Source organism: Oryctolagus cuniculus, chromosome 14 (assembly GCF_964237555.1).
Source record: "Oryctolagus cuniculus chromosome 14, mOryCun1.1, whole genome shotgun sequence".
NCBI lineage: Eukaryota > Metazoa > Chordata > Mammalia > Lagomorpha > Leporidae > Oryctolagus > Oryctolagus cuniculus.
This window is the reverse complement of record NC_091445.1, coordinates 21,368,314-21,427,864: the sequence shown is the minus strand read 5'-3', so window position 1 is coordinate 21,427,864 and position 59,551 is coordinate 21,368,314. Positions and strand designations below refer to the sequence as shown.

The 59,551-nt window shown below is 42.8% G+C and overlaps 1 long non-coding RNA gene across 1 annotated transcript; it reads right to left on the bottom strand.

Annotated features, from left to right (window-relative positions):
• Positions 1–304: 304 nt before the first annotated feature.
• LOC138845147 (uncharacterized) lies at positions 305–52,803 on the bottom strand. The gene is made up of 3 exons (XR_011381946.1): positions 52,709–52,803; positions 4,652–4,744; positions 305–440 (listed from the first exon to the last, which is right to left on the bottom strand). It is a non-coding gene; the product is annotated as an uncharacterized lncRNA (long non-coding RNA).
• Positions 52,804–59,551: the final 6,748 nt, after the last annotated feature.

The following is a 59,551-nucleotide window of genomic DNA, read 5'->3' as shown; positions in this document are numbered from 1 at the left end:
AAAGAAAAGCAGCTAGTTCAGCTGACACTTTTATCACAAAAGTTCTTTCCCACGAGATAAATATTATATGGTGTCAGTATAGTTTGATACTGTTATTAGGTTCTTTTTTTGCTTACTGATTTGAAAGCCAGTGTGTGTGGAGGAGGAGGGTGGGAAAGGGAGAGAAAGAAAGGAGCAAGTGACAGAGACAGCATATTCCATTCACTGGTTCACTTCCCAAATGCCTATAGGGGCTGGACCAGGCCAGATGCCAAAATCCAGTAAGTTCTCCCACATAAGTGACTGGAACTCAAATACCTGAGTCATCACCTACAGCCTCCCAGGATGCACGTCAGCGGGAAGCTGCTTGGAGATGGAGGTGGGGACTGAAACCAGGCTTGTCAGTGTGGGATGTTGATGTCCGAGCGGCGGCTCAACCTACTGCACCACAGCTCCTGGCCCTGTATTTTGAATTGTGGCAAATACCCTTCATTAGTATATTCTTGGAGTGAAAATACCGGTTTTTTTTTTTCTATGAGAGTCCAGTGGTGAAGAATCCCGACTCTTAACACACTTTGGTGACCCTGCCTTGATTTGGGGTCAGGGGATAGCAGATTTGCCAACCATTGCTTTACCCCCATCAACATAAATATGAACACACAGAAGATAGCAAATAACATCTGAGTGCTATTTAAGAAATATTTTGACCTCTTAGGTCCCTGAAAGGGGTCTTTGATCCCTGGAGTTCCCTGGGCCATCCCTGGAGAAACACTGTGGTACAGGATACCATGATAATGAATAAAATAGCAGATTTATTGATAGTGGGACCGATGGAGACATTTCAGACAGACCATGCAAATTTTAAAGACAAATTGACCCATAAAGAGAGTATATCCAAGGAAATCAACCTGCCACCAGATTGCTAGCTGGTCTCCCAGGGGAATGCTATGAATTCAGAGGCTCAGCAGTGAGCTTTGCTACTGGCCAGGCAAGCACTTAGCAGTGGCTGTAACCAGATTAGCCTCGATGAGAGTAAGTTCATATTGTTGAGCCCATGCATAATATCCACCCCTGCTGTCATGGGTCCTTTTTTCATAAGCTCTTGAATAAACACTGGTGGCTAAAGATAGAAGCTGGGTGTCATCCACACAATGGATCATCTTGCCTAGTTGCAAGAGTCTCCAGCTAGGGACTTTTGCTGGGAATTCATATGAGACAAATTCATATTCTGTTCTCATCAAAAGCCAAAGCTCCCTGTCTCTATTCCTCTACTCTTGTATCTTCCAAAGTCCCTAAGTATCCAGTGACAACCATGAGCTGCTGCCTATGTGATCCCTTGTCTGCCCCCCCCCCCCAGGCAAAGGGGACAAGAAGACAGATTCAGTGGTTTAAGTTCTGCTCAGAGGAATCTTTTCATTTCCAGACCACCTCTGAGTTGGGCCATAATTGTACATCAGTTCACTTCCTCCTGTTTCAGCACATCGGACACATTCATAGTCAACTGGGTCTGAAATTTGTCTTCCTCAAAGGATAGGTACCCTGAGGTCATAAATTTGAGTTGAAAGTGGGGCAAGGGTACAATATAAGTTCATGAGCATCTGAACCTAAATCATGTAGATTGTGCATCCAGCACCTCTCTGAGCCCGACTCACATCTCTTACTTTATGACAGAGGGGTTTCTGTCCAGAGCTTTGGGGTTCACATATGCCCACTTCATCACTTATCTCATATCACCTGGCCACATGGTATCCCACAATCAGATATTTAATCTCTACCAGCACTAAGTGGTAATAAAGTTGCCATTTCTAAAAAAAAAAAAAAAAGAAAGAATATCTGCATTGCTTTAACATCCTGTGATCAATTCTCAGCTCTGGCCCCTGACTCCAGCTTCCTGCTAATGCAAGACCTTGGGAGGCAGTGGTGGTGTCTCAGGATTGGGTTCCTGCTACCCACATGGAAGACCTGGAATGTGTTTCCAGCTCCCTGGCTTTGGCCCTGGCCCCAGCCATTGAGAGAATTTAGGAAACAAAGGAAACAAAGCAGTGGATACCAGTGCTCTCTCTCTCTCTCTCTCTCATAAAAACAACAACAACAACAAAAATAAAGCCCCACAGACATGCATTGCCTTCTCTTAGGGGGTTGCCAGAAACTTCACAGAATGTCTCTAACAGCCACAACCTGCTGATCCATTTGGCCTAAATGGTGGAATAGCTTGTACTGTTCCCTGGAACAGCTTCAGACACTGCTTTCATTCTACGCTCCATCTGAAACTCAATAAATTGGCAAAGCAAATCCACTGAAATGAGCTATAGTCATCCCTTGTCATCCTTGGGGGACTGGTTCCAGGACTACTTACAGATACCAAAACTCATGGATGCGCACTCAAATCCCTTCTATAAGATGATGGAGAACATACACATTATTTATGCACACCCCCAGAATATTTTAAACCAATTCTAGATTGTTTATAATACCTAATACAGTGCAAATGCTGTGTAAATAGTTGTTACACCACATCGTTTATAATGAGAAGAAAAAAATCTGCACATGTTCAATACAGATATAATTATTTTTAAGCATTTTCAGTCTGCAGCTGAAATTTGAGGGCTGGCTGTATATGAGGGTGCTTCAAAAAATTTGTGGAAGAAATGGAATTAAAAGCCAAGTTGGTTTTAGTGTAAAAAACTTCTGAAATCCATGCATAGATTTTCACAACACTGTTTTTACATGAATGTTTTTGAAGACCCTTTGTGTGTTGACTCCAGACCCAAGGAGGCACACAAAGCCTTGTATCTCCTTTTGAATGTGAGTGAGTAGAAGACATATCAAGTTAACTTAAAGTGTGCAAGAGAGATCTCAGTATATTCCAGAACCCAGAGGCCCTAGAAACTCTTTGAATTTTCATGGGATTTGTCTCTAATGTCTGGCACATATGTGCATTGCTAAAGCATCCAAGGTATTTGCTCTTCCTACCCAACAGGTCTGTAAGCATAATTTCCTAGACTATGTAGCCCAGAGTATGACAGAGAGTCACAGGACTAAAAGCAACTGCTTCTTATCCTGACTGTGTGAAAGCAAATTGCTCCTTGGTTGTGTAGAGAGAATAAGACACTTGCCCGGGCAATGGCTGCACACTAGGGTCAGAGATTGTGTTGTTTTGATCCAGGAAAGAGACAACGTTTATAAAAGCCTCCGCATTTAGGGACACAACCCGATTAAGTTTATGAAAATCCTCTTTCTCCAAAAACTCACCACCATCTGCACAAGCTCAATCAACGCTCTTACGTCAGTCTGGACTTTCATGGTGACATCTAGCTCTCCAGGCCTCCAGGGACGCTGTGTCACTTTAGATATGACATGTTGGCTGAGCAGGATAATCCCAGTGGTTTCCACACAGCCCTTTCTGCCATATTTTATATTAACTCTCTCTCATTCCATGGGCCAGCGTGAAGAAGCTGCTGTTTTCAAGTGTGTTAAATTGAGGAGCAAACAGAATTACCATAGAAGGGCTCTGTGTGTGGACCCACCATGCCCACCGTGAGAAGGAATCAGACCAAAGCTCCATCTTGACATCTATAAATCCCCCACTTGGACTATTCCACCAAAAGGCATTTGGGAGCCTGGGGAATTGGCAGCAATTCCAAGTCCATTCTAGTAATTTTATAATATTCCTAGAAAAATCTAGATGTCACCTTGTTCAGTGCACCACGTATTCCAAATAGAAGGATATGGTTTTATTTTGTTTTGTTTTTCAGAAATGTGACTTATGGAGCAGGCACTTAGAGCAGCGTTCAAGATACTGATTGGGAAGCCTGCACTCCACATCAGAGCACCTAGGTTCAAGTCCTGGCTCTGCTTCCAATTCCAGTTTCCCTGAGTGATGGCAGGTGATGGCTCAAGTAGTTGGGTCCCTGCCACGCATGTGGGAGACCTGGATTGAGTTCTTGGCCTGGTCCCAGCTATTGTGACATTTGAAGAATAAATCAACAAATGAAAGATTTCTTTTTCTCTATCTTTCTCTGTCTCTCTGCCTTTCAAATACATAAAAAGAATTTAAAAAAAAAGAAATGTGAAGTGTTTTTTTCTAGCCAATGGGTTTCTTTATATCTTTTTACTTGAAAGACTGAATGACACAGAGAGAGAGAGAGAGAGAGAGAGAGAGAGAAAGGAGAGAGAGAAAGAGAGAGAGAGAGAAACTTTTTGCTGTTCCCCTGCAACACCTGGGGCAAGGCCAGGCCAAAGTCAGGAACCAGTATCTCCATCTGGGTCTCCCAAGTAGGTGGCAGGAACCCAAACACGTGGGCCATCATTGCTGTCTTCCCAGAAACATTAGCAGGAAGCTGGATTGAAAGCAGATGGGCCAGGATTCAAACCAACACTCCAGTGTGGGATGCAGGTGTCACAGGCAGTGGCTTAACCTTCTGTCCCATGATGCCCACCCCTCTTTCTCTTACATTCTTAAAACATCCTTTAAAGATCAGCAGATTTTAATATGAATCTCAGCAGATTTGACACTGACTTTCTCATCGTTCAGGTTTTAGCTGCAGGAGGCCTAGCTGAACTGGGCCCCTCCAACACCTTTAGCTTTGTAAATTTCTACCATATTACCCTATGTGTTTCCTTCATGATACTTCTCACAGGCTGTAGTTTTTTTTTTTTTTCAAGTACTTACTCCGTGTCTTGTCTGCTTGCACCATAAACGCCACGAAGAATATAGACTACGTCTGCTTGTTCACTCTTGTTCCTTCAGTGACCCATATGGTGCCTGGTAAGAAATCAGAGGGAGGGAGGAAGACAGATTCTGAGGGAGAGGTCAGAGTTATTGAGAGGGGGCCTGGCGTTTGACACAGCAGGTCAAGTTGCCTCCTGCAATGCTAGCATCCCTTAGGGGTGTGGTTTGTGTCCCAGCTGCACCACTTCGAATCCAGCTCCCTGTTAATGCACCTGGGAAAGCAGCAGAGGATGGCCAAGTGCTTGATCCCCTCCCAACCATGTGGAGACTCAGATGGAGGTCCAGGCCCCTAACTTTGTTCTGGCCCAGCTCAGAGTTTGCGGCCATTTGGGGAGTAAACCAGCAGATGGAAAATCTCTCTCTGTCTCTCTGTCTCTGTCTCCCTCTCTGTTTCTCTTTCTCCCTGTCTCTCTCTCTCTCTGTAATTCTGCCTTTCAAATAAATACATCTTTTCTTTAAAAAACTGTTATTCTGAGTATTCTAGCTTAAGAAGTTGGCTAATTGTTAATGAAATAGAAAATACAAGAGAAAGAAGGACTGAGAAAGAAGTAAAGGAGTTTAGTCTAAGTTTTAATAATTTTAAAGGATTCTAGGAGATATAGTGGTGTCTGCCAAATCTCTCCATGTAATTCTTCTTATTTAATCATGAATAAATATTTAGAGGACATATTTTGAAACTATGTAAATATTCTGTTTTTGCTCAAATATTTGCCCTCTAATTAACACTATGGTATTTGTCTAATGGAAATTTTCCATTTTATTCATTTTTAACATATATCATTTGAAATTTTTCTATAAAGAAGAGCTCTCCTTTCTCCTCTAAATTATTTATTTATTCAATTGTGCCCAATTACCTTGCTAAGCCAGTAGGACTAAGCAATTATCATTTTAAAAAAGGCAAATCACAAAGAATTTTTGAATTTTTCTCACTAGCCTGTCAAGCCAGATGGACTTAATAAAAGACAGGTTAAGATTAAGCACACAAACACCATTGATCAAAGCAACATGAATTCCTAAGAGGCAAAATACCACAGGTTGACTATGTGTGGTTTCTTAAGAGCAGAAGATAAGTCAGTGCTTGTTGATAACTAGTGTTCATTTTGTTCCTCTCCCTTCCTAGGTAAGGAAAAGAAACTACTTTATCCCAAAATGGATAGTGGTTTTTAAATGGTTTGAGTTGGAGCTTTTCCCCTCCAACCAAGATATTTATTATTTTTCTGAAAACAACCCAGCAAATAAATCATTGGGTTGAAGCAGTATGAATATTGATGCCACCAAATGTTTCTTCCTTAAGAAAGATGATCTTCATGCCTACATCAACAAAATATTTTGTAAAATACGTTGTTTTTACAACAGATTGGTGTATGGCCAATCAAAAATTTGTTTGCATCTGAGAAAGAGAAGCATTGATTCTAAAAATGAGCCATAATTTCTTGGGTGGCCTAAGACATGTCACCAGACTTGCCCAGATGTGATTTTCCCATGTATGAAACGATCATCACCGTTTTTACCTACCTCATTAAGAGATGTCAGACATTAATTAATGCTCATAATGGGGCTGAGATCTGTGATTAAAAGCTGTTATCCTTGATAAAAAACAGAGCCATTCAACTGTTTAGGAGTGGGAAACAAATCACGGGAATGTGTAGCTCAGGAGAAGAGGCACTGAAGGGTGCGAAGTTAGGAAAAGTAGATGGAAACTGAGAAAAGAATCCTATCTGATTTAAAAGTATTAGGGCATTTTTTTTTCTTAAAAAGAATTAAGTAGCATACTTTGTTGATGTCTCAACAAAAGGCTGCTAGTCCTTGCACCAAGGTTCTTCTTCTTTTATTTTTTTAAGACTTTATTTATTTATTTGAGAGTTAGGGTTACAGATAGGGAGTGGAAGAGACAAAGAGAGAGAAAGGTCTTCCATCCACTGGTTCACACCCAAAATTGCTGCAACAACTGGAGCTGGGCTGATCCAAAGCCAGGAGCCAGGAGCTTCTTCCCAGTTTCCTATGTGGGTGTAGTGACCCAAGCACTTGGGCCATCTTCTACTGCTTTCTCAGGCACATCAGCAGGGAGCTGGATCGAAAGAGGAGCAGCTGAGACTCGGGTGCCCGCATCACAGGCTCAGCCTATTAGGACAGAGCGCCAGCCCCTACACCAGGTTTCTAAACTTTTTTGTCCCAAACTTTTTTTTAACATTTTACTTACTTATTTACTTTTTAAATGTATTTGAAAGGCAGAGAGGCACAGGCAGAAAGAGATCTCCCACCCCTAAGTGCTGCAACAGCCAGAACTGCAGTCCAAATGCAGGATCCTGTGACTCAATCTGAGTCTCCCATATGGGTGGCAGAGACCCCAGTACCTGCTGCCTCTCAGTGTGTGCATCAGGAGGAATTCTGGAATCAGAAGCCTGGACTTGAACCCAGGCACTGCGATATGGAATCAGGTGTCCCAAGCAACATCTTAATTGTTATAACAAATAACTGCCCCATCATAATAATTTTTAAATGGATTAAGAAATATGCAGGATAATAAAAGGAGCCAATTTTATCAAGACACAGTTATCAAAGAGCTTTTAATTTAATTTCACAGTGAAATATTTGCTTCTTTATTAACTTTAATGAAGTCTAATGACAGTCTAATAGTTGCCATAATTTCAAAGTAGCGATGGTTATAAACACTTTTTTCCAACATATTTGCAACAACTCTTGTGTGAAATGGAAATATTTATGCTTTCTCTTGATGAGAAGGTTAGAAGAATTGCTCTTATTCCTATGGCTTGTTTCCTCCATTTATAATCCTTTTACTTTTTTTTTTTTTTAGAATGCATTATTTGATTTTTAATGAAACACAAGAAGAATTTTTTCCCAAAGAAATCTTTTATATAATGAATACAAATTTCATAAGTACAACTTTAGGAACATAGTTATTCTCCCCACCATACCCGCTGTCCCACTCATACTCCCACCCTTCCACCTCCTCCCTCTCCCTTCCCCAGTCCCATTCTCCACTATGATTCATTTTCAATTAACTTTGTACACAGAAGACCAACTCTATGCTAAGTAAAGATTTCAACAATTTACGCACACACACACACACACACACAGTGTGAGAACAGATTTTATAGTTAACTCTCATAATACAACTCATAAAGGATGGAGGTCCTGCATGGAAAGTTTGTGCAATGTGACTCCTGTTGTTAAATTAACACTCTTATGTATAAAGTCAGTGACCACCAAAGCTCTTGACATGAACTACCTAGGTTATGGAAGCCTTTTGAATCCACAAACTCTGTCAGTAAATACTGTCAGTATTTAGACAAGGCCATAAGCAAAATGGAAGTTCTCTTCTCCCTTTAGAGAAAAGTACATGTTTCTTTGATGGCCACTTCTTTCCCCTGGGGTCTCACTCACAGAGATATTTCATGTAGAACAATTTTTGCCACGTGTCTTGGCTTCCCATGCCTGAAAGGCTCTCATGGGCTTTTCAGCCAGACCAGGATACCTTAAGGGCTGATTTTGAGGTCAGAGTGCTACTTAAAGCAATTGCCATTCTATGAGTCTGCTGTGAGGACTGCTTTCCATGTTGGAACATTCTCTCCTTTTTAATTCTATCTATTATTACTACCACACACTTGATCCTATTTATATGATCACTTTAACACTTAATCCTATCTATATGTTTACTTTAACACTTAAGATGGCATTTTTACCACCCAGCTTAAGGGGATTTGGGGTCCCATGGCAAGTTTTTAAACTGTATCCTTAGAAGTAAGTCTATAGGAATGGATGTAGAACTATACAGCTTTACAGTTTACAAACTTCCTCCTCCCTCTGTTATTCCTACTCTTATTTTTTAATGAGATCCATCCTCAATTGACTTTATACATATATGATTAGCTCTATGTTAAGTAAAGAGTTCAACAAATATTATGAAGAAAAAAAAAGACAAAAAAACCAAAACTGTTCCTCAACAGTCAAGACAAGGGCTGTTCAAGTCATCCCTTCTTGAAGTGTCAATTTCAATTATACAGATTTCATTTTAGGTGCTCTATTAGTTCTCACATGTCAGGGAGAACATATGGTATTTATCCCTTTGGGACTGGCTTATTTCACTAAGGATGATGTTTTACAGGTTTATCCATCTTGTTGCAAATGACAGGATCTTAGCTTTTTTTTTTTTACAGCTGTGCAGTACTCCATTCTATATGTAACCCATAATTTCTTTATCCAGTCTTCAGTTGATGGGCATTTGGGTTGATTCCATGTTTTAGCTATTGTGAATTGATCTGCAATAAACATGGGGTAGAGATACATCTTTCATATCCTGATTTCATTTCCCTTGGGAAAATTCCCAGGAGTGGGATGGCTGGGTCATATGGTAGGGCTATATTCAGATCTTTGAGGTATCTCCATACTTTCTTCCAAAGTGGCTTTACCAGTTTACATTCCCATCAATAGTGGATTAAGATACCTTCATACCCACATCCTCTCCAACATTTGTTGTTTGTTAATATCTCTATGAAAGCCATTCTAACTGGGGTAAGGTGCAACCTCATTGTGGTTTTGATTTGCATTTCTCTGACAGCTAGAAGTCCTTAACATTTTTTCAGGTGTCTGTTAGCCATTTTCTTTTGAAAAATGTCTAAGTCCTTTGCCCATTTCTTAACTGGGTTGTTTGCTTTGTTGTTGTGGAGTTTCTTTTCTTTTCTTTTCTTTTTTTCCACAGGCAGAGTGGACAGTGAGAGAGAGATAGACAAAGAGAAAGGTCTTCCTTTTCCGTTGGTTCACCCCACAATGGCCGCTGTGGCCGGCGCGCTGTGGCTGGAGCACCGCGCCGATCCAAAGCCAGGAGCCAGGTGCCTCTCCTGGTCTCCCATGCAGGTGCAAGGCCCAAGGACCTGGGCCATTCTCCACTGCACTCCTGGGCCACAGAAGAGAGCTGAACTGGAAGAGGAGCAACTGGGACAGAATCCGGCACCTGAACCAGGACTAGAACCTGGGGTGCTGGCGCTGCAGGCGGAGGATTAGCCTAGTGAGCCACGGAGTTTCTTGATCTCTGTATATTTTGGTTATTAATCCTTTATCAGTTGCTTAGTTTGCAAATAATTTCTCCCATTCTGTCAGTTGCCTCTTCACTTTCCTGAGTGTTTTTTTGCAGTACAGAAACTTCTCAATTTGATGTAATCCAATTTGTTAAATTTGGCTTTGATTGCCTGTCCTCTGGGGTCTTTTCCAGGAATTCTATGCCTGTGCCAATGTCTTGCATGGCTTCCCAAATGTTCTCTAATAATTTGATGATGTTGGGTCATAGATTTAGATCTTTAATTCATGTTGAGTGGATTTTCATGTAGGGTGTAAGGTAGGGGTCTTGCTTCATACTTCCACATGTGGAAATCCTGTTTTCCTAGCATCATTTGTTGAATAGACTGTCTTTGCTCTAGGGATTGGTTTTAGCTTTTTGGTCAAATATAAGTTGGTTGTAGATGCTTGGATTGATTTCTGGTGTTTCTGTTCTGTTCCATTGGTCTGTCCATCTGTTTTTGTACCAATACCAGGCTGTTTTAATTATAACTGCCTTGTACTATGTCTTGAAATCTGGCATTGTGATGTCTCTGGCTTTGCTTTTGTTGTATAAAATTGCTTTAGCTATTTGAGGTCTCCTTTGTTTCCAGATGAATTTCAGCATCATTTTTTCTAGGTCTGAGAAGAATATCTTTGGTATTTTGATTGGTATCGCATTGAATCTGTAAATTGTTTTTGGAAGAAGGAACATTTTGATGATATTGATTCTTCCAATCCATGAACGTGGAAGATTTTTCCATTTTTTGATATCTTCTTCTATTTCTTTCTTTGTGTTTTTTTTTTTTAAAGATTTATTTATTTATTTATTTGAAAGTCAGAGTTACATGGAGAGAGAGGAGAAGCAGAGGGACAGAGAGGTCTTCCATCCGCTGGTTCACTCCCTAGTTGGCTGAAACAGCTTGGGCTACTGCAGTCTGGTCTCACCTCACTCTCCAGGGCTGGTGTAGAGGCTTTTGGCTGCTGGGGTCCTATGTTGTGTGCGTCCTTGCCCTCCATATAGGTCCATTATGTCCCTCTAATTAGTGTAGAGTTTCCTCTGCCATTTTCTCCCTAACTCTTCCCTGAGACTGCACTCTCTCCACTTTTTTTTTTTAAACTATTTTCTCCTAGACTAGAACAGTAAGCTCCCTCCCTACTCTGCCATCTTGGAAGTCATCCTATAATCTTTTTAATGCTAAGTTGGAAGTCATAATTAAAGATGTGTTTTTTTCCCCACCCAAGTTAATGGACCCTGTACATTTCACTCATTGGTTCCTTCCACAAATGGACCTCAGGTTAAGAAATCCTGTTTAAGACTTACTCTAGAATCTCTCAGATAGCCACACACTTAAGATTACTTCTCAATGTATGACCAGATTATTGCAGGAATAGGTGTTTGTTAAAAACACAAATCTGTTGGTCTTTTCTTGGACTTGCTGAATCAAAATTAAGGTTGGAGAACGGCTATGAATCTGTTTTTAGCAAGCACTGAGGTGACTGACTTATATATTCTAAGTTTTAAGGACCTGCTACAAAGCTGGGTATCTCAGTAGTCATCTTCAGTGGAATTATAGTTGTTGAGCCAGAGACTCTCAAACATTCATTTAAGAAATTACAATATAGTAGGTCTGGAAGGGACTGAGTAAATTTAATTTTTTAGCAGGCATTTCAAATACTATGAGGGATATATATACTCAGCTCCACTGTGAGAAAAAATTCCTAAGCAATGACACTGCAGGTCAAAGCAGAAAGTCTGCCTGGGAAGGGGAGGTGGTGCTAAGAAGCTTTTTCAGATCCTGCTGTCGATACTGACGTCCTCTCCTGTTCTATGCCAGTTAACACTCCTTAAAAGAAAACCTTTACCCAGAACAAGTAAATACAGAAGTTGTGCACGCTGTCAGAGAACACACAAAAGGAGAGAGACATTCTTCCTGTCCATTTTTAACACCATGATTTAAACTGGCATGTAAAAATTAAATTATCAATAGGGGCCGGTGCTGTGGTGTAGTGGGTAAAGCCAACGCCTATAGTGGCAGCACCCCATATGGGTGCCAGTTCTAGCCCCGGCTGCTCCACTTCTGATCCAGCTCTCTGCTATGGCCTGGGAAGGTAGTGGAAGATGGTCCACGTCCTTTGGGCCCCTGTACCCACAAGGGATACCCGGAAGAAGCTCCTGGCTCCTGGTTTTGGATCAGTGCAGCTTTGGCCATTGCAGCCATTTGGGGAGTGAACCAGCAGATGGAAGACCTCTCTCTCTCTCTCTCTCTCTCTGCCTCTGCTCTCTGTAACTCGGCCTTTCAAATAAATAAATAAATCTTTAAAAATTATCAACAATGTGAAAAGCAGTAATTATAAAGTAGTTGGTTGCAGAAATCCTAAGGATCATCATAAGCTTTCAACCACGACCTTTCTTTCTTTTGCCTCACAGTTACCCCTATCTCAAAACTCTGCAATTTGAGATGCAAACCAGTATATCCATGCCTACTGGACAGCACAGGCAACTCAAACAGGTGCAGACCAAAACTGATTACATCAAAAACTCACTACATTCCTCCCCAGAATGGTTTCTCTCTTCTATGCTTTGTCTTGGATGTTGGAAGCACCATCTAGCATCCTAGAATTTTCTCCATTTCTCACTTATTTTTTCTTCGCTAGTGGACGCTTTGGGAATGATGACCAATTTTAAAGCTCCAGCAGTGGTCTGGCATGCCTCAGGTTCACACTTTTGAAGTGCCGCCCTCCAGTGTAGCTGCTGTTGTGAGACGGACATAATGCTCTCGAGAATATTTCTGATACCACTTCCATGCCCCAAATTAACTCCAACAACACAACGGCGGCCCTGGGAACACTTAGGCGATTGTGTTTCATCATCACTCAGACACATAGGCCTCTGAGAGAAATGCCCCTGACTCCTACAGCTCATTTTCACTTGTGCTCATCTTTTCATGTCCTGCATTCTATTCATGTAGAAAGATTTTGAGATCCAAGTCTAGAGTGCGATGGTGTTTGCAGAATGGCCTCCCAGGCTGCACCTGATCTGGGAAAGAGGAATCTGTGGGGGCCCACATGGTCCTGACTGAATCCTGAATATTCGGCCTTGGGATTGGAGGCCCAAAGGTCAATGTAATATCTGATACAGAATTTGGAATTCTGATCACCAACACAAACTGCCCAAAGTGAGTGCATAGCTAAGCATTGTGATGTAAGACCTGCAAAGAATCTTAAACTTTAAAGGCTCTTGAACTATTTATGGAAAACTCCAACAAGAAGAGCAGACTATTGCACCAGGATGGGATTCAGTATGTGGACTGTGGTTGATGAAGACAGGTGCTGAGTTCAAGGGTGCCAGGCTGTCCTCCAGACAGGGCTTCAGTGTGCAAACTTCTGACCTGAAGATGCCAAGCTGCTGGATTGCCCTGTGCCTTCCACTCCAAGACCAGTTTCTTCTTCATCCTATTCCAAAGCCAAGGGTGAAATAACAGGTAACTAGGAAGAAATCAATCAATTCCCTGCTGGAGCAGCAAAGTAGCATCACCACAAGATGGATCCATTTTTCTCAATGCTGATGAAAGGTGAGGCTAGGGGAATGAGGCCTGGCAGGAATAACTCAAGTATACTTCTCAGTGAACCCCCGCAGTGGTGGAAGAACTTGGAGCAAACACAGCCGGGATTCTGCTGGGATTAAAGCAGCAGTTCACAGCAGTGTCTATGTCACTGAACAGAAGCCACCCTCAACTGAGGACTGTGGGCCCAAAGCAATGGGAACCTTGGGGCAAAACATCAATAATGCAAAACAAACAAACAAACAAACAAAACCACACACACTCACACACCACCACCACCAACAACAAAAAGCCCAGAAGCGAAGGATCTCCAAAGTCCTGAGTTATAAACATGTGGGGTCACCAGCATACAGTCATACCATCAGTGACAGAAGCATGGTGATGTGGCACATGGCTGTGTGTCCAGTGCGTACAAGTTGAGTGCATGTTAATTAGGTGTTACACTACATTACAGTGTGGTGAAGTTTCTTTTGCAATGAAAGGCTGAACATTCTTTGACTAAGAGAAGAATACAGTCACATACCACATAACGACATTTCAGTCAATGACTGCAGAGACAACAGTGGTCCCACAGGATTGTAATGGAGCTGAAAATTTCCTACCATGTAGTGAAGAGGGAGCACCCAAGGAAGAGGGAGGCATCATAATGCCGTAGCACAATGCATCACTCACATATTTGCGGTAATGCTGGTGTAAACAAAGCTACTACAGTGCTGGCAGTCATAGAAAAGCACAGTGCATACGATTCTGTGCAGCATAGAATACTTGACAATGATAATGATCATGTTACCGGTTTATGCATGCATATTACACTTTTGTCATTATTGTAAAGATACTTCTTCCATACATGGAAGAGAGAGAGCTAACGTGACACAGAATCAGAAGGGTCCTGCCGGAGGTGTCCAGAAGAACACATTGTTATAATAAGAGATGACAGCTCCATGAGTCTTACTGTCCCTGAAGACCTTTCAGTGGGGTAAGATGTGGAGGGAGAAGACAGTGATAATCATGAGCCTGGTTAGACCTAAGATAACACATGTGGTGTTGTCCTAGCTTTTAGCAAAAAAAAAAAAAAAAAAAAAAAAAAAAAAAAGCTTAAAAAGTAAAAAAAGCAAAAACAAAAACCTAAATAGACCATAGCACTAAGCCTTCATTTATAGTAGGCTTCACTATCCAGGTTTGAGTACACAGTATGATGCTCACACATTTCTCAGAATTCTCCCATTATTCAGCAACACAGGCTGCAGGAGATGGCTTTGCCCAGTGCACAAGGCAATAGGAAGCAACAAGGCCCAATGTTTGCAGCAGATGTGTAAGTTGCACAGATACACGTAGAAGGTGTGTTGTGGATGGGGTGAGGAAAAGGAACAGAATCTGGCAGAGGCAGTTGCCAGTAAGCATGTCTAACCTAAGGACATTCAAATTCAAATTCAACATTTCTTTAGCAAAAGTGCTACTCTCTGGGTCATCTCCCTCTAAGGTGCCAGCTCCCAGGCAGCCACACATGTACTTCCCAGAGCCCTCATGGTTAGTGCTGTCCTATCCTACTGCAGCTGTTTCTCAGGGAAACATCAATCCTTGAAAGGGCTGCGAGGCTCATCTCTGCCCGAGGCACGGGAGCTACGGTGGCCTCCCAAGGACTGCAAACACACAGCCTGTAGTAGATCTTTCACGACATTTGCTGCCTCCTCGGGCCCACTGGTTACTGCCCACAGCTCCTTTCTCAAGCCTCCTCCTGGTCTACCTTCCCAGAGGAGTATAAGCCTTCTGAATGACATACCTGTTCTCCAACCTATTCAAGCCATCTGTGCTATCAGTACAATTACTTAGTTGAATAAAATATTCCTATTTATTAAAGGATAAAAAAATCAGTATTCCAATAGTCTCGAATTTAATAAAATATTTTCCATTTCACTATACTATAAATGCTTAAATACAATTTATTAAAATGGAAAACCAAAGAAATAAAAGTAATAATATAAGAGATTTATATTTGCAAAAACTAAAATGTAATGCCATGCAAATATTCACTTTTAAAAATGCTGCTGTCAAATCAGCATGTGCAAGGCAAACTATAACAGATTAGGAGAAAAGTTTTAAAAGTATAAAGAAGCTGCACTCCAACTGCTGAAATTTTATATTAATGCTTTCATATAACTTATATTCTTTTAATATTTATAAGCTTGATTTGTCATAGCTAGGCTTCCTTGCATCAACTGTAGCAGGCCAATTTTCAATCCCAATAACAACTGACTTAAGAGAAAAATTTTATGCCTAAGGAAAAAACTGAATTCTATATTTATTTAATTATATTTGAACAAGTAAATTCTTGTCATAACTCACCTGTGTCCCATTTCAAAGCACCTTCTTCCTTATCTCTTTTTTTTTTTTTAAGTTGACAGATAGAGTTAGACAGTGAGAGAGAGAGACAGAGAGAAAGGTCTTCCTTCCATTGGTTCACCCCCCAAATGGCCCCTACGGCCAGTGCTGCGCTGATCCGAAGCCAGGAGCCAGGTGCTTCTCCTGGTCTCCCATGCACGTGCAGGGCCCAAGCACTTGGGCCATCCTTTACTGCCTTCCCGGGCCACAGCAGAGAGCTGGACTGGAAGAGGAGCAACCGGGACTAGAACCCAGTGCCCATTTGGGATGCTGGCACTGCAGGTGGAAGATTAACCAAGTGAGCCACAGTGCCGGCCCCCTCCTTATCTCTTTTAATTTATATTGCAAGGAATAGTGATATATTTAACAGTTCAGCAGAATGACTGATTAAAGCTTCCAATAAGTGGCCAGCGCTGTGTTATGGGGGATAAAGCCACTGCCTACAGTGCCAGCATTCCCATATGGGCACTGGTTCAAGTCCCAGTCTCTCCACTTCTGATTCATCTCCCTGCTTATGAGCCTGGGAAAGCATCAGAAGATGATCCAAATACTTGGGCCTCTGCATTCACATGAGAGAACCAGAAGAAGTTCCTGGCTCCTGCCTTTGGATCAGCCCAACTCTGGCTGTTGAGATCATTTGGGGAGTGAACTAGCAAATGAAAGATCTCTCTCTGTCTCTCTCTGTAACTCTGCATTTCAAATAAAATAAATTTTTTAAAAAAGCTTCAAATAACATTCTGTAACTCTTCTCATTAAAGAAGTTTTATGTGACATAGTATGTCTCAAAATTTATAATAAAAATCCTTCTCTATTTGTATATCCCAAAAGTATGTAAAACATATTATGAAGTTCTGCAATGATAATTATTTATTATACTTAATCTGCAGATGTTTTTAGGTCCCCTATGTTTTTTTTTAACAACCAGTGCACACCTGTTTAAAAATAATTCCACATCCTTCTTTGATTACAATGAATATGGGAATAAACTACTTTGCCTTAACTGAGTGGAAATCTTTACTGAAATAAAGAAAACATTTATTGAATACTAATTATGCCTTGCACTCGTCAAAGTACTGGAGATATAACAGCAAAAAGAATAACCTTTATGGCTTAGGAGTAGGGTGGAATGGGACCAGCTCTCCCCTAGTGGAATGCTATCATTTGGCTGAGAAAATTGGTTTTTCTCTGTGGCAAGTATCTCTCTCTACAACTCTGCACTTCAGCTGTCCTCTGTGGTTGCAGGAACCAGAGCTGATTAAATGAAATATGCTGTCTTCTCTCCTCACACTATCAGGAAAATAGGCAAGCTACTCCTCACATACTTGTATACTCCTGTATACAAAGAACCTAGGCGTAAGCCATGGGAGGTGGCTTGAGTGTATTTGAATGGTGGAGACGTCTACTCTCTTACTAGACAACTTCCTGACTTGACCTGTCATCAAGTCTTCTCAGGGCCTATGTTACAGATGTAGTGGGTGAAATCATGACCTAATTCCAATCCAAGTCTCTCCTTGGGAAAACTGTCTGCTGGTAAGGCCCTACAGCTCTTCCTGGACCAAGAACAGTTCAGCCTGAACATACTTGTTGATGCACAGAATCCTAGCTTCGCTTTACCTGTTGTGGTAGCTGTGGAGGTGCCTGTTATGAAAAAAAAAAAAAAAAGAGAAATGATGAAATTCATGATGTCTGTGAGTACATTTAATGTGAAGAATACACTTCAGGGACAAAAATGCTCTCTTTTTTGCTCACGTGTTATCCAAGAAAATTCACAGATACCTACATGTAGGTAGTTTCAGATAATGTTCTAGAAACACTTAAATCCTGATGATATCTAAAATATACAGTGGATTCTCAATACACTTGTTATAATATTTATGTATCCAAACAGTACAATAGAACCAAATACCAAAAGTCAAGTACATTTTTTTTTCCTGAACACTGAAGATTCCTGGGAAGCCCCAGTCCACCTCCCCATAAGCCAGAGGCACTCAATTACTTCCCCCCCACCAAGGGATTCTAGAACACCTGTAACATGTTCAACTTTTTCATCCTTTCAGCAAGCATTTAGTGTTTCACTCCGTACATTAAATCTTGGAAGCAGCTAGAGATGACCTCTACTTCAGCAGACTCATTGTTTCTTGCCTTTATTTTTCTGCTCCCCATTCCCTGCTTGCATTAGGCTCTGTTCTCTTCATGGTGTTCTGAAAACCACCCAGCGTGGCCACAGCTGTGCTTCTTCACCCAGGCTATAAAGGGAAGGATGGAGAACCCCCTGATGTTGCTACAGGGAATGGAACTACAGTCTTTCCTCTGGAAGTCACCATGCCATTTTTCCCCCTTTCACCAGCGACCTTTTCTCCCTTGCTCATGGGACCGTTTCATTTGTACCTCCTCAGTCTTCCCGTGCCCTCTGTCCACTGAGTTCAGTTACGGTCATAGAACAATTACAAATTGCACCAGAGCTTCAGTGAAGGTGGTTTCTAAGTTCTAGCTCCTGCAAGCTAGTCCAGCATTGCCGGCACTTTCTTTTTTTTTTTTAATATTTATTTTTATTTGAAAGTCAGAGTTACACAGAGAGAGGAGAGGCAGAGAGAAAGAGAGAGAGAGAGAGAGAGAGATCTTCCATCCGATGGTTCACTCCCCAGTTGGCCACAGTGGCCGGAGCTGCGCCAATCCTCTGAAGTCAGGAGCCAGGAGCCCCTTCCGGGTCTCCCACCCGGGTGCAGGGCCCAAGGACTTGGGCCATCTTCTACTGCTCTCCCAGGCCATAGCAGAGAGCCGGATCAGAAGAGGAGCAGCCGGGACTAGAACTGGCGCCCCATATTGGATGCCGGCCCTTCAGGCCAGGGCGTTAACCTGCTGTGCCACAGTGCCAGCCCCATCCAGCACTTTCAAGGTAAGACAGGGAGAGGCAAGAACGACAGAGCTGCCTGTGAAGCTGGAAGATGTCAGTGATGTGCTTCCAGTGGTTTCTACACTAGCTGCCCTGGCACTGAGGCATGTCACAGACTGAGCTTGCTGTCCTCGCCCCTAACAGAAATGATTTCTAATGCTTGGGTATCTACTCTGATCTTAAGCTACAAGTGCTCAGGGAGAGTCCAGTGATTCCAAGCCATGTACGTGCAATAAGGAAACAGAAATTATGTCTGCCAGCTCCACCTTTTATTTGTGGCTCAGAGCATACCCTCAGGATGGATTTAGGATCTCTCACTAGATACATACCTGCCACAAAAACAGGTCAAAGCCCTCAGCAGAGTCCATGGTGAGGCACAAACATTCAACTCTGTTTTTGCCATGTTTGGATGTCAAACTTCATGTCTTGGAGAACTGATACTATGTTCAAAGAAAATAATCACCAGTGTGGCTAGGTGGTGCCCCTTCCCTGGCGCATCCTCAGCGAGTCAGGCAATTGTGCAGCCTCCAGAGTTCATCAATGATATCCATGGCCAACAAGAAACTAATTCCTTCTCTTAGTAACACTGACAGAAATCCTGGGCATCCAATATGATACCATATGCAGGGCATACCATATGCCCACCCAGGGACACAGTACATGCTGGAAGGCAAGGACTGAATCCAATTCTGTGTTATGCCACCTCTTTTGCCTATCAAGTCACTCATCTTGGGCCACAGCATAAGTATGTCTGTAAAACACAAACCTATGCATCCAAGGGGCTATTTAAACTACTTCTGATCCTTTAATATTTCTGAAGATTATCCTTCTGTGTTACTTCTATCCCAGGGCCGGGTAGCAATACCAAGTGGTGGTAGGTATGGTAACTACAGTCAACAACTTATCTCTTATTCAGGTCACATCAAGCCATCCTTGGATCCTCCATGATGCATCAAAATGTGCTGTGTCAGTTTCATTTGTCAGCTTGACTGGGCCACAGGATGCCCAGAGACCTTGATGAACATTTTCTCTGCACACGTCTAGAAGAGACTAGCATTTGAATTGGAGAGTTGACTGAAGCAGACAACCTTCTTCCAACATGGCAGGGGGCAACACCTAATCTGCTAAACGTCCAAACAGCATGTATGGGTGGAGGAAGGTTGAATTTGCAATGTGTCTGGAAGCTTATGCTGGACATAGACCTTCTCTTGCCCTTGGCGCTCCCTGTCCTCAGGTCTTCAGATTCAAGACTGGGACCTACACAATCAGCCCTCCAGCTGGATGCCTTCAAACTACAACACTGGCTTTCCTGAGTCTCCAGTTGGCAAATGGGACTTCTCAGCCCACACAATCACAAGACCAATACCTTACTAATAAATGTTAAATATGAGTAATATTAATAAATCTCATTGGTTCTGTTTCTCTAGAGAACACTGGCTGATACAAAGACTCACTTCATGTTCAATATTTAGAAAATGTGTGTATGGGGCTGGTTGTGGTGCAATGGGCTAATTCAGCACTTGAAATGCATGCATCCCATAGTTGACTGCTTGGGATCAAGTCTGGCCTCCAGTTTTCTGCTAATGTACCTGGAAGTCAGCAGATGATGACTCAAGAACTTGTGTCCCTGCTACCCAAATGAGAAACCTAGTTGGAGTAACTGGTTCTTGGCTTCAGCCTGGCCCAACTCTGACTGTGAAAGGCATTTGGAGAGTGAACCAGTAGATGGAAGAGCTCTCTTGCTCTTTCCATCTCTCCTTTCTGTCATCCTGCATTTAAAAAAAATAAAAAAAATTAGTTGAAGGGGGTAGCAGAGAGGTAAGGTGTCTAGTCTAGCAGTTAAGATGTTCATTAAGACACATGTGTCCCACACTGGAGAACCTAGGTCCAAATCCCAGCTCTCTCTTGACTCCAGCTTCCTGCTGAGGCAGACCAAGAGATGCAGTGGTGAAGGCTCAGAGTATTGGGCTCCTGACACACCTGTGGGAGACTTTGATTGCATTCCTGGCTCTCAGCTTCACCCTTGACCACTGCGGGCATCTGAAGAGAGAACCAGTGGATGTAAGATCTCTGTATGTCAAATAAATAAATAATTTTTAAAAGGAAAGAAAATAGATGGGGCCTCAATAAGTTATTAGAATTAAAAGATAATGTGCATTTTCCATGAATATTTTTAGTTCAGCATTATCTTTATCTTTTATTTATATTTTATTAATATAGAGAACAGATTTTATGTAGTTAATAGGTATATTTCTAATAATACATGATTCTTCCCTCCTACCCCACCCTCCCCCTTTCTTTTTTAATTTTTGCAGTAACATTTTTAGTTTCCTTTATATTTCCATTAAAGGCTTAATGCTCCACTAAATAATGAGTTCAACCACAAAACAGTAGAAAGATCACTGTCCAGTAGGAGCACAAACAAGAGCTATAAAAATAATCAAAACCCAAGATATCAATTTCACTCATATACATTAAAAATTTTTAATATTTTATATATTAGCTACCACAAATTAGAGAAAATATATTTGTCCTTTTGAGTCTGCCTTATTTCATTAAGCATAATGATTTCCAGATGCATCATTTTGTTGTTGTTGGGAAAGTCAGTATTTCATTCTTTTTTATGGTTGAAAAGTATTCCATAGTGTGCATATACCACGTTTTCTTTATCCAATTATCAGTTGATGGACATTTGGTTTGGTTCCATATCTTAGCTATAGGAATTGAGTTGCTATAAACATGGGGATACAGGTAACTCTTTCACACTTCCTTTTATTTCTTTCAGATACATTTTTATTAAAAGGTAACTAATTTATTTAAAGGTAATACATTTATTTCCTGTAGGTAAATCTCCAGGAGTGGGACAGTTGGGTCACATGATAGATCTACTTTTGGTTTTATGAGGAATCTCCATACCATCTTCCATAATGGTTGTACCATTTTACATTTGCACCAACAGTGGATTAGAATGCTTTTCCCTCCACATCCACACCAGCATTTGTTAGTTTTTTATTTTTGTATGATAGTCATTCTAACTGGGGTGAGGTGACACCTCATTGTGGTTTTTATTTGCATTTCCCTGATGGCTAGTGATCCTGAGCATTTTTTTCGCATGTCTGTTGGCCATTTGTATTTCATCCTTTGAAAAATGCCTGTTCATGTCCTTTTCCCATTTCTTCATTGGATTGTTTCTTTTGTTGTTGCTCTTTGAACTTTTTAATGACATTTCATAGTCTCAGTGCACAGAATTTTATTTTAGGAGCTAATAAGAAAATTCCTTTTATTGGGGGAAAGTGCTCTTATTGCAAAAATATTCTTTAAGCTGAGGGCAAGAGCTGGGGTAATGAAAATCTTGGTATCAGCTGGCATGAAAATTTATAATAAAAAAAGTAACTGCATAATGGAACCAAGAACTTGAACTTCTGAGGAGTAATTGAGAGTTAAAAGAAGAGTGAACAAAACTGATGGATAAATGAGGGAAAGGCATGATATTGGAGAAAGAACACGGGATATATATTACACCTTACTAAGAACGTGGCCTGTAGCAGCAAACTCTTCCTCCTTCCCCTATAATGTCTCTTACTAATATTTAGCATGAGTCTGTTTTCATGTGAAAGTCTGGGTTCTGCTACTTGGGTGAAATATAGGGAGAAGCAGGAGGCAAAGAAAAGGCATTTTCTTATTGATATTTTCATTAAGAGCTTCACATCCTAATTCTCTTCACCACTGTTCCCCAAATGGATTGCAAGAAACTTATTCTAGAAGAAATTTTTTATTCTTATTAGTTTCCAGTGGTAACAAGGATAATTTAATTTTTAAGGAAAAATTAAAAGTATTATTTAGAGGAATCTATAAATAGAAACCAAGAGAGTTTGCTAGGGCCTCTCTTCTGAAATTTCCCTAAAATTGATGTCAAAATTCAATATTCTCTAAAGTTCTTGGCCATCTCAATGAAAGTGTTTGGCAAACACTGTCTAGATGCTTACAAACCTGTATCTCTTCCTAAGTGAACGGCCTCTACTGCAGTTAAAGGTAGGTGTTTTATTAAAAGTTGCTGTGACTAGATCTTCAATCTGGTGTCCTATTGGTGAGTTCTGAGATATTTTTGAGTAGGAGAGAAAAGTACTTAGAAGGCCTTCCAACCATGGCCATCGTCACACAGGACTGTTGAAATCAAGAACAATAAACTCAAAGTGCTAAGCCCCTTAAATTTGATGTTTATCTGTTAAGTTCACTAACATTACCACTTAACTGATACAAAGAATTACAGTTTCCTCTACAAGGAAACATTCATATCTTGTCTCTGATTCATTAAAAAAAATCAGGAAGAGGTATTGTGTTGGAGTGTGGTTTGACTCTGCACTTTTGATCCAGCTTCCTTCTACTGCACCTGGAAAACAGTAGATGACGGCTCAAGTGCGTGGGTTCCAGGCACCCACATGGGAGATCTGAATGGAGTTCCTGGGTCCTGGCTTCAGCACATCCCAGCCCAACCCTGGTTATTATGAACATCTGGGGAATGAAACAGCATACGGATGATCTCTCTTTCTCTGTGCCTGCCACTCTGTCTTTCAACTAAATAAATAAATCTTTAGAAAATTCATAACGATTCACACTCAACTATTCTAGAGTTGAGAGTGAATTAAAGAAACCATCTGTCCAATTTATGTTCTGCAGTTACAGTAGCCCAAGTCTCTTAATTCTTTACAAACTCTCTCTGAGCAGGGTTACTAATATCTTGTTTCATTTAATCACATTCTCCTAGCATTCCCAACTAGGTTTGGACACTTCTTCCTCAAATATAGTATCTTTAAAATTATTTATTTATTTATTTACTTGAGAACCAAAAAGACAGAGAAAGACAGATGGCACTCACTCTCATAGTCTGTTTCACTCCCCAAACACTTGCAACCAAGGCTGAAGCCAGGATCTGGGAACTCAGTACAGGTGGCAGGAACCCAATTACTTGACTGACATCCTGCTCTTCAGGGTCTGCTTGAATAGCAAACTGGAGTCAGAAGCAGGGTGAGAATCAAACCCAGGTACTGTAAGATGAGATGCAGCTACCTTAACTGCTAGGTTAAATGCCCACCCTCTCAGCAACACCCCCACCCCACCAATATGATACTGTCACTACTCAGGAATGGGACTTTTTTCTTAGTTATTCCTAAGTGGCAATGGAAACTCATAAGGCAAATTACATGAGACTATAAATCACAAATGTTCAAGCTGTTAATACTGCTCCAGATGAAGTCACACTGCAAACATTTGTGTGAGTGTAAAAATCAGGTCCAATAGTTTCCTTCCAGATGAATAATATCCAGAAATTTAATACTTAGAACATTTGTTCCTATTAAACACTTACTGTGATGTTTCATGATTTTATTTCAGGAGTTTTAAAAATCTTTTTCAAGGCTGAGTCTTCCTCCATCATGAGAACCCTATTACTGCAAAAACAAATTCCCACATCTGCCACCAATGTTGGTGCTAGAATCAGTCTTGATCCCAGACCACCCATTATTCTTCCAGAAGCATTTTTTTCCTAAATAGGTCTTTTAGATATCCACAGTTGTAAATATGTAATTTATTTTGTACATCACACACATTTGGTCTGTATTTAGGTATCTTAGTTCAGTGTTTAGTAACATTAGTAGCTTTATGACGCAATCTGCTTGATGAAATACTGTTTTAGGTTAAATCCTTCCAGATCTCCTTGGGGGCATTCTGCTCATATGTGCTATTTTGTTTTTCCCAAAGAATTTACACTTCATGTTAGAGGACTCATCGGTTCAATTTTACTTTGTAAAAATGTCTTTATATCTTACATTCCCATTGCTACAGTAAAAGTAAATGTTACAGCACTTGATAGGCTACAAAGTATATATTTAGCAAATTGCATATTAGATGTTTTATTCAAATGTCAAAGTGAAACTCTGTCACTTAAACAGCTCATAGCAATAGCAATAAATTTCAGATTGTGTGCATTTTCAAGATTTATGTTCCACTACAGAGCCAGTAATTCTTTACAAAACCGTGGAGCATCACAATGGCTCTCTAATAATCCAAACATATTTAGCCTTCTACTATAGAGTAACAGTTGCCACTCAATATTTCCCAGCTCCTATTTTCTTTCTTCTAAGACATACCTTCTCCTGATAAAAGTGACTGAATTCTCATCTTTTAAAAATTGCAATCAGGCTCTGAAAACTTACATTAAATTTTTTAAAAATAATTATCTGTTTAATTGAAAATTAAAGTTACAGAGAGAGAGAGGGATAGACACAGAGAGAGAGATCTAGCTACTGGTTCACTCTCCAAATAGCTGCAACAGTCAGGAATGGGCCAGACCGAAACCTGGAGCCAGGAGCTTCATTCAGGTCTTCCATGTGGGTGGCAGGGGCCCAGGCACTTGGGCCATCCTCTGCTGTTTTTCCCAGGCCATTAGCAGGGAGCTGGATCAGAGGTGGAACAGCTGGAACTCGAATTGGCTCCCATATGGGATGCCAGCATCGCAAGCAGCAACTCTACCTTCTAAGCCACAATGCTGGGCCCCTTATGTTTAATTTTATTATTTAGAAATACAACTGTTGAATTTATTTTATAATATTTTATAACTGTTGTATTTTGTTCTATTTTCTTTTGAATTCTTGAAATTGAAACTTGTATGCATATGAGTTTATCTGTACGTCTTGGTAAGACACACTAAGTTGGTAAAACATTGGCAGGTTTCTATTTTCAGAATAAACAAATACAATTTCTGTTTGACTTCAAAATAATTCACAGCTTACTCTTTTTTGTAACCCTGGCTACTACTACCAAGTAGACCTTGTGCTAAGTATTTTTTAATTGATGACTTTAAAATTATTCCAAGGGGATGCTAGTACATATTAGGAAGCCAGTATTAATGCAAGGGGAAAAGGAAAACCAAGAATAATAATGTGTAATAACCTTTTACCATATCATCCTATATATTCTGTCAAACAGTCTGTGAGCTAGATATCATTATCCTCATTTCCTAGATGAGAAAATGAGGCTAAAAAGTTAAACAATGACCAAGTACCTATAGCTTGAAAGTACAAGCCAGAGGCTGGGCATTATGCCCCAGCAGGTTAGGCCACCACTTGGGATGCCTGCACCCTATATTGGAGTGTCCTTCACATCCCAGCTACTCTGCTTCCAATCCAACTCCCTGCTAATGTGCCCGAAAAGCAGCAGCGATGGCTCAAGAACTTGAGTTCCTGCCATTTTGTGGAAGGCCTGGGTGGAATTCCTGACTGCTGGCTTCAGTCTAGTCCCCATCCAGCTACTATAGTCATTTTAGGGGTGAACCAATGGATGTGATATCTCTTTCTGTGCCTCTCTGTAACTCTCTCTCTCTCTCATTTTGCCTTTCAAATAAAAAGGAAAGAAGGAAGGAAGGAGGGAGGGAGGGAAGGAAGAAGGGAGGGAAGGGAGGAGGAAGGGAAGGAGGGAAGGAGGGAAGAAACAGAAAGAAGCCAAGAGACAAAGACAAGTCTGAGTATCATATATTCTCCTATGTTCTCAGGAGGTGCCACCTATGTTTTCTATCAAGAGTATGAGTTTCTGGGGGCTGGCACTGTGGCTCAGTGGGTTAACACCCTGGCCTGAAGCGCCAGCATCCCATATGGGCGCCAGTTCTACTACTGGCTACTCCTCTTCCGATCCAGCTCTCTGCTATTGCCTGGGATAGCAGTAGAAAATGGCCCAAGTCCTTGGGCCCCTGCACCCACGTGGGAGTCCTGGAAGAAGCTCCTGGCTCCTAGCTTCAGATTGGCGCAGTTCCGGCCATTGCGGCCAACTGGGGAGTGAACCATCAGATGGAAGACCTTTCTCTCTCTGCCTCTCCTCTCTCTGTGTAACTCTAACTTTCAAATGTATAAATAAAATCTTTTTTTAAAAAAAAGAGTATGAGTTTCTGGGGCTGGCGCTGTGGTATAGCACGTAAAGCAGCCACCCATGGCACTGGCATCCCTTATGGGCACTAGTTTGAGTCCTGTCTGCTCCATTTCCAATCCAGCTCCCTGCTGATGTGCCTGGGAAAGCAGTGGAGGATGGCCCAAGTCCTTGGACCCCTGCCACCCATGTAGGAGACCCAGATGAAGCTCTTGGCTCCTGGCTTTGAACTGGCCCAGCCCTGGTCATGGCGGCCATTTGGGGAGGGAACCAAAAAGATATCTCTCACTCTCTCGCTCTCTCTGCTTCTGCCCCTCCTCTCTCTAACTCTGATGTTCAAACAAATAAATAAATCTTAAAAAAAAAAAAAAAAAAAAAAAAAGCATGGGTTTCTGTGCTGAGAAATCTCATGCTAGGCAGAGGGAACAGTGTGAACAAAAAGGTAAACAACTGCATGGAGCCTTAAGGAAAATCTGAGTTATTGACTATTGCTGAAGCATAGCCCTATCTCCCCTGGTGGAGGAGGTAGCCAGACTGAGGAACTTGCCACTTTCCTGGAGCAGGACTGGGGGTAGAGAAAAGCAGTGGAGATGACCCAAGTACTCAGGCCTCTGCACCTACATGGGAGACCCAGATGAAGCTCCTGGCTTCTGGCTTCTACCTGGCCCAGCCTTGGCAGTTGTGCCACTTTGGGAGTGAACCAGTGGATGGAAGATCTCTCTGTCTCTCTCTGCCTCTCCCTCTCTCTCTCTCTCTGTAACTTCTCCTTTCAAATAAATGAATAAATCTTAAAAAAAAAAAAAAGAAAAGAAAAAAGAGAGGAAAGAAAAGGCATCCAAATCAAAACAGAAGGGGTAAAATTGTATTTGCAGACAACATCATCTTATATATAGAAAAGAAACTTCAAAAAAACAAACTAAAAAACTATTAAAATAGCAAATTTAGTAAAAGTCTAGGATGCAAAACCAACATACAAAATTCATTTGCATTTCTGTACACTAATAACAACCTACTCTATTCCCTAAGCCACCTAATCTTTGGTATTCTGGTTTTGAAAGCTCAAATTGACTAAGGCTATGCATAACCAGCAAGAGACTTGGGTTCCATATTTATTCACTCAAATAATACTTATTGGGCATACATTATGTCCCAGGACCTTGGAAAGTGTTGGGAATGTGTCTGTGAACACAGCAGATAAAAATCCCTGCTCTCGTTGAACTCACACATTGTAGTAAGGGAAGGCAGACATTAAACAAAACAACTAACATATGCAGCATGGAGGTAAATGTCATAAAATCCGGGATTTGTTTTAAAATACTCCAGGAACAAAACAAAGTGGGGAGCATACAGGTTAAACAAGACTGGGTAAAATATTCATAATTATTAATTAATAAACAAGACTGGGTAAAATATTCATAATTATTGAATCTTGGTGATAGGTACATAGGAAGTATACAATATCATTCAAATACACACACGCATGTGGGTCCACACTGTCATTCACTTGTGATAAATACTGTACAGAAAAGTAAGGCAGAATAGAAGAATAAGAAGTTCTTGGGGTAAGTGTTAAATAACTTGGCGAGGAAGCTTGCTGAGGCTGACATTTGAGCAAAGACCACATGGGTGGGCTCACACATTAACTTGCTACACTCAAATGTACGAAGACAACACAGTTTTTTTTTTTTTTTTTTCCCATTACCTTATCTGATCTTCCTTGTGAGCCCCTACCCTTTTAGGAAGCAAGGAAGGAAAAAAAATCTCAATTTTATCCAGCCCAGGAAAACCTAAGCGGAATCCACTTGTTTCAAAGGTGTAGGATGGGGATGACAGGTGAGGCAATGTGAAAACACAAACTTCTATTATCTCTAGTGAACACAACCTTGCCAGCTAATCATAACACATCTAAGGCACCCAAGCACGGTCCGAGCATGCATGTGCCTGGGCCACATGTTCTCATCTATGTTGTCCAAGCCTCCTGGAGTCCCTCCTCTGAACATCCTGCTCTCTCATTCTTTCCTGAAAGTGACACTCACTACACCATAGATTTCTCCTCCATTGGCTACCAATTACTTCATTTTCTTATTTTCCTTTATTACAATATCATCATCGTCGTGAGGAGGGAATTTACTTCCAGGCTATCAGGAGCGGGGCCCACACAGGGTGATGTCAGTTATATCCTCTTTGGCCAAATGCCAGTTGTGGTTTTGGATCTTCCTATGCTTATCATCATAAAAACGTGAACACTCTGCAGTTGCCTCATCCGTATCTAGTTTTCACAATGGCTTAGTGACCATACACTTCGCCCTAAATTTAGTGTCTTAAGTTTTCTGCTTTCCAAAATCAACATTAACACAATTGCTGTCATCAACATAAGGCATTTTCCCTGTGATCAATTTCACTCAGCACCAAGAATTTGAGCACACTGCCCTGCAGTATTCATTCTTTTTTCTTTTTTTTTTTTTTTTAATTTTTTGACAGGCAGAGTGGACAGTGAGAGAAGGAGACAGAGAGAAAGGTCTTCCTTGCCGTTGGTTTACCCTCCAATGGCCGCTGCGGCCGGTGCATCGCGCTGATCCAATGGCAGGAGCCAGGTACTTCTCCTGGTCTCCCATGGGGTGCAGGGCCCAAGCACTTGGGCCATCCTCCACTGCACTCCCAGGCCTTAGCAGAGAGCTGGCCTGGAAGAGGGGCAACCGGGACAGAACCTGGTGCCCCGACCAGGACTAGAACCCGGTATGCCGGCGCCGCAAGGCCTAGTGAGCTGCGGCACTGGCAGTATTCATTCTTAACACCACCTCCAGCACTGCTCATCCCCCAAGTGGAAACAGAATTAATCTCGCTCCTTTTTCTGTCTCACTGAATCTCCAGTTTTGAAGAACACCAAACTAGTATTCCTTCTTTTAAGATTTATTTATTTATTTGAAAGGCAGAGTTACAAGGAAAGAGGGAAAGACAGATCTTCCATCTGAAGTAGGGTTTCATACAGGTTAAAATTGATCAGATTTGTGAACTGGAAGACCACGCCTTCGCCACGCCCCTGTGTGGCCTCATTCCCCTACCTGGCTACACCTGGGTGCCCACCAGCCAATCAGGTTAACCACTCCCCTTTGGAGTGGGTTAAAAGCTGGGCCATGGTGTGGCCGGGCGGCTCTTCCCTGGCCTCTTGCCAGGATAGGGCTTGCTATAGCCCTGTACCTCCAGGGCGTATGGCCTTCAGGCCATGTGCTCTAGGCTTCCTGGCCTAGATGCTCACCCATGTGGCTGGTTCCTGGTGCTTGGTATGAACCCCTATTCACCTCTCTCCCCTAAATAAGCTCTCACTCTCCTATGCATCTTTCTCACTAAATAAAAGCTTAAAATGTACCATTTTGCCTTGTTTATCTGTGCCGGTATTTAGAATTCTTCTCTAAATATTAGGGAAGAACCCTCTTGGGCTTATTAATATCGGGGATTTAGTAATAAGCCCGTGGTGAAATTGTAAGGCACCCCAAATTCCGGTAGCACATGTGGCACCCCAAATAGCATTTCTAGGGAACTTAAAGGGGCCACATTTTAGTGTAGATTTTAGGGGGTCTTCTCCGATTTCACATCCACTGACTTACTCCCCAAATGGACACATCAGCCAGAGATGGGCCAGTCTAAAGCCAGGAGCCAGGAGCCAGGAGTTTCCTCCAGGTCTCCCATGGAGGAGGCAGGAGCCCAATAACTTGGGCCACCATCTTATACTGCTTTTCCAAGGCACATTAGCAGGGAGTTGGACTGGAAGTGGAGCAGCCAGGACTCAAACCAGCACCCATATGGGATGCTGGCATTGCAGGCAGCAGCTTTACCAGATACACCACAAATACCCTTAGTATTCTTTCTTAACTGAAGTCACAGTGCAGTGTGATGTGACTGGTATTCTTTCAAGTAATGAAATTGTACTGATTAAAATATATCAAAATGCATTGTAAGTAATAAGAGTGTTTGTGAGTGTGAAACTTTTGTTTCAGCTGTAGCAGGTAGAGAGAGGATGCTATACACAACAACTGAGCTGGGTCAGAATACAAGGTAGTTTGTGTTGGATGGAAAGCACAGTAGCTATCAGTCCCCAGCTTTTGATATGTTAAAGGCAAGCAAGAGGAGTTTGGGGAACTCTTTTCACTCCCTGGGTTTGCAAGACAATTCTCCTCCTACAGAGGTCAAGAAAGGCAGCTTTCAGCCTCAAAGCTAATCAATGTCCTTTCTGGTGTAGCTTCTTTTGTGTAATAATCCTCTCACTCCTTTTGTGGCAGAAGCCTAAAACCAAAAGAGAGGAAGCCAGCAAAGAAGTCTTATATTATAAAATATCACCCTAGCACAATGCCTATAACGAGTTTTGGGCTGTCATTTGGGTTTGCAGTTGGCTAAGCCAGGAATGCAGTTTTTCTTCATGACCCCAAGACATGCTGAAAGAGGGGGAAGCCGCAGTGCTTGGCAGATACATCCCTTGGACAACTAAGGGAGGAGGCGCTGCTACCCACAGGACAAACAAGGTCAGTACGGGGAACACAGGTACCCATCATGGTCAGCACTCCTCATTCCCATCACCAGACTGCCACTTAGCTAACTAGGATGTAAGCTCTATGAGGACAGGGATTTTTTGTTAACTGTTTTGTCCTCAGTAACCAGGACACATCTAGCACATAGTGCATGCTCAAAAACTACTTGTTGAAAGGAATCACTGATGTTTAACGTATTTATGCATTTTGTCTTTCAGAACAGTGTTTCCCAAAGCAACATCGGCAGTTGTTCATTAGTTCCACAGAGGGATCAGTGTCAGGCTGGTGAGACTGCAGTCTACTGGGTATGACTGTGACCATGATGAATATGTCACTGCTAGTGGTCCAGGATTGAGAAAGCCCAACCAGAAACACAGAATAAGTTGCAAAAGCCCAAACTCACATTTAAAAGTCTAGGAATGAGGACTTGGGATATGTGTAAGAAATAGGCTGGAAACAGAGAAGTGGCTTCTACAAACACTGTTGGACTGACAAGAGGTACAGGGTTGAGAGTGAAAATGTGAGGATAAAGAAAGAAAATTGGATATGTAGATAGGCATCCAGATTAAAAATAAAATTGAATGACCTGAATAAAGCAGTGGGAAAAAACAGATTTTAGATACATTTAATTTTTTATTTGAAAGGCAGAGAGACAGAGACAGAACTCTCATATGCTGATTCAGCCCCCAAATGCACGTATGACCAGGACTGGACCAGGGTCAAAACCAGGAGCAGGAAACTCACTTAATCCAGATCTCCTACATGGGTAGCAGGAACCTAATCACTTGCAGCTACCTCATTGGGTCTGCAGTGGTGAGGAGCTAGAGTCAGGAGCTAGAGCTGCCAATCAAATCCAGGCATTCTAATGTGGGATGTGGGCGTCTTAACTGCTAGGCTAAACAAACGTCTGTTCCTAGATACATTTCTGATTAGAATTTCAAGACTTGATGGCCAATCATTAGTATGATATGGGAGAAGAAAAAAACCTAATTAAATGGTTTACTTTGGGGGACTGGGCAAATAGTGATGGTCTTAAGAAGAGAAGACTATTTGGTTTTGAGAGATAGTAAGGGGTTTAGGTTTGGAAAATGAATTTGACTTGTTTGCAGAAAATTCAAGTTGAGAAGTCAAATCGGCTTAGGAAATTCTTCTCTACCTCTCAGAAAAGAGGATTGCTGCTAAAGACTTAGGAATCCATTTGTGTATGGGTGTTAATTTTTTCATGTGACTGACTTGAATGGCAAAGATTGCTTCTGGGATCAGAAAGGAGAGAGGGAACAATAGTAGGATGAGGTAGGGATAAATGGAGACAGATAATCAAGTGAAAGAGTAGAGAATAAAATATGACCATTGTGACCAATGGTTCTATCCAAAAAATGAGTGTGATACCCAACCCTTGTTTCCTAGTCTCGCCTGTCATGATTATGTCACTTTAGATAGACAACATTAACTAACTCATTCAAGTTCCTTCCTTTCTCTCCTCCTGTTTCTGTATCTACTGTATGTATCATGTTGCAGGGACTGGACTCTGAAGACTCTGAGATCTGCCTGCAGGAAACTTGTTGTGGAAGGCAGGACTTCTGTGAATTCAGGCAAGGGGCCGTGCTTTTGTTTCCCCATTTCAACAGTGGGGTGAGCTGGCTTGTTTTTCTTTTCTTTTTTTTTTTTTTTTTTTGACAGGCAGAGTGGACAGTGAGAGAGAGACAGAGAGAGAAAGGTCTTCCTTTGCCATTGGATCACCCTCCAATGGCCGCCGCTGCAGCAGGCGCACCGCGCTGATCCGATGGCAGGAGCCAGGATCCAGGTGCTTTTCCTGGTCTCCCATGGGGTGCAGGGCCCAAGCACCTGGGCCATCCTCCACTGCACTCCCTGGCCATAGCAGAGAGCTGGCCTGGAAGAGGGGCAACCGGGACAGAATCCGGCGCCCCAACCGGGACTAGAACCCGGTGTGCCGGCGCCGCAAGGTGGAGGATTAGCCTATTGAGCCACGGCGAGCTGGCTTGTTTTGATGTCACTTGCCAGAGAACCGTGTAGCTATGAGCAGTCAGTGCCTAACACTCTAGGTTAACAGGGGCATGTGTGACTCAGTCCTTAAAAGAGCTGGGTTCATACTGTGGCACCCACCGTATATCCTGATTTACGTCCTTACGCATGTGTGTGTATGTGTGTTTATTGCATCTGTTTGTCAGTAAGTATATTATATAAAAATAAGATTATTGATGATATAGGAGTGTTCTGGTCATAAAAACAAATCTGTTGGTAAATTGACTGACTATTCTTGCTATTATTGAAGCTATTGATGACAACATCTCTTCAATACACATTCCAGGGGCAGAGACAGCACAAGTCTGGGTGAGTAATGAAGGCTAAAAGAACTCATCTCTTCCCTAAGACGAATAAGTCAATTAAAATGTCTCTTCCAGTGGTTCTGACCTTCACAACTTCCTCATATTATAGCACTAGAGTGGGAAGCATATTATTTAGAACATCTGAATAATAAACACAGGTTTTTCCAGAAATGTTCAAAGCCTATCAAAGTTCTTGCTAGGAATCTTTAATACACATTTAGATGTCATTATAAGATGTTGAAAATAATGTTCTTGGCCGGCGCTGTGGCGCAGTGGGTTAACACCCTGAACTGAAGTGACAACATCCCATATGGGCACCGGTTAGAGACTTGGCTGCTCCACTTCCAATCTAGCTCTCTGCTATGGCCTGGTAAAGCAGTAGAAGATGGCCCAAGTTTTTGGGCTCCTGCACCTCGGAAGAAGCTTCTGGCTCCTGGCTTCAGATTGGGGCAGCTCTGGCTATTGTGGCCAGTTGGGAAGTGAACCAACGGATGGAAGACCTCTCTCTTTCTCTCTCTGCCTCTCCTCTCTCTGTGTAACTCTTTCAAATAGATTAATAAATCTTTAAAAAAGAGAGAGAAAAGAATGTTCCTTTCCAAGAATATGTTGTGGGATGGGCATTTGGCCTGGCAGTTAAGGTGCTGGTTAAGACACCCACATTCCACATAGGAGTTGTCCCAGCTCTGGTTCTTGATTATCTGATGCATACTCTGGGGGGGCAGCAGGTGGTTGGGCTTCCTGCCTCCCATGTGGGAGACCTGGATTGATTCTGGGATTCTGGCCTTGGAATGAACCAGTGGATGGGAGCTCTGTCTGTCCACTCTGCCCCCAATTATTATATATATATATATATGCTATAGTTGGGTTGTCTCAAATAGTCTTTATAAAGAATTAAGATGTATATCAATGTTAATGTAACAATAGGAGAAAAATACACAATCAAAAGGATCAGGAAACGGGCACCAGATTTATTTGTGAGCTCAGATAATGTAGGTTAATAATTTTAAAATTATTGCTTTGAATTGAACCTAAAGATTTACTTATTTATTTGAAAGGCAGAGTTGCAGAGAGAGAGGGAGAGACAGAGATCTTCCATCTGCTGGTTCACTCCCCAAATGGCCACAATGACTGGAGCTGGGCCAAGCTGAAGCCAAGAGCCAGGAACTTCTTCCAGGTCTCCCATGTGGGTGCAGGGGCCCAAGCTTTTAGGTCATCTTCCACTGCTTTCTCAGGTGCATTAGTAGAGAGCCGGACTGGAAAGGGAGTGCCAATATGGGATGCCAGCACCACAGGCGGCAACTTAACCCACTACACCACGATGCAGGACTCTAAACCTGATCTTACAAAGCTTAAATGTCTTTAAATCTCTCTTGGACCCACCATAAATGTTACTGCTAATTCCTATGTCATGGACAGATAGCAGAGATGTTGGGAGGTGCTAAAGGCAAAATTCAACTCCACCATCAGGTGGCTAGAGGTCCTAGACATGTTAAGGAAGTTCTTCAGCTTTAACTCTCTTCCCTACAAAATGAAGGAGGCAGAGAGTTAATATAGGCTCGCCATGTACTAAGGGAACATCAGAGGTATAAATAATTCATCAGCAATGAGTTTAAACAGCATGTAGCATGTGTTACCAGAGAAAGTGTTTTTTTTTTAAGCAGAATTATAGGTTTTTGGTTTATTTTGCCTCTGAAATTATGAGTATGTAAGCTACGGGATCCCTAAAAGCAGTCTGTGACTGCCCTCTCCTGTTAATGATTTGATAAAGATTAGAAACAACCCAAATACAAAGGATTTTTATTTTAAACAAATTTGTGAGAGGTCACCCTTCAACAAATATCTGTGTATCAGTATATTACAAAAACTACATCCATGCGAGTTTGAGCAAAAGTTGTAAGTTATAATTTTTTTAAAGATTTATTTATTTATTCAAAAGTCAGAGTTACACAGAGAGAGAAGAGGCAGAGAGAGAGAGAGAGGTCTTCTATCCGATGGTTCACTCCCCAGTTGGCTGCAGCGGCCAGAGCTGCGCCGATCTGAAGCCAGGAGCCAGGAACGTCTTCCTGGTCTCCCACCTGGGTACAGGGGCCCAAGGACTTGGGCCATCTTCCACTGGTTTCCCAGGCCATAGCAGAGAGCTGGATTGGAAGTAGAGCAGCTGGGTCTCTAACAGGCGCCCACTTCAGGCCAGGGCTTTAACCCGCTGCCCCACAGCGCCAGTCCCATACATTGTTATAATTAATGAGAAAGTCCAAGGCTCTCACTGCATTCAGATACTGACTTAAGGAAACAAAGTGCAGCAGATTTGGCATCATGAATTCATGCCATTAAATGTTAAGTGTAGTACCTACAAAGTAGAGCAACATTTAAATGTGCCATTAAGATTTAGGAGCACAGTTGATGTAGTCATTATTTTCCTCTGTAAAAGCAGCAAGGAAAATTCAATCATATAAAATACTTGCCAACAACTTCAAGAATGTATTTCAAATATTTGTAATGTTTCCTAACAATAAGTGGTGCTATTAGGATTTGATTTACCCTTCCTGTTTTTATTTTTCTTTCTCATTAGTTTGGTTTTTGTCATTGTTATTATTTCCACAAACAAAATACAACTATTTGCTTTGCTCATCACCTTTGTAAAATTGAGATGTAACTCATACACCATAAAATGTACTATTTTACTTTTTAAATTTTTATTTGAAAGAGAAAGTGTGCATACATGTGTGTGAGAGAGAGAGAGAAAGAGAGAGGGAGAGACAGGGAGAGAGCTCTTCCATATGCTGGTTCATTCCCCAAATGTCTGCAACGGCTAGTGTTGTGCCATGCCAAAGCCAGGAGCCTGGAACTCCATCCAGATCTCCCATATGGGTGGCAGAGGCCCAATTATTTGAACCATCACCTGCTGCCTCCCAGGTGTGCATTAGCAGGATGCTGGAATTGGAAGCAGAGCCAGGACCCAAACCCGGGCACTCCAAGATAGGGGATGCAAGCATTCCAAGTAGTGTTTTACCTGTTGTGCTGAATGTGAACATTCACTCTTTTAAAGTATGCAACTCAGTCTTAGCAAGGTCACAAGAGAAAACAAATAGTTATTGCATTCTACTATGTCCAGGTTTCTGTAATTTGCTATTCATGTACTGTCAGAGTTTTTCAAAGGGTAACATGATCCTTACCTATGCCAGGTAAGCCAGGCGCTGTTGGATTAATTCTTGGCTCTTGACCATAGATAGACATAGCCAATGCAAGAAGTGGAATATATTTCCAGAGTTAAAGAAAATGTGGAATGCAGGGTCAAAAATCGTTTCTTCTGGGAACCAGCGCTGTGGCACACCAGGTTCAGCAATAGCTTGTGGCACCAGCATCCCATATCAGAGTGCCATTCTGAGTCCTGGTTGCTCTGATTCCAACCCAGCTTCCTGCTAGTGCACCTGGGAAGGCACCCTAAGTCAAGTCACTGAGAACTTTTAGGACCAAAGCTTATCCTAACCCAGGAGTGGTACATTCATATTACACAATCCTTCCTCTCTAGGGCTTCTTAAATAAAAAATATGGACTAAATAAAGGGGAACTTAGGGTGTCACAGTTGGTGGCTGACTCACTCACTCTTGGGCTGCTTCCTTAGGCTGCCATGAGCTGTTTCTTCTGCTTATTACCTCATTCGCTTCACCTTAGGAATGAAGTCCTAAAGGCTGGGTGCAGAAGCTCAGAGAGAGCAGAGCTATATTGCCTTTCATAAGCCTCTGATTCCAGATATTTGTTTGTTAGTTCCTAGGGTACTCGGTCTTCAAGGAATCTGAACAGCTTGTTTGACACCTTGAGTGATCAGCAGGATTACTAGGGGTCACCAAAAGTGTTGGGGGACACACAGACTGGATCAAGGTTCTTTGACAGTCATTTTCCTAAATTCTCTCTCCTTTTTTTTTTTTTTTTTTTGACAGGCAGAGTGGATAGTGAGAGAGAGAGACAGAAAGGTCTTCCTTTTGCCGTTGGTTCACCCTCCAATGGCCGCCACGGCTGGCGCGCTGCGGCCAGCGTACCGTGCTGATCCGAAGCCAGGAGCCAGGTGCTTCTCCTGGTCTCCCAGGGGGTGCAGGGCCCAAGCACTTGGGCCATCCTCCTCTGCACTCCTGGGCCACAGCATAGAGCCGGCCTGGAAGAGGGGCAACCGGGAAAGAATCCGGTGCCCCGACCAGGACTAGAACCTGGTGTGCCGGCGCCGCTAGGTGGAGGATTAGCCTATTGAGCCGTGGCGCCGGCCCTAAATTCTCTTTTATGGGAATGTCGACACCTTCTCAGTCACTTATGGTATCAGCCCCCTAGGGCTGACTATAACATGATAACTGAGTGGCTTGGACAATTAAAAAAAGTTTTTTTAGAGGCTGGAAGTCTAAAATTGTGCATCAGCAGGGTTGGTTTTTCCATAAGCCCCTGGTCTTGGCTTGTGGATGGCCAACTTCTTGTGTGTCTGTACCCAACTGGGTCCACACTTTCTCTTCTTTTAAGGACATCTGCCGTCCTGGACAATGGCTAGCTCTGACGACTCATTTGAATTATCTCTCTCTCTCTCTTTTTTGAAGATTTATTTATTTATTTGAAAGTCAGAGTTACACAGAGAGAAGAGAGGCAGAACGAGAGAGAGGTCTTCCATCCGATGGTTCACTCCCCAATTGGCCGCAATGGCCGGAGCAGCGCTGATCCGAAGCCAGGATCCAGGAGCTTCTTCCAGGTCTCCACATGGGTGCAGGAGCCCAAGGACTTGGGCCATCTTCTACTGCTTTCCCAGGCCATAGCAGAGAGCTGGATTGGAAGTGGAACAGCCGGGTTTCTAACCGGTGCCCATTTGGGATGCTGGCGCTTCAGGCCAGGGCACTAACCCGCTACACCATAGCACCAGCTCCTGAATTATCTGTTTAAGAACCCTAACTCCAAACAAACATATTCACATTTTTGAGGTGGTGAGGGTTTTTATTTCAACACATATGCATTTGTGCAAGGGATAAAACTCAGTCTGTAACACTTACAGTGCAGTGAAAAATGTTGGTAAATGTTCAACAACCAGCTCTCAAAATGAAGTGAAATGCAAAAGGCCCGAACTGTCAAATTTGCTCCTTTCTGTGGTCATGTTCTCCCACAGCCAGTTTCGAGCTGCCGACATGATTGCCCTGCATATGGAGTTGGGGAGAGAAAAGCAGCCGCACAGTATTTCTACCATGGACACACAGCAGATGTAAGCAGAGTCAACACCCAGATAGGAATAACGCCAAGAGCTCACATCAGGAGTCAGCAAACCTTGCTGTAAATGACCAGGTGGTAAATATTTTCAGATTTGCTTAACTCTGTAGTTTAGCAAAAAGGAGGCATAGAGAATTTATAAATGGACAGGCATAGCTGTGTACCTAGAACAGCCCAGTCTTCAGCTGCATTTTTCCTAGTGACAAGGAGTTGGCAAGATCTAGTGTTCCAATTGCTTCTTCAGCACCTTTAAATCAACTTACCTTGTTTTAGCCTTACTCCCCTTCTCCATAAAATTCTTGTGCTACAGGTACCCCAGGAGCCTTCTTGGGCTAGACAGGCAGGGCAGCCATGGTGGTGCAAGGCTTTCCTCTCTCTGCTAGACACAGCTGGCAGCTTGGCCGCAGTGAGAGCCCTGATGCTAGCCACCTCCATCGGCAGCATTCGCAAGATCTCCCACAGCATTCCAGTCGAGGCAACCTCTCCTTTGGCAGCCCTGGTCAGTGACTGAGAGTGGCAAAGTGACTGGGGCCTAACTGTATCTGCCCAATGCAGGATTTCCCTCCCAAGCTCCACACTGGGTTGGTGGAGATGTCAAATCTGTATCACAGTATGAGGTTCTTCCTTCCCCATTCTGCTTCTTCCCTCTTCACCGTTTTCCCAACAGATGTCTTATATTCCTGATTTCACGTCCTCCTCTGCTCCTGGAACACCCACAGTGACACATGTGACATAAGGAGTAGTATGAGAAAGTAGATAGTAAGAAGTTACTGTGGTTTGGAAGTCTATGTATCTCTAGAAGCCTATATTGGAATGCGAACCTGCAGGTGACCATACCAGGAGGCGGGGCCTTTGGGAAGCACTTAGGCCTCCTCACTGGGATTAGTGGCTTTATAAAAGAGATCCTTGAGAGCTAGCTCACCCCTTACACCATTGGAGGAAATGGCCCGTCCCCAGACACTCACTTTTCCTGTGCACGGATCATGGACTTCCCAGACTCCATGGCTGTGAGAAATAAATTCCTGTTGTTTATGTTTATTTGGTTACAGCAGCCTTGTGAAATGGAAATCTAAACTATTTGTTTCCCTCCACTCTCACCCTCAACACAGGACGCAGCGGATGCAGACTGGATAGCCTACAAGTCAAGTCAATTCTGCTGATCTCTGCCTGGAGAGAATGTCAGGTCCCACAGGCTGAGGGCTGGGTCCCAGGAGACTGCCCACACTTCATATGCCAGTCACAAGCAGCAGGCTGTCACCTACATTTCCAACAGATTCACTACAAGAGGGATGTGATGGTTAATTTTGGGTGTTGGCTGGATTGAGTACACTTAGAAAGCTGGAAGAGTATTATATTGGGTGTGTCTGTGATGGTGTTTTTGGAGGGAGTTAGCATGTGAGTCCGAGTGAACAAGGTGGGGAGGACCAGCCAACTGTGATCTGGAGAAAACAAATACAGAAGGTAAATTGGCCTCCTGGACCCTGGAGAGCTGGGCACACTCATCTGCTGTTTTGGAGACCAGATATCCGGCTCTTGGCCCTTTGGACTCGAGGACTTCACCAGTGAACACCAGGATCCGTCTTTCAACCTCGGACTGAAAAAAAAACCCATCCGTTTCCCTCGTGCTGAGACCTTTCTCTACTGGCATCCCTGTGCCTCTGACCTGCAGGTGACCTGTTGTGGGAATTCTCAGCCTCCATGAGCCAATTCCCCCACTACAGCTCCTCTCATATGCTTACCTACATATCCTATTGGTTCAGTCTCTTTGGGGAGTCCTGATTAATATACAAGCATTCCCATGACTCCCGCCTTGAGTACAATTTGCTGGGATGGCTCGCGGAACTCAGTGAAACACCGATGTATGTTTGCCTGCTTACTGGAAAGGATACAGGTGAGTAGTTGGATGAAGATGTGAACAGGGCGAGGTATGGCAGAGGGAGCAAGGAGCTTGCAGGCCCTCTCTGAGTGTGGCACTCTCTCAGCACTTCCACTCGACCAGCAAGCCTGAGGCTCTGCAAATGTCCACGTCTAAGACTTTATGGAGCTTGACATCCAGCACCATCCCTTTCCAGGAGGTTGGCGGGCAGGGCTGAAAGTTCCAGTCCTCTAACCCTGTAATCATTTGATCTTTATCCTGAGGGTATCTTGGGGCCCCACCTAAGCCACTGCAATGATCTGAACAGGATTTGGCTCTGGAGCTCATGCTCACATTTAAACGCTAAGGTTGTGCATTGCTGGTACAAGAAGGGTGGAGACTTGACCCAATTATTATGTTTAGGGAGTGGGCATGTTCTCACCAGCATAAACTCTGGTGTTACCAAAAGGGGCTCATGATGAATAATGACAGACTTTTTTTTTTTAAGATTTTTATTTATTTATTTGAGAGGTAGAGTTACAGAAAGAGGGAGAGAGGGAGAGACAGAGAAAAAGGTCTTCCATCAGCTGGTTCACTCCCCAGATAGCTGTAATAGTCGGAGCTGCACCAATCCAAAGCCAGGAGCCAGGAGTTTCTTTCTGGTCTCTCACACAGTGCAGGGGCTCAAGCACGTGGGCCATCTTCCATTGCTTTCGCAGGTCATAGCAGAGAGTTGGATCGGAGAGGAGAAGCTGGGACTTGAATCAGTGCCCATATGGGATTTTGGCGCCGCAGGTGAAGGCTTAGCCCACTACGCCACAGAACTGGCCCCCCAACTTTTAACACCCAGAAAGTTCTAAGGTTTTTAACCCTATTGATATCTGGAAACTGGGAACAAAGACCACTTTTTTAAAAAAAAATTTATTTTTTTAATTAATTTATTTGTAAGGCAGAATTACAAAGAGGCAGAGAGAAAAAGAGAGAGAGAAAGAGAGAGAGAGATTTCTTCAGCCGCTGATTCACTCCCCAAATGACCTCAACAGCCTGAACTGTGCCAATCCAAAGCCAAGAGCCGGGAGCTTCTTTCTGGTCTCCCACAAAGGTGCAGGGGCCCAAGGACTTGGGCCATCTTGTACTGCTTTCCCAGGCCATAGCAGAGAGCTGGATCTGAAGTGGAGCAGCCAGGACTCAAACCAATGCTCATATGGGATGCTGGCACTGCAGGCAGGCAGCGGCTTTTACCCACTATTCCACAGTGCCAGCACCAAGACCACATGTTTTTCTTTCAATTTTTAAAAAAGATTTTTGGCCGGCGCCGCGGCTTACTAGGCTAATCCTCCGCCTAGCGGCGCCGGCACACTGGGTTCTAGTCCCGGTCGGGGCACCGGATTCTGTCCCGGTTGCCCCTCTTCCAGGCCAGCCCTCTGCTATGGCCAGAGAGTGCAGTGGAGGATGGCCCAGGTGCTTGGGCCCTGCACCCCATGGGAGACCAGGAAAAGCACCTGGCTCCTGGCTCCTGCCATCGGATCAGCGCGGTGCACTGGCCGCAGCACGCCAGCCACAGCGGCCATTGGAGGGTGAACCAACGGCAAAGGAAGACCTTTCTCTCTGTCTCTCTCTCTCACTGTCCACTCTGCCTGTCAAAAAATAAAAAAAATAAAAAATAAAAAAAAGATTTTTTTATTTATTTGAAAGGCAGACACTGAGAGAGAGAGAGAGAGAGAGAGAGAGAGAGAGAGAATTTCCATTTGCTGACTCACTCTCCAAATGGACACAACAGACAGGGTTGGGCCAGTCCTAAGCAAAGAGGCTGGAATTTCATCCGGATCTCCTGTGTTGGTGTCTGAGGCCCAAGCACTTGGACCACCTTCTGCTGCCTTCCCAGGTACATTAGCAGGAGCTAGATTGGAGGTGGAGCAGCCAGGACTTGAACTGGTACTCATAAGGGATGAAGCCAGTGACTTAACCTGCTGCACCAAAATGCCAGCCCCAAAGACCACATATTTTTCTTATCATACCACAAACCAAGATGGACTAAATGCAGATGGGGTCTGGGGACCAGAATCAGTGAGGGACTGACCACAGGTAGTATTTATAGCATGGCTAGCTTTAAGGAATTACAGAAACCCAATTTCAGAAACCTTTACAGTAGTATCTAGGGAGAATATTCTGATGCTGAGGATGCCTAGACTGAGGTAAAAATTCAGGAAGTTCACATGTGTATGTGTGCTCCATACGGTCAGAAGGACATTTTAGTCAATGACAGAGGGAATGTATATACATATGTGGTCCTGTAAGATTACAATGGAGCCGTAAAGTCCTTATTGCCCAGTGATACTGCAGCTGGCATAATGTTCTAGTATAACATATTACATGGTTGGGATGATTCTTGTGTGAACAAACCTAAACCATCGTAGAACAGTATGTATAGCAAGTATGAGGGTCCTCCAAAAAGTTCAGGGAAAAACTGGATTAAGTTTATTTTAGTGCAAAAACATTTTGAAACTCTGACATGATAGTTTTTTTTCTTGTAACTGTATTTTCCATGAAATTTTTGAAGACCTCTTTAATTATGTATAGTACATAATACTTGGTAATGATAAGAAAGGACTATGCTACTGGTTTATGCATTTCCTATATTATTTATTGTTGTATAGAGACTATTCTGCTACTGAAGAAGTTTACTACAACACAGAATGCTGTGTTTTCCTGGCAGCAGCCTCATTCATCTTGTGTTTGCTGTATCTCTTGATTGCATCATTTTCTCCTGTGCTTGATTTAACCTCATGTTTGTGTGAGTACACTCCAGGCTTTTCGCACAGCAGAATTGGCTAATGAGTCATTTTTCAGAACACATTCTCATCCTTAAGTGTCACATGGCTGTGTACACAGGACAACACAATCGGCTGGATGGTAATTACCTGAGGCCTACTGAAGATCAATGAAAACTTGAGTGCTATTAACTAACAAATGAAAACTCACTTTCGTAGCTCACAAAGACACTCTTACCTCCTGCCCTGGGAAAACCCAAGTCTGAGCAACAAAATCAAGACTTAGTCATCGAGAGTGTTCAAAAACAATTGAAGCCAAGTTTGCTCTCTCATTGGGAACTTGGGGTCCTGACATATGGGGTGGGAACAGCTGGGTGGATGCCTCTGAAGATTTTTTGGTTCCCAAGACTCCTCTGAACTCTTGGAGCCTGCAGAGAGGTTGCCCACCTTTCCTGCTAAAAGCCAGTACTCCTTGCACACTGCAGAGCTTTCCTGAAGAAGGAAAATGCCTACAAAACAATAAGTAGGGGGGCCGGCGCTGTGATGCAGCGGGTTAAAGCCCTGGCCTGAAGCGTTGGCATCCCAAATGGGCACCAGTTCTTGTCCTGGCTGCTCCTCTTCCAATCTAGCTTTCTGCTATGGCCTGGGAAAGCAGTGGAAGATGGCCCAAGTCCTTGGACTCCTGCACCCGCATGGGAGACCCGGAGGAAACTTCTGGCTCCTGGCTTCGGATTGGCGCAGCTCTGCCCCATTGCAGCAGATTGGAGAGTGAACCATCGGATGAAACTCTCTCTCTCTGCCTTTCCTCTCTCTATGTAACTGACTTTCAAATAAATAAATAAATAAATATTTAAAAAAAAAAGTATAAGATGGCCCAAGTCCTTGGGCCCCTGCACCCACGAGGGAGACCTGGAAGAAACTCCTGGCTTTGGATCAGCGCAGCTCCAGCCGTTGCAGCCATCTGGGGAATGAACCAGCGGATGGAAGATCTCTCTCTGTCTCTACCTCTCTGTTTAACTCTTTCAAATAAATAAAATAAATCTTTAAAAAGAAAACAAGTAGGATCAGGTCACGTGGGAATGGGTGAGGCTTGATCTACACCCACAAGCTACTATATAAATAGGTATAGGTAGGAAGCAGGAAAGTCTGTGGCAACAGATTTTGTGGGTGCTTGATCAAGAGGACTGAAATATAAGCCTGACACAGGTAAGCTTACTCATCTGGAGGCATTCTTAGGATACTCGATTTAACACCTTGGGAAGGATCCCAGGGGATGGTTCATGCCTGAACTGACGAAGGCAGACATTGGAGGTTAAAAGGTCCAAGGAAGTGGGGAGGCTGCAGTGAATAGACTACGTGAGGCCAGAAGATTATGTTCCTTGGAAAGGCCCATTTAAAGAGGCCAGTGAGAACACACTGATCAGAGAGGGCCCAGCCCCACTGGTAAGTTCCCTGCTAGTTCGCCTCTGTCGGCTGGGGCTATCAGAAGGCAACACTGTCACAGAGTGTGTGGCTTATCTATGGCAATGGCAATCATGGGACACAGCAGCGTATTAAATGCCATGATGCAGGGTTTATTGCCAGAAGCTGGGGGGTTGGGGGTTCACCAATACCATGACTAGCAAAACCTGAGTGACAGCTACTGGGACTTGTGTAGATGATTAATGGAACTCAAGGTCCCTGGGGACATACTAGATGTGCAGGAAACAAGGGTACAGCCTTATACATACAACTAAAGCTAGCAAGAATGAATGAGGAGACTGTGGGTGGTTACCACAATACAAGTGTCACGATTCTTCACCCAGCTGCCAGAGCTAAGCCAATTTCAAACCTTGAACTTGTTGACAACAGGAGTGCCTAGGTCTCAAGGTAAGAAACCTACAACACTTGGGCAAGAATATACTGTGATACTTCTTGTAGTCTTCCCCTAAAAGGACCATTTTCTCATGTAACTGTAGGCTGGGAAAGGAGGCACAGCCAGACAAGTTAGGAAAATTAGATACAGGGTCTGAGCTGACATGGATACCGGCATACCTAAATGGTTACTTTGGCTTATATGAGAGCCAGGTAAAAACTTTAGTCCTGGTCAAATCCTGGCCTACAATGAGTACACTGTGTCTATAGAAACAGCTGGTGTTCATTTCTCAGTCCCTGAAGGTTGCTTTTGGCATTGACAGAGTAATCCCTATATTGGATTTTAGCTCCTGAAGCTATTACAATGTGGAAGGCTAAGAAACCTTGACAACCGAGCCCCAGCTCACTTCAGACAAGAGTAAACCAAAAGCAAAATATTTTTGTGAAGATGGAGATTAGTGCCATTCTTATAGTCGAAGAGGCTGCCTGGGTGTTGGGTGCCTGGGTCTTATCTGCAATGAATTCACCTGTCTGCCCACCACAAAATCTAGATGAATCCAGGACACTGACCATGGACTACTGCAAGCCCAACCAAATGGTGACTCTGATGGCAGTTTCCAGACTCAACTTGGATCTGTAGTAGAGTACTTCTGTGTGACCACACACATGGATGCAGGGAAGCGAACTGGGCTCAGAACCTCCCCAATGTTTATGCTATCCCCTGCCTACTCTTCTATAGTTGTCTCATCCCCTTCTCACACACCTGAATGCTTTTAGCAACTTGTTGTTAGAGACTGAATGTTCGAGTACTCCCCAAATTCACATGCTGAAATCCTACCCCTCAATGGGTTTCAGATGTGGGGCCTTTGAGAGGTGATTGTGCTTAGATTTGGTGATGAGGGCAGAGCCCCCATGGGATTAGTGCCATTCTTAGAATCCAAGAAACTTTTCTTTCTGCTCTCTACTACGTGAGACACAACAGGAACCTGGCAGCCAGAGAGCCAGAAGAGGGCTCTCATGAGAACTTGACCATGCCTACATCCTGACCTTAAACTTTCAGCTTCCAAATCTGTAAAAAAATAAATTTCTGTGGTTTATAAGCCAAGCAGTCTATGGCAATTTCTTATAGCAGCCTGAACAAAGGTGCTGTCTTTCCACTTTTCAAAGGTATGTAACCAAATTTTCATAGAAACAACTGTTTGCCTTCTTAGTTCATCAGTTCACATTATTTTTCTCAATGAAACAATTGCAGTAATGTGCAAGTAGCATAAACAGGCCAAGAACAAACACAATAATCCCTTACAAGTCATAACTCATTTGATAGGAATGAAAATGCATTTGTACCAGCATAGCCTACCACCTGCAAACACTCAGGGGCTAAGCACGCCAATGAAGTAGTCAGTGTGCCTGACAGATGGCATAGAGAGAGCCAGTTATTCACTCAGCTGTGAGCACACACACACCCAGAAAGAACATGCATCTCCTCCTCCCGAGTACTGTGTGTGTGTGTGTGTGTGAGTGTGTGTGTTGGGGGGGTTGGAAGAATGGAGGGTGGAGTAGGAAAATTTTTGCTCTTTTCAACAGTAAATAGATATGACTTTATCATATGTCTGCCTCCAAATCACTACTGGTCCCCACCGCCTTTCAGACAAAAGTTAAAAACTCTTAAGACCCTTCCATATCTTGGGGCCTCTCTGCCTTTTCTGTCATATTTCTATCTGTGCCATTTCCCCCCCACCCCAACCTTCTTTGAATGCCAAAGCAGAAGACTCCATGCCTTTTCACTTACCCATGATTTTCCCATTCAGTCTGGAATGGATTTTCTCTCTCTCTCTCTCTCTCTTTTTTTTTTTTCCCAGGGTAACTCCACACATGAGAGCAAAAAGGGCACCAACAAGACGGGGCAATGGGAAAACACATGCAAACTTGCCTTTGGTCCTTCCACTAATCAGGGATCCAGTGGATTCCTCACCTCTCTGATCTCAGTCCTCAACACTTGGTGGGTACTTTAAAAATCTTAAAATTTTCACATACTGCTGACATGGATTATATACCACATGTACTGTATGGTTGTCTATTATTGTTTCTAATTCTGTCTTCAATCTTAGTCACCATTAATATGAGGGTAATTCAAAAAGTTTGTGGAAATGGAACTAAAAGATGTTTATTTCAGTGCAAAATATTTCTGGAATCGATGCATAGTTTTTTAAAAATAATATGCATTTTCCACAAACTCTCTGAAGAGCCCTCAGACTTACAGAAACTCTGTGTACATTACAAATTTGCCTTTCTTTCTGGCAGCAAATTCCAGACTGCATGGTGAATGGATACAGGCTGGATTTCTGTCTCTACTTTCCACTCATACAGGCATTTTTGCATAGTGAAAAATTATTCAATGTGTTTCCAACTATTTGTTCTGTATAAAAATTAAGTGGTCATAGAGGACACTGAATACGTCAGATGGCATTTGAAATCTGGATGAGAAAGGATGTGAAATGGATTTGGAGTTAAGCATCAAACTTCTGCTGGAATTTTAAGCACAGTGAGTATGAGAGCACTGTGAAAATCAATTGGGGAGTATTACATTTGCTACACATAGAAACAGTAAAGTCTTTTATAAGTGGAATATGGGGATATAATGTTACTTAGGGAAAGTGTATTATCAGTGACAATTTAAGAAAAGAAAAACTGACTTTTACATTAGAAATAGGCTATAATGATCAAATCATGTATAAAATGTCCATTTTGTATTAAGAAATCTATCTTAAGGAAAAAAAAATTCTGCATTTTTGTTGTTGTTCAATACTTTTGTAGCATACTACATACATTTAAAAGATTAGTCACTGGGTACTTAAAAAAAAACTTCAAACTTCTTACCCTTTAAGATCCTGCCTTTGCTTCTGTCTACTCCTAATTTCTGTGCCTGTATTAGACATTCTGTACATCTAGAACACCAGACCTACTATTTTCATATGTAAAATGCCTATATTGACATAAACTTAGATAGCTTTAAAATTGACTAATTTAAAAATTTTAAACATCATCAAGCTTTAAAAAAAACTCACTTAAAATATACAGTTAAGAAGTCAACTGGTTTTCAAACACAAATTTTTTTAAAGATTTATTTATTTATTTATTTGAAAGATAGAGTGACAAAAAGAGAGAGAGAGAAGAGAGAGAGATAGAGATCTTCCATCTGCTGGTTCACTCCCCAAAAGGGTACAATGGCTGGGGTTGGGCCAGGTCAAAGCCAGAAGTCCAGAACGTAGGGACCCAAGTACTTGGGTCATTTTCTACTGTTTTCCCAGGCACATCAGCAAGGAGCTGGATTGGAGGTTGAGCAGCCAGGACTTGAATCGATGTTTGTATGGGATGCCGGCGTCCCAGGTGAAGGCTTAATGTGTTACACCACAGTGCCAGCCTCAGTTAAAAAAACTTTTAAATTTATTTTTGTTTACTTGAAAGATAGGTAGGTAGAGCCCATCTGCTGGTTCATTTCCCAAATTCCCAAAATATCCAATGCTGAGCCAGGCCAAAGTTGAGAGCGGGGAACTTTTTTTTTTTTTTTTAAGATTTTATTTATTTATTTGAGAGATAAAGTTACAGACAGTGAGAGGGAGAAACAGAGAGAAAGGTCTTCCATCCTTTGGCTCACACCCCAAATGGCCACAATGGCCAGAGCTTTGCCAAAGCCAGGAGCCAGGAGCTTCCTCCAGGTCTCCCATGTGGGTGCAGGGGCCCAAGGAGTTGGGCCTTCTACTGCTTTCCCAAACCATAGTAGAGAGCTGGATTGGAAGAGGAGTAGCGGGGACTAGAACCGGTGCCCATATGGGATGCTGGTGCCGCAGGTGGAGGATTAACCTATTGCACCACCCATGCTGGCCTGAGAGCTGGGAACTCAATCAAGGTCTCCCACCTTGGTGGCAGGGACCCAAGGACTCGAGCACCTCCACTTGCTGCCTGCACCGATGCACATGTCCCATAAGCTGGAATCAGAGGCAGAGTCAGGACTTGGATTCAGGCACTCCAATACGGATGTAGGCATCCCAAGTGATACCTTCACTGCTGCCCCAAATGCCTGGCCTCGAAGGCTTACGGTGAAACAGAACAGCATGGGCCTCATCGCTCCTCTCCCCATCTCTGCCTCCTACTTCCCAGAAGCTAATACTTTTCAGCTACTTAACACTGTTTCTTTTAGCAGCAAATTCCAGTTTTCTAAATAATAAATATTAACAGCTATCTCACTCACATATTTTATACATCTCTCTTAAGTTCTTGTTAAGAGATAGAATGATTTATTAGGATTCCAATTCCACTTGGTCTAAGTAATAAGCACTGAACTAATTTCCACAATTTGGAAGCACAAAATTTATGATAAGCCTCAAAGTCAGCTTGGCCCCACAGCTCCAGCTCCATTTCTCTGGGGCTCCCTTTGCTTTCTTCCCTACTGTGTGATGTCTTCATCCTTAGATTGCTTCTCTTGTGGGAGCAAAGGAGTGCACTAACAGTTCTTGGTTTCACAGTCACATACTCAACATCGAGAGGAACACGGGAGGCTCTCTCTATTATCTTCTACATTCAGATAATGAGGGGTTGGCACTGTGGCATAGAGAGTAAATCTGCTGCCTGCTGTGCCAGCATCCCATTTGGGTGCTGGTTTGAATCCCAGCTGCTCCACGCCCCATCCAGCTCCCTGCTATGGCCTGGGAAAGCAGTACAAGATGGCCCAAGTGCTTAGGCCTCTGAACTTATGTGCAAAATTGCAAAACCCAGAGGAAGCTCCTGGCTCCTAGCTTTGGACAAACCCAGCTCCGGCTGTTGTGGCCATTTGGGGAGTGAACCAGCAGATAGATCTCTCTCTCTCACTGCCTCTGCCTCTCTGTAACTATGCCTTTCAAATAAATAAATCTTTAAAAAAATTAAAAATAAACAGATAAGGAAACCTCTTTCACTTAAGTCCTAAAAAAATGTCTCATAGTTCTTTACTCCAAATTGGGTCATTTGCCCATTCCTTGACTATCCTCTATGGCCTAGAGAATGAATTCATTAGCTTGGATTGTGCCCACTCATGCATTTACTAGAGTGGCAAGGGGAATGGGATTATACTAACCAAGGTAGACTACTGAGGCTGACCTCTAAAACTGGACTAGGTGGCCAATGTGCAATGTGGTAAAGATGGAACGGGTTTTGAAACAACAATGCCAACTTAGAACACTAATTCCAACACAACCACTCTAATAGAATTACCATCAAGATATTTACTGACATCAGTAATGGTACTTACTTCAAGACAACCATGAAAAAAGATAGCAATGGGGTACTATGGCTCTATTTCTATTCTGTACATATTTTTATGATTCACTGATACATGTATTTTAAGTATTTCCTTAACATTTAAAATATTTCACCGTGTCAGCTTACCTGAGGGTTTACCTGCTAGCAAGTGAGAAGACAACAGACAGGTAAAATAAGGGAACTGTAGATAATGGTCATTACCATACAGGAAATAAATAACTAGGCCTCCTTGGATGATATTGTGAAGAAGGCCTCCAGAAGTGATGTCTGGCTGAGTCCCAAAGGATGACAAGTAGCCCCCTGTGAGAAGAGCTAGGAGAAGCATTCCAGGCACAGAAACAACCAGCACAGATCCCACAAGTGGAAAAGACTTTGGCAGGCTTGCAGACAGAAAGGAGGCCAACTGGCTAGAACATGAGTAGGGGAAGAAGAATGGGGATTGGACTAGTAAAGTGAGATCACGCAGGCTCTTGCAAGACTCAATGGGAAGGAGGCTGGATTTTGCTGAAAGGCTGTTAAGCACTCAAGCAACATGATTTATGTTTGCAAAGACCCTTTCTTATTCCTGTGTTGAGGGCCAGGTGGGGAGGTGGGCACAGCAGAAAAGGAGTATACAGGCAGGAGGGAGGGTTCATTGCCATTCTCCTCATGCAGTTAGACTGGACTGTAATTTTTGTTCAGTGGTATTTGGTTTATTTAGTTTGAAAGGCAAAGTTACAGAGAGATGGAGAGACAGAGAGAGATTAAGACATCGACTTTCCATCTACTGGTTCACTCCCCAGATGGCCAGGCCAAAGCCAAGAGCCAGGAGCTCCCATTCTGCCGTCTTCCGCTGCCTTTCCCAGGCCATTGGCAAGCAGCTGGATTGGAAGTGCAGCAGGCATGACATAAACTGGCACCCACATGGGATGCTGGCATCACATGCGGTGGTGGCTTTATATGCTATGCCACAGTACACCTTATAGTATTTTTAAAAAGAAGTGTGGGGGCAGGCACTATGAAGTAGCGGGTAAAGCTGTCACCTGCAGTGCCAGCATCCCTTATGGGTGCCGGTTCCAGTCCTGGCTGCTCCACTTCCAATCCATCTCTCTGCCATGGCTTGGGAAAGCAGTAGAATATGGCCCAAGTCCTTGGGCCCCTGCACCCGCATGGGAGACCCAGAGGAAGCTCCTGGCTCCTGGCTTTGGATTGGCACAGCTCTGGCCATTGTGGTCATCTGGGGAGTGAACCAGTGGATCAAAGACCTTTCTCTCTCTCTCTCTGCCTCTCTGTAACTCTGCCATTCAAATAAATAAACCTTAAAAAAAAGTGTGAACAGTTTTCCAAATGTCTAAATACCCACAGAAGGATTTTAAAAAGTTCATGGAAAGTGGAATTAAAAGGTAAGCTTATTTTGGTGCAAATTTTAAAAAATAATTTTTATTTATTTGAAAGGCTGAATTACAGAAGGAGAGGGAGAAACAGAGAAAAGAGAGATCTTTCATCCACTGCTTCACTCCCCAAATGGCCACAACAGCCAGGGCTGGGCCAGGCTAAAATCAGGAACCTGGAACTCCATCTGGATTACCCATGTGGGTGTCAGGAACCCAATTATTTGGACCATCATCCATTGCTTTCTCAGGCATATTAACTGGAATTGGATGGGAAGCAGAGCAGCTGGGACTAGAACCAAGGCTCATATGGGATGCCAGCACTGCAGGTAGCTGCTTAACTCACTGCACCACCATGCCAGCCCCAGCTGCAAAAAAGTTTTTTTTTAATCTATGCAGTTATATTTTTAAAGAATTTTTTATTTATTTACTTGAAAGTCAGAATTACACAAAGAGAAGAGAGGCAGAGAGGCAGAGAGAGAGAGAGAGAGTGAGAGAGGGAGAGGTCTTCCATCTGATGGTTGACTCCCTAATTGGCCACAACAGTTGGAGCTGGGCTGATCTGAAGCCAGGAGCCAGGAGTTTCTTCTGGGTCTCCCACGCCAGTGCAGGGGCCCAAGGACTTGGGCCATCTTCTACTGCTTTCCCAGGCCATAGCAGAGAGCTGGATTGGAAGTGGAGCAGCCAGGTCTCGAACAGGCGCCCATATAGGATGCTGGAGCTGCTGGCCAGGGCGTTAACCCCCTGCACCACAGCGCTGGCCCCTATGCACTTATTTTATAGTATACATTTTTCATGAACTTTTTTGAAAATTCTTCATGTTCTTTTAATGTACATATTGTCATTTAAAACAGATGTTGATTTAACTACGAAGTCCTACAGAACATTGAACTTGCACTTATTTTCTTTTTCTTTCAACAATACATTTTTTTTGTTGTTAATTACCTTTGATGAACTATGTAGGGTTATCTTCCCTCTCCTCTGGAAGTTTTGTTTGTGATATATCTGAGCTGTTTCACACAAGTCTTGCTTTCATTTCTCTAATTAAAGTGATATTAATACCAAGCAGAGAAAAAGGAAGGTTAACAAAAAATAAGAAGTCATAAAATGAAATTAATTTAAATCTGAAAACAATGCACTCATGCCTATTACAGCTACTACAATAAGTCTCCAACTACTGCAAATTTCAGATGTCAAAAATTAAGATCTGTGAAGAACTTCAAACATGGGTAGAAAAGCTTACAGCCAAGTGAGTATTGTTATTTTCTTGGCATTGATACAAAAATATGTAAAAAAGAAATGGATGAAAAATTAGTACATGAGTGCTCAGAAAATCCATTATTGCTATTCTCCAGGTACACCTGTATTTTTTTAGTTCTCTGTGTGACAAACCATCTCCCACCTCAGGGTCTTTTCATTTCCCTTCCTTCCTGCTCTTCCTATTTTCTTCCCATGTTAGGCTCCTTCTCATCCTCCACATACAGCTCAAGGAGCCTTCTCTGATCCCCCTGCTGCTCATCCCCATCAAGGATGTCTCTCTCAACTCCCTGGCATTACCCCCAGACTTTCCCTTACAGAGCCCATCCTAATTTGCAATTTTATTTCCTCACTCATCTGTTCATCTGTTTCTCTCCTCCCATCCTTCAAATGAGAATGTCAGCCCAAAATGAGAGAAACCCTTGTTTATCAACATTGTTTTCCTAGTACCCAGCCTGAGGACAGGCATATAGAAAGCATCTAAGAAATACCTGAATTAACACTGCGATCTATGGACTAAACATCAATGTAACTAGCTCAACTAGAGCATATCCACCAGACACTGGGATGGTACATAATTCCCCTTTGAAATCTTGTAAGGTAGGAGTCAATTGATTCACTTCCAAGCCAGTTATTAGAAAATTTGGCTACACTGTTTGAATTCCCCTTCATAGAGTTCTTCAGGGGCACTGTAGAGATACTGAGCTTCTTGGGGATTAAGGGTACTCACTTGTGGCTGGTGCAGATTCCTTTGTCTCGGAGAGTGGGAGGGATTGAGATGGTCTGTGGTCTGGGGCTACTGCAGACTTCGGGGGAGGGGGGTTTTATGGCATGCAAGTGCTCCACTGTGGAAGGTTGCCTGCCAATTTTCTCTTAGGGGGATTCCTTTTGTATTTAGCTAATGCTAAAGACTTTAGTGGGTCAGGTTTCTTCTCAAGTTGTCAATCCTGCATTCTGTTTCTTAGCAACAGCTGGAACTCTGTCCACCCACATTGTTCTCTGTTTTAGCCTCAAAGCAAACAAGAGAATAAGTGGGCAGGATAGCTTGTCTTTCGTGACATCCCTATACACATAGTACATTCCAATCCTATTGGCGACTGATAAACAATGTGAGGTATCATCGTATTTGTGTGATGGCGAGTGTTTTAGAGGAAGCTGAGGGACTGGAGTTCCTTAATGTCACTTGCTCTTCCTTGAGAATTCTATTCCATTGCTAAGATTTCACTTTCTGGTATTCAGTGTAAAATCCTTAGTGTCAGAAACAATGTGGCAGGCAATTCAGCACATCTCTGTAATTTCTTGGTCTGGCCTTACCTTCCTAGACTATAGGCTGTAAGTAGCCCTGGCTTCCAGTAATTTTGTCAAGTTTGCTAAATTTGTAGTAAACAGCTAAATTTGCTGCAACCTACTTTCATCTGGCAACCTTACTTAGAATGCCTCTCTTGCGATGCATTTTTGAAACTTCATGGAACAGTAACCAATGTAATTTATATGTTTAATATTTGGTCACCAAGTTCTCTCGTGCACTATGCAGTGACTGTACAGCCTTGGTTCAAACATGCTTGGAGAAAGCCTTGAGCAAAAGTCTCATACTGCATAATCCAAGCTAAATTTCCCTCTGATGGTGAAAGTCTGTATCACTCCCTCCTTCAACATCATTCAGACAGCTCTAATTTCTGAGCTTTGTTATTTGCAACCCCACTCATAGTCTTACTAGGGCAAGCTTTCAGCTGCAACTGGCTGAAATTCACTCAGGTTAGCTTAAGTAAAGACAAATTTTATTACAAGCATAAATTAGGATAAATAATTAAAAGAGTGGGAGCAGACTCAACCTTCTCCAGAGACTGAGATCAAGAACTGGAAAGCTATCAGGAACCCAGACAGCTATAACATCTGTGCCTGATTTGTCAGCGTGCCCTCATGACGCACAGACTCTGGAGTCAAACTCCTGGGCTGGACTCAGCTTCCACATTTACTCAAACAAGCTTCTCAGCATGCTTACCTGTGACACAGGCATGACAGCGCCATCTTTGTAAGGGTTACGGCATGCAGAACATTGAGTGATGCAGCCAGCGATCTGAGACTGTCCTCATTCCACAGCACAATTCTTGGATTCACCACATGCTGTTTGCTACCAAACAAGGCAGCCCTGGCCTAACTTTATATTTTCTCAGTTCAAATGATCAGCAAGTTGACAAGATTCTTTCAATCTTAATTGTAAATTCTTAGGACAATCTGATTCACACAGGATCCAGCTGTTCATCCTAGGTAAAGCCAGCAGTGTCAGGTCACCTAACATACACATAGCTGAAGGGACCCAACCCAGAATGCAGTAGACATTTCTCAGTGGTCATGAATCATGGCTACTAGCTGAAAAGAAGTTGTCTGTACATCTCTCAACTCACTGATCTTCTGTTCTTCCACAGTCACAAAAAGTCCCACTAAGTGACTTACTCAGTGCCATGTAGCCAGTGGTTCATGAAGCTGTGGTTCAAACCCAGGTCTGACTCCATATCCAACATAGGATAAATGCATTAGAGTTGTTCATATTTATTGAGAATATGAGGTGGTTGACCCTGTATTTAACCAAGCACCTGAGGCAAAATACTTCAAGAAGATAACAAATGCCTTTCCTTTATTTATTGTTAATATTAAACTCAAATGTGCATCACAGTGAACTTTCATGCATGTACATGAGTGTAACTACCATGCAGACCATGATATGGAATATTCCTAATGCTTCAGAAGGCTCACTGTGCCCTCTCCAAATTGATACAGGTAACTATTGCCCTGATTTTGACTTCTGTCACAATCAATTAGTTTTGCTTGTTCTTGAATTTCACATAAATTGAGTGCTGCAGTATGAATTTCTCTTTCAACTATTTCACTCAACACCATGCGTGTGAGATTCAACCATGTCTTGTGTGTATTAGTTTCTTTTTTATTGCTGGGTAGTACTCTGTTATATACATATGCTTCATTTTGTTCCACTTTGGGTCCTGAATCAAACTGCCATGAACATCTTTATACAAGACATCCTTTATACAAGAACATTCTTTATATAAGACTTTCAGTAGACACTCATTTCTCTTGCAGATACACTCAGCAGTGAAACTGCTGCACTATAAGGTAGGTATAAGTTCTGTCACAATGGATACTGTTCACCAATTCTGCAAAGTGGTTAAACCCCTACTGGCAATAAATGTTTTAGTTTATTTAGTTATAATAAATATAGTTGTACTATATTTATTTTTTAATGAGGAAGAAATCACCGTCATGAGTCTATGATGATAATTATATTTCTTAGTTCAGAAAAGCTATTTCATTTCAGGCTTTTTTGTTGCTGGTTCTAAGCAAGGGTGAGTTTAGGCTAAGTTATAAGGTATAGTAGATTCTGTCATTAGCACCCTTATCAAACCACTAACTGCACCCCTGTTAAGATTTCAGTAAAAATACTATCTAGCTTGCTATCCTTATAGCCCCTGATAGAGGCTCTTGGTCACTCGGAGCCAGACAGTTCTTTGCTGTAGGGAGGAGGGAGCTGTCCAGTGCACTGTAGTTTTAGCAATATCCCAGATTTCATTTTTTTTTTCCAGATCTCAAATTATTCCGTTCATCAGCAGTACCAACTCCTTGAACCCATCCATTTGTGACAATTACAAATGCTTTCAGATTTTGCCAATGTCCTTCCTCTATGAGGTAAACCCTTCTCCATCAACTGCCATGAAGAACCACTGTTCTTATTATAAGAACCACTGTGCTATAAGCAAGTGTTCTGGTCTCTCCACACTTCAGCTAAATAAAATGTCACATGAGTCAATGCAGTTTAACAGGATGATGTCAAGGTTTCTTCAACACTAATGGTAGGCACATTAGAATCACCTTGGGGAGCTTTTAAATAAATCATATGCCAAGGCCCTACCTCCGAGCCTTGAGTGCAGCTAGAGCATTTTTATTGTAAAGCACCTGAGATTATTCTAAATTTGGGCATAGTTAAGAACTACCATCTAAACATATTACTCTTCCTAAGAACATGCTTTGAAACAGATTTCTACCAATGACTTTTCAAACAGTTGCAAATGAAGAGGCACACATTTGGAGAACAGGGCACCCTCAGAAATTCTTTAAATCACACTAAAGGGACCATATAGAGCCCACAATGATAAAGAGTGGTATTTTTATGGTTCAGTTTCTGATTGAAAGAAAAAAATGCTTTTCTGCAAGTCAGACTTAAAATATTCTTGTATTCACTGTTTCAGAATGATTAGTATGTGCTAATCCTTCCAGCTAATTCTCATACCTAATTCTCCTCCCATATATTTAACCTCTTTCTCAAAAGAATATTTCCCGGCCAGCGCTGCAGCTCAATAGGCTAATCGTCTGCCTGCAGCCCCGGCACACGGGGTTCTAGTCCTGGTTGGGGCTCCTGATTCTGTCCCGGTTGCTCCTCTTGCAGTCCAGCTCTCTGCTGTGGCCCGGGAAGGCAGTGGAGGATGGCCCAAGTGCTTGGGCCCTGTACCCGCATGGGAGACCAAGAGGAAGCACCTGGCTCCTGGCTTCGGATCGGAGCAGTGCACTGGCCATAGCAGCCATTTGCGGGGTGAACCAACGGAAAGGAAGACCTTTCTCTTTGTCTGTCTCTCTGTCTAAATCTGCTTGTCAAAAAAAAAAAAAAAAAAAAAAAAAAAAAAAAAAAAAGAAAAGAAAAGAAAGAAAGAAAAAGAAAAAGAAAAATGCAATGGAGTGCTGGCACTGGGGTGTAGCGGGTAAAGCCACTGCCTGCAGTGCCAGCATCCCATAAGGGCGCCGGTTGGAGTCCCGGCTGCTCCACTTCCAATCCAGCTCTCTGCTGTGGCCTGGGAAATCAGTAGAAGATGGCCCAAGTCCTTGAGCCCCTGCACCCGAGTGGGAGACCCGGAAGAAGCTCCTGGCTTCGGATCGGTGCAGTTCCGGCTGTTGCCAATTTGGGGAGTGAAAACAGCAGACAGAAGACTTCTTTCTGCCTCTGCCTCTCTGTAATTCTCTGCTCTTCAAATAAATCAATCTTTAAAAAAAAAAAAAAAATGCAGGGCCGCGGCTCACTAGGCTAATCCTCCGCCTTGTGGCACTAGCACACAGTGTTCTAGTCCCGGTCGGGGCACCAGATTCTGTCCCGGTTGCCCCTCTTCCAGGCCAGCTCTCTCTGCTGTGGCCAGGGAGTGCAGTGGAGGATGGCCCAAGTGCTTGGGCCCTGCACCCCATGGGAGACCAGGAGAAGCACCTGGCTCCTGCCATTGGATCAGCGCAGTGCGCCGGCTGCAGCGCGCCAGCCGCGGCGGCCATTGGAGGGTGAACCAACGGCAAAGGAAGGCCTTTCTCTCTGTCTCTCTCTCACTGTCCACTCTGCCTGTCAAAAAAAAAAAAAAAAAAAAAGCAATGGAAGTAGTGTTTACAGGATGCTCAATTCCATGCCTGAAAAGGGAGGTCAGAGAGGTGCCTGACAAGTCTCATGGAGTGTCAGTACAACTGTGTTAGACAATTCTAGACCAATCCATAAGACAGATGGGATGTATCACAGGTTGACTCAGCAACACCTCAGTGGCCTAAATGTCTGTCTGTCTAGTGTCAAGTGTCTGCCAGGCCTGATGGAAGGCAGTGCCAAGGGTCAGACTGTGAAACAATATGTAATTAAAGTATTAGGTATGTATAATATATACAGACATGTATGTATGTTCAGATATATTCACGTACAGAAGCATATGTGGCACAAAAAGACTGATTTCAATTTGAAGGTAACCCAAAGGGATGAGCTCAAGGGAAAGATGTACAGAAAACAGATGCTTGAACTAAAAACAAAGAGGAAGGGAGTTGGACACAAACTTTCTGGGGAAATTCAAATTCAAATGTATGGCATTAAGACAAGCAGTTAATGAAGGATTAGAGCAAGGGAATGGGGGTGATAATAGTGTCAATGCACCGATCTGCCAGTAGTCTTTTAAAAAATAAAGAACAAGACAGAGCGAGAAAGGAAGAAAAAGCTTCCATCCACTGGTTCACTCTCCAAATGGCCAGGGCTGAAGTTGGAAGCCAGGAATACTATCCAGGCCTCCCATACATGTGTGGCAGGGACTCAGTTACTTGAGTCATCATTCTGCTTCCCAGGTTCTGCATTAACAGCAAGTTGGAGTCAGGAGCTGGAGACAGAACTCAAATTTAGGCACTCTGATGTGAACCGTGGGTACCTTAATTGCTGGGTTAAATGTCCACTCTCAACTTGGTATGCTGAAGTCAGCTATTAAAACAACCATTTTTTTGCAGCTCAATTCACAATAGCTAGGTTATGGAATCAACCCAAATGCCCATCAACTGAGACTAGATAAAGAAATTATGGGATATGTACACCATGGAATTCTACACAGTGGTCAAACAAAAAAAAAAATGAAATTCGGTCGTTCGCAATAAAATGGATGAAACTGGATAACATCATACTTAGTGAAATAAGCTAGTCCCAAAAGGATAAATACCATATATTCTCCTTGACCTGTAATAACT